The sequence below is a fragment of the Chiloscyllium plagiosum genome, unplaced genomic scaffold, assembly GCF_037043375.1.
Source record: "Chiloscyllium plagiosum isolate Xiang-an unplaced genomic scaffold, Cpla_swu_hap1 HiC_scaffold_17, whole genome shotgun sequence".
In the NCBI taxonomy this organism is placed as follows: Eukaryota; Metazoa; Chordata; class Chondrichthyes; order Orectolobiformes; family Hemiscylliidae; genus Chiloscyllium; species Chiloscyllium plagiosum.
In genome coordinates, this window is record NW_028270155.1 from 77,387,186 (window position 1) to 77,459,274 (window position 72,089).

At 41.3% G+C, this 72,089-nt stretch overlaps 1 protein-coding gene and 1 long non-coding RNA gene across 2 annotated transcripts; one reads left to right on the forward strand and one right to left on the reverse strand.

The window, feature by feature from the left end:
* Positions 1 to 2,059: 2,059 nt before the first annotated feature.
* LOC148147416 (uncharacterized) lies at positions 2,060 to 12,850 on the reverse strand. Its single transcript, XR_015759895.1, has 3 exons — positions 12,728 to 12,850; positions 6,336 to 6,416; positions 2,060 to 2,676 (listed from the first exon to the last, which is right to left on the reverse strand). It is a non-coding gene; the product is annotated as an uncharacterized LOC148147416 (long non-coding RNA).
* A 394-nt stretch (positions 12,851 to 13,244) lies between these two features.
* On the forward strand, positions 13,245 to 29,588 carry LOC122558647 (tyrosine-protein phosphatase non-receptor type substrate 1-like). The gene is made up of 7 exons (XM_087995585.1): positions 13,245 to 13,296; positions 13,480 to 13,803; positions 22,623 to 22,898; positions 25,832 to 25,942; positions 26,403 to 26,455; positions 28,426 to 28,536; positions 28,677 to 29,588. Exons 1-7 carry the CDS (start codon positions 13,245 to 13,247, stop codon positions 28,806 to 28,808), a joined length of 1,059 nt encoding a protein of 352 aa, XP_087851711.1. The 3' UTR covers positions 28,809 to 29,588.
* Positions 29,589 to 72,089: the final 42,501 nt, after the last annotated feature.

Here is a 72,089-nt window from a genome sequence, read left to right on the forward strand (position 1 = left end):
TCATGAAATGCTTAACACTGGTGCCCCACAAGGATGCATTCTCAGCCCTTTACTGTACTCCTTGTACACCCACCACCGCAGAGCCAAATTCCCTATGAACGCCATCAACACATTTGCTGATAACATCACCATGGCAGAATGGATATTAAACAGATGAATCAGAGTATAGGAAGGACATTGAATGTTTTGTGTCTTGGTGCAATAATATCAATCTCCCTCTCTATATCAGCTAAACAAAACAGTGGATCATTGACTTCGGGAAGAAAGGAGGCGGACACGCCCCTATCTCCATCAATGGAGCTGAGGTGGAGAGGGTCGAACGCGTCAAGTTCCTGGTAGTGAGGTGGGCCAACAATCTGTTCTGGATCTCCCACATAAATGAGATGATCAAAAAGGCACAATAACTACTCTTCATCCTCATACAGATTAGTAAATTCAGCATGTCCATAAGGATCCTTGCTGAAAATGTGTTGCTGGAAAAGCGCAGTAGGTCAAGGCAGCATCCAAGGTGCAGGAGAAACGAAGTTTCGGGCATGAGCCCTTCTCCAGGCTCATGCCCGAAACGTCAATTCTCCTGCTCCTTGGATGCTGCCTGACCTGCTGCGCTTTTCCAGCAACACATTTTCAGCTCTGATCTCCAGTATCTGCAGTCCTCACTTTCTCCCATAAGGATCCTTACCAAGATTTTACAGATACACTATGGAAAGTATTCTATATGGGTGCATACAGTAACTGTCCCATCCAGAACCATAAAAATCTGCAGAAAGTTGTGGGCCATAATGGAAACAAACCTCCCATCAATGGATTTAACTTTTCATTGGCACTCAAAGACTGACAACCTCTACAAAGACCCTCCTGCCCTGTTAATGCTGTTTTCCAGCCAGATACAGAAGCCTCAACAGTTGCATCAGCAGATTCAAGCACATCTCCTTCCGTGCCATTATTAGCCTGCTGAATGGACCTCTTTAACTTCAAACGATATTGATCTTACTAATGTTAATCTTATGCCCGAAATATTAATTCTCCTGTTCCTCAGATGCTGCCTGACCTGCTGTGCTTTTTCAGAACCACACTCTCGACTAATGTTAATGTTGCTCTGTGCAGTTGCAACCTTGTATACCTCAGTCTGTCTAAGCACCGCATGATCTGCCTGTAGTACTCGCCATTAGAAGCTTCGGTACATGTGACTACATTAAATCAAATCAAATTGAATAAAGTCAGTTTGAAACTGAAAAGGCTTAGTCCAAGACTGGTCCTGTTTGTGTTAAAAAGGCCAAATGTACGAGCAGAAAAGCTGAGCTAGTTGAAGTGAATTTGGATTTTAGGCGACAGGACTACTTTGTGGAGAATCATTTGCCATTATATGTAGTTCTAGAGTCATACAGCACACTTAAAGTCCCTTCAGTCCAACTAGCCATGCTGAACATAATCCCAAAGTAATCTAGGCCCACCTGCCTGCTGTTGGTCCATATCCCTCCAAATCTTTCCTATTCGTGCACTTATCTAAGTGTCTTTAAAGTGTTGGAACTCTGCCTGCATCCATCACTTCCTCAGGAAGGTCATTCCACAAGTGAATCACCTTCTGTGTAAAACAAATTGCCCTTCATATCTTTTTTTTAGATCTCTCTTCTGTCATTTTAAAAATATGCCCCCTTGTCTTGAACTGCACCATTCTTGGGAAAAGACCCCTACCATGAACTCCATCCATACCTCTCATGATTTTATAAACCACTGGAAGGTCACCTGTGAACCTTCTACACTCCAATTGAAAACATGCCATTGTATCCAGCCTTTCATTATAACTCAAAACTTCCATACCCAGGAACATCCTGGTAAATCTCTTCTGAACCCACTCTATCTTAATATTATCCTTCCCAAAATATTCAGAATAAATTCATTATTACCATGAACAAAAATTTCAAGGAGACAACCCTGTATCAATGCTTTGTTAAATAATTCACAAGAGTTTCAATCTTTCGGTAATAATGATATAATTGCACAAATGTGACTGGCAGGTGAGAAGACAGGTCAGAATAATAACAGCAGTCTTAAACCTCAATAAGGTCAAATAAAGCAGACCATGTGATGAAGCTGGCTATAAATAAATTAACAGCGAGCAAGAGTTTATGTCGGCATACAAAAGGAAAGCAATGGAAGTAAAATGACTATTCATCCTCTCAGAGATGACAGTGGGACGTAATAGAATATAATAAGGAATTGGTGGATACAATAAAGAAATGTTGTGCTTTTCTCCTCACTGTAGATGATAGAAATGATTACAGCAATACCTGTGAAGAGAGGAACTTGGTTATAGTATAATCACTTGAATAAAACAGCTATTTATTGCCACTTTATGAAAACATAGTGATATATGTATAAGTCATCACAATTTGGTGCCATTTTTATTACACAAATTATAAAAAGAAATAATGGAGACAAAGTTAGAATAAAGTTCATCTTTTGTACTCTCCATAGCAATCTGGGTTGTTGGAGTAGCTAAAGGATGCCACCACTGAAGCTGCCCCAGAGGCCTCCAAAGCAAGGATTTCTGGAATGGAGCCATTGGAATTACTAAGGAATAATCCAATGGATTTCATCCCAGGATGTTAAGAGATAGATAGATGACTTCGTATTCATTTCCCATAATTCAATAGATTCTGCAGAGGTTCCATCAGACTGAAAAGTAACAAATATAAAAGCGCAGGATAATTAAAATGAGTTTTCAGTTCAATGAAAATAAATCATGTTTAACCACATTATTGTAATTCTTTGAAGAAAAGAAACGTGATGTAAGTAAAGCAGATATCACGTTTGGATTTCTATACTGGCATTTGACAAGGTTTCACAGAAAAGGAAATCATGTCATAACAGGGAAACATACTCTGATGATAAGAGAACTGGCATGCTTGCAGCAAACAATGTACATAATTGGGCCTTATTCAGATTGGCTGAATGTGAGGAGTGAGATCCCACAGGATCTGTGTTGGCCTTTCTAAGATTTACAATCAGTATTGAAGTATCAGACTGGTGAATCAGAGGCATGGTAGTTATATTTGCAGAAGACATATAGATGTGTAGAATAGTAAATAAGGAATATGGCATAACAAGGATAAGGACCAACGTAAATATTTTAAGCGTCACAGAGTCATAGAGCTGTACAACACGGAAACAGACCCTTCGGTCCAGCCTGCCTGTGCTCGCCAGGCCTCCCAGCCAGAACTGTTCCCATTTACCTGCATTTAGCTCATATCACTTTAAACCGTACTTTATTCATGTTCCTGCCCAGATATCCTTTCAATATTCTCCTCTACCACCTCTCTGGCTGTTCATTCCACTTAAAAACCTCAAAAAGTTGCCCCTCAGATCAATTTTCAATCTTCCTCATTTCAGCTTAAAATTATGGTTTGTAGTTTTGAACTCCCAGGGGAAAAGACCTTTGCTATTCACCTTGTCAATGCCCTTCATGATTTTATAGACTGCTATAAGATCACCGCTTAACTTCCCCAGGGGAAAAAAAAACAGACTATCAAGCCTGCCCTCATAACTCAAACCGTCTAGTCTCACTAACATCCTTGTAAATCTTTTTGACACCCTTTCCAGTTTACTAATATCTTCCCTATATCAGTGAAACTAAAATTATACACAGTACTATAAAAGTGACCTCACCAATGTCCTGAACAGCCACAATATGATGACCCAACTCTTCCATTCTTCCTCTGACTGATAAAACCAAATGTCCCAAAAGCCTCCTTCACCACCCTGTCTGCCTGTGACACCACTTTCAAGAAACTGTGCACTTGAACCCCTCGGTCCCTCCACTTGACAACAGTCCCAGGGCTCTTCCATTAACTGTATAAGTCATGCTTAAGTTCATCTTACCAAAGCACACTACATCAGATCTATCTGAAATAAACTTCATCTGCCACTCCTCAGTTCATCAGCCCATTGATCAAGATCTCACTGGAGTCTTAGATAACCTTTTTCACTTTCCACCATGCCACCAATTGTGGTGTCATCCTCAAGGTTACTAACCATATTTCTTATATTCTCATCCAAATTATATACGTAAGTGACAAAGACAGTAGACTCAACACCTATCTCTGCAGAACATGACTGGTCACAGGCCTTCAGTCCAGAAAGAAAACAGTCCATCATCACCCTCTATCTCCTACCAACAACCAATGTTGTATCCAATTGGCAACATCTTCCTGGTCTGTGCTCGAAGTAGAGTTTGATTGCAAAACCTGCACATTGTCTTTCATCATCTGACTTGCTATTTTTTTTTTCGGAAGGGTCTGTTTATTTTAACACTTCGATCTTTTTGCCATTAGCCAAATTATGTTAACTTCTCTCACATTTAATTTAATCAGGCGTATGGATAATACTTGAGTTGGAAGAACAGCACCACCTCCTATTACTGCTCATATCCTGTCCACTAGAGCGCTTGTTCTGCCTTCATCTTCTATTTCTAAACCTTCAGACAATTTCTGAGCCAGGGATGGTGTAAAATTCAAAATGGTCCATCTCAAACTGACTTAAAAAAAACAGAAAACAACAAATGCTGGAGATCACAGTTTGTCAGACCACCTTGTTGGAGAGACAGCAAGCTAATGTTTCAACTCTAGATGTCTCTTCAATAGAACTTCTGATGATTTGAGCCCAGGTCCCTGGCGCTGTGAGGCAGCAGTACTAACCACTGAACCACCGTGCTGCCTTATTTATTTTCCTTATTTATTAATCCCTGATGACTATTTCCCCACCTTCTAGCTACTCCTGGCTGTCGCTCCAAGGAAGTGCCCTGTGAAGACTGATCTCTTTTAACTCGTCATGCAATGCGAACATACCTTTTATCAATACATCTTTTGTGGCACGTTATACACAGGGAAACTTGGTTGATAGCATGCCAAAGAGTTGCAAAACTATTGAAGTGCCACTCATAACACTTTAGGCTGAATTAGCTTATCTGCCCCAATTGGGAATGGAGGTAATTGGAATGGGCCTGAAAATACAGGCACCGGCCATTGTGTCAAATTCAGGATTCCTCTTCCAATGGCAGTAATGTAAACCTGGGTGAGAAGGGGAGTGGGGTAGTGATACTGTTCTCCTCACTGAATACAAATAAAGTATTTAAAATTAAAAGGTTAAATGAAGGTAGATGTTGAAAATCTGAAAAGAAAAGAAAGGTCTGAAGAGGTTCAGCAGGTCCGGCAGCATCTGTGGAGACAGAAACAGAGTTGATGTTCTGAGTCTGGGATGACTTCTTTAAAATGCAAAACTGAAACACAAGTGCACAATATTGCAGATTCAATTTTAATAATAACGGAAACAGATTTTTACACATAATGCCTCTTATGGAGTACTGTGTCTGGTTGTGCTCACCCTGTTATAGGAAAGGATTCAGAAGAGATCTACTAGGATGTTGCCAGGAACATCCTGGTTTGTATTATAAAGTGAGGTTGGACAGGCTGGCATTTTTTTTTCTCTGGAGAACAGCAGGTTGAGAGGTGACCATTTGGATGTTTTGAAAATAATGAGAGGCATAGATGGGGTGACTTGTAGGTGTCTTTTGTCTAGATTAGAGTGGTGCTCGAAAAGCACAGCAGGTCAAGCAGCATTTGATGATCAGCAAAATCAATGTTTTGGGCAAAACACTTCATCAGGAATGAGGGCTTTTGCCCGAAATGTTGATTTTTCCTGCACCTCGAATGCTGCCCGACCTGCTGTACATTTCTGGCACCATTCTAATCTAGACTCTGATCTCCAGCATCTGCAGTCCTCACTTTCACCAGGTCGGTGTCTTTTCTCTTGTGTGGGGAATTTCAAGATTAGCGGTATATTTTTAAGATGAGAGGAGTAAGATTTAAAACAGACATGAACGGCAATGTTTTTACACAGAGAGTGTGTGAAATGAATTTCCAGAAAAGTGATAGATGTGGGCACATGTAAATGACATTGAGGTAAGTACCTGTACATGAATAAGAAATGTTTGGTGGGATATGAGCCAAGTGCAGGCAGGTGGGACGAGTCTAGATTGAGCATGGATTGGTTAGACCAAAACATCTGTTTCCGTGCTGCTTTACTCAATGACTCTGTGTCTGTATGACGTACTGATGATGACCCTTCACTGTCTGAAGGAAAATCATCAAAGTATTCAAAACACAGTATTCTTCATTGTAGATGCTAGTATTTAACAGGCAGCTGTTTTATCATTTCATAGAATGCATATTTCAACTGTGTTAGCAAGTGGACTAAGACATTCATGTATCTGATCTATTGCAGACATTTATTAACAGTAAAAACAAATGATGAAAATATTCAAGTGTTTGAGGGATTACCCTTTCATGCCTTTCTCTCCTCAGGCCTCCTCTTTCAGTGAGTCTGTATCCAGCGTGTAAAGGATGCTTATTTCTCCCCTGCTGTAAAAGGAATAAATAAATAAAGCTAATTCAACATTTCTAAGATTTTAATTTTCACTTATATCATTGCCCTTCGAAGCTATGAAGGTACATTTTTCCACACCATCCTACATTTCCTAATGTAAGTAAAACATGTTTAAGATTTTTATTCACATTGCCAGCAGTGTTTCTAGTTTAAGGGATTATGAGAAGACATCTTCAGCACATTTCTGATATCTCTGTCAGTCCTCGGATTATTTTTCTGTATTGTTCTGTCGTTGTATTCTACATTATTGGTCAGCTCTTTGATTGTCTAAGATTGTGTTTCCACTTTGTAAATAGACTTCTTGCTACTTCTGGGTCAACAAAGACTCTGTGTTGCATTGCAAACTTTGATCTTTAATGCTTCTGACTGATATGATCTCCTTTTACCAAAAAAAATACATTTGCCACTTTTATTACAAAGTATTTTCTCATGATTTCGCAGTGCAGCCAGTCACACCTACATCTAGAATATCAGTTGCTGTTTAGATGTTTTTGGTTCACTACATTATGTGTAAATTATCTACATGGAAAATAGAACAGTACAGCACAGTACAGGCCCTTTGGTCCTCAATGTTGTGCCAACCTTTTATCCTAATCTAAGATTAAACTAACCTACATATCCTTCATTTTACCATCATCAATGTGCCTATCCAAGAGTTGCTTAAATGACCCTAATATATCTGACTCTACTACCACTGCCGGCAATGCATTCCACGCACCCACCACTCTCTGTGTAAAGAACCTACCTCTGACATCTCCCCTAAAGCTTCGTCCAATCACCTTAAAATTATGCCCCCTCATGATAGCCATTTCCATTCTGGGAAAAAGACTCTGGCCATCCACTCTACCTATGCCTCTCATCATCTTGTGCACCTCTGTCAAGTTACCTCGCATCCTTCTTCCCTCCAATGAGCAAAGCCCTAGCTTCCTCAACCTTTCTTTGTAAGGCATGCCTTCCAGTCCAGACAGCATTCTGTAAATCTCCTCTGCATCCTCTCTAAAGCTTCCTCATATTTCCTATAATGAGACGACCTAAACTGAACATAATATGAAGCCTGACTAGTAAAACCGAAATGAACTTTCTCATGTTACCCAAACACAGTTAACTATTCATGATTAGACGTGACAGACTATAAATTGTAAATTCAACAGCCTATTGTGAAAGAATGGCAATGGGAGTATGACCGAGGGAGCTGTGATTGAGGAATGTATAGGAAGGTCGGCAGCAAGAGACAGAGACCATCAATAGCCCAGAGAGGAGAGTGATTTGAGCGACATGAAGTTCGAAGACACAAAGTGACAGCAATAAACACTGAGGGAACGAAGGGCAGATTATTAATTTGAGGGAAATGAGGTTGTGTGGGGTATCGAAGACTGTGTGATAACAGTGATCTAAATAGAGTTTGCACAGATAACAAACTTTTAAATGTTGGAGGATATCGGGATGGCAGAAGTTGAATGAAAGCTTTACCTTTTTAATTGTGTCACATCTGTACTCCAAGACTTCTGTGTAATTTAGGTTCTGGTTTGTTTAAAAGGGTAGAGAAGACCTTGGCTTGAACAGAGATGATGCCTTATGTCGTGGCAGAATGAGATTTCAGATATTAACGAAGAGAGATGCATGTTATTTGTGACAGCAACTTGCACATAAATAACTTGGAAGTGTGGCATGAGCAGACTCTTGAGCTCAGCAATGGTTCTGCGAAATTAGGTTGTAAGCAACCAGCTCCATATGGGATAAAACAGAAGGTGCTCATAAAACTCAGCAGGATGAGCAGCATCTGCAGAGGGAGAATCAGAATTAGTGTTTTGGGTCTGACAGGAAAGAAGCATTGGTCTTGGAGAGTGTCCAGAGGAAGTTCATGAAAATGATCCCAGGAATGAAATGGTTAACACATGAGGAATGTTTGAGGACTCTGGGACTATACTCAATGGAGTTCAGAAGGATGAGGGGGGATCGGATTGAAATACTGAATGGCCTGGACAAAGTGAACATTGGAAAAATGTTTCGATTGGCAGGATAGACGAGGAACTGAAGGCACAGACATTGAGTGAAGAGAAGACCTTTTAGAATAGAGACGAAGAGAAGCTTCTTTAACCAGAGAGTGGGGAATTTGTGGAATTCATTGCCACAGAAGGTATGTGTAGGCTATGACGTTAAGTACATTCAAAACAGAGATCTTGATTGCCAAGGGGATCAATGGTTATGGGAAGAAAGCGGGAAAACGGTGTTGAAAAACCTATCAGTCATGATTGAATGTAAGAGCAGACTGGACAGGCCAAATGGCCTAATTTCTGCTCCTGTGTCTTATGGTCTTATGGACTCTTCTGCAGGAACGTTTGATATAATCCTGGGCTAGACTCTGTTTGGAATGGAAAAAAGCATTCTCCCAGTACTGTCAACTGTCCTTAGCACGCAGAGAGGTGTATGAAAATTAAATCACCACAGGCATAACACCCATCGGCAGACAGACGCATACAAGTGGAAGTATCTACCTGTTAAACGATCTGAATAAACGGGGGAAAGATCCATGCACTGATATAAAAGACATACAGAAAACAAACATAGTATACATGCACGAGACTTGTACAGGCAGGCACAATTAAATCAAGGACAAAAATACACACACATAAAAGCTTATTGTGGACGACACATTAAACGAACATGAACAGGTTGTATATTCATCAATGTAAAAAGGACGTATTAGTTTGGAAGTTCAGCGAAATAATAGCTTTTGTACATCCGGAACACCATCTCCCAAACACTCACAGGACTATCACTCAGCTCATGGCAGCACCATAACCAATTCAGCTCTCACCCGTTAGCTAGGATCACTATAAACAATTCACGAACATTGTATCAACTAATCATCAGAAACTCTACGACCCAGCCTGGAGAAGGACCTTCACACCTTGATGAACAAGATTATCATATACTCAGTGGCACCTTCAGGTAATTGCTAATGGGATCATTCAGTCACCAGCAGCATTCTGTTGATCAACACACAATTGAACAGTGATGCTGAGAACAGTATATTTTAAGCAGCGAGTGTTTCAGATTGATAATGAGCTCTTTCGTGAATACCTGAAGCACCTGAAGCAGATAACCAGTCTCTGGTGGTCACGCACAAGCATCAGTCATGGTGTCAGGTCATCAGCACTAGTTTCACCCAGGCGTCAGCACTAACATTGACCAGCACTAACATTTAATAAGTAGCATTATTAAACCAGTAGAAGAGAGACAATCAACGCCACGCCAGAGTTCAGTTTACAGCAAAAAAGCTTTGCAGTTCGACAGAACAGATAGTACTGAGCAGACTTACAGATTTTTCATCAGTGCAACCTGAGCTTATCCTCCCATGCACGACACCCCAGCTTCAATGACACCCATCATCACCCAGTCGCCATCGGAAATACCAAGCTCTCAGCCACATTCTGTTACAGCCAGAAGCATTAATCACTTACCAGCAGGAAGTCTGAACTATCACAGAGAGCATCCATTTTCCAGCAAAGTAGAACCTATGGTCACACCCAATCAGAAACAATATCCAGCCACTAGCCAACAGCATCGCCCAGATGCCAGCATGGGTAAGATCATAAACATCAGCCACACTTCGTCATTCATCAGGAATGGGAGGGTGGCCAAGGGGCTGCGAGATAAATAGGAGGGGGTTGGGATGAAGGGAAAGGTAGCTGGAATGTGTTAGGAAGATGAAGGTCTGGCATGATGGTGATAGGTTAGAAAGGAGGGTGGACAAGTAGGACAGTTCAAGAGGGCAGTGCCAAGTTGGAAGGTTGGATCTGTGATAAGGTAGGGGAAATGAACAAACTGGTGAAATCTACATGATTCCCATATGGTTGGACGGTCACAAGGTGGAAGATGAGGCATTCGTCATCCTGCATCGTGCACCTAGAGTTTGGCTAGAGGGATCTCCCACCGACAGTCTCCAACCTCATTGTTTGGGATCCCTGCACTGTTCAGTTCTACCTCCTACCTAAAATTCACAAACCTGATTGCCCCCGTTGACCCATTGTCTCAGCTTGCTCCTGCCCACCGAACTTATCTCTACATACCTTGACACTGTTCTATCCCCCTTTGGTCCAGGATCTCCCCACATATGTTCGGGACATCATCCATGCACTCCACCTCCTCCATAACTTTTATTTCCATGGCCTCGAATGCCTTATCTTCATCATGGTTATTCAGTCCCCATACACACCTACCTGCCATGGCGAAGGCCTCCAAGCTCTTCATATCTTCCTCTCCTGCTGATCCAACCAGTACTCTTCCACTGACACACTCATCCGATTGGTTGAACTGATCCTCACCCTCAGCAATTTCTCCTTCGAATCCCCCCACTTCATCCAGACAAAAAGGGCAGCCATGGTAACTTGCATGTGCCCCAGCTATGCCTGCTCTTCATCGGGTACAGGCACAGTCCATTTTCAGCAGCTACACTAGCTTCATTCTCCATCTTTCCCACCACTACATCAATGACTGTATCAGCACAACCTAATGCAACCACGAGGAGGTCAAACAGTTCATCAACTGCACAAAGACCTTCCACCCTGACTTCAAGTTCATCTCGGACAGCTCACACCCTTCCTGGACCTCTCTATTTCCATTTGTGGTGACAAACTCACATGAACATCTATTTCAAACCCTCTGACTCCCACAGCTGACTGGACAACACCTCCTCCCACCCTGCCTCCTGTAAAAATGCTATTCTTTACTCACAATTCCTGCGCCTCTGCTGCATCAGCTCCCAGGAGGACCAATTCAATCATAGAACATCTAAGATGGTCTCATTCTTCAAGGACTGCAATTTCCCCTCCCACGTGGTCAACAATAACATCCAGCACATTTCCTCCACTTTACACACCTCCATTCTTGAATGCCACCCTTCCAAATCGCAACAAGGACAGAATGCCCCTGGTCCTCACCTTCCACCTTACCAACCTGCGGACACAACGCATCATCCATCGCCATTTCCACCACCTACAAACAAATCCCACCACCAGGGTAAGATTTCCCTCCTCACCCCTATCTGGGGAGACCAGAGACCATTCCCTCCTTGACCCCAAGTCTCTCAGCCTTTCCTCATAAGACATTCCCACCTGACCAGACAGCATCCTAGTAAATCTCTGCTTCACCTTTTCCAATGCTTCCATAGCCTTCCTGTAATGGGGTGACCAGATCTGTACACAATATTCCAAGTGCGGCCTCACTGGCATTTGTATAGTTGCAACATGATATTACAGCTCCAGAACTCAATGCCTCTTCCAATAAAACCTAACACACTGCATGCCTTCTTAAGAGCACGATGAACCTGGATGGCAACTTTCAGGGATGTATGTATATGGTCTCCAAGATCCCTTAGCACATCCACACAACCAAGAATGTTTCCATTGACCCAGTATTCTGCCATCCTGTTATTCTTCTCAAAGTGAATCACCTCACATTTATCTCCATTGAGCTCCATTTGCCACCTCTCAGCCCAATTCTGCAATTTATCCAAGTCAATCTGCAACCTGCAACATTCTTCCACACTGTCCACCACTCCACCGACTTTAGTGTTATTTGCAAACTTACTAACCCATCCAACTGTGCCTGCATCCAAGTCACTTATAAAAATGAGAAACAGCACTGGTCCCAAAACAAATCCTTTGGCACACCACTAGTAACTGGATTCCAGGCTAAATATTTTTCATCAACCACCACTCACTGCATTTTTACAGAAAGCCAGTTTATAATCCAAACTGCTAAATTACTCTTAATCCCATGCCTCAGCATTTTCTCCAACAGCCTACCATGTGGAACCTTATCAAAGGCCTTTCTGAAGTCCATGTACACCACGGCAACTGCCCTACCCTCATCCACATGCTTGATCACCTTCTCAAAATACTCAATGAGGTTTGTGAGCCATGACCTTCCCTTGACAAATCCATGTTGACTATTGCAATCAAATAGTTGCTTGCACGTTGATTTAAAATCCAATCTCTCATAATCCTTTCCAAAACTTTTCCTGGAGCCGACGTAAGGCTTACTCATCTATAAACACCTAGGTCATCTCCACTGCCCTTCTTGAACACGGGGCACAACATTTGCAATCCTCCAGTCCTCTGATACTAAACTTGTCGGCAATGATGACTGAAAGATCAGGGCCAAAGGCTTGGCATTCTCCTTTTCTAGCTTCCCAGAGAATCCTTGGATAAATCCTATCTGACCTAGGGGACTTGTCTATTTTCACTCCTTCGAGAATTGATAACATCTCTTCCATACTTACCGCAATCCTTTCAAGTTTAATAGCCCGTATGTCATGCTTCTCCTCTACAATATTCTCATTTTCTAGAGTCCTGTTTAATGATCTTGATGGAACTTTCCAAAATGATACGATGTTGTCTTCTCACCCATTTGTGTTTCCGCTTGATAGTCTCAGTTCTCTCACGCTAAACCTTGTGGTGAAATTGGACAGCGCGCTCACCACATCTGCACAAAACAAGTGTCTGTGACGGGATGGTCAGGTCTGCATTTTATCCACGCTGCATCGGTTCGGAAACTATCACGTGATGAGAAAATGTTCCATCATCTCTTGAAGAGCAGCAGTATGTGAGGTGTTTTTAACTCCCACGCTGTGTTCTTGCATCTAACATCAAAGTAAAACCATTAATGCATCGAAGGTGTGGTTTCATTCGCTTTGTCAAACACTCCATCACAGCCCGCTCAATGCCACATTACCTCCATGTTTCTTCTCAATAACGTGTGTCCTGCTAATTTACAGTGAATCGATCGAGTTTGCTGAAATGGGAGTTTTGATTGTTCTGTGGTATATCTCTGTCATCGGCATTTACACAGGTACATATATACTTACACAGGTTAAATAAATATTAAGAGGCATTGGAATTGTGCACACATTATTTCTTTCAATGTATATGTCGCTGCTTCAAAAAAAACTTTTATCCTTATATTTATTAATACATTTCTCCCTCAACAATAGGCTGACCAATCATTGTCTGCTCATGTGCTTATTTCTGACAGTGGCTGATGGGAGCTTTCTCCAGATGTTCCAGTTCCCCGCCCGTATAACTTCATTGAAAGGTGAAAATGTCTCCATGAATTGCACTTACACACTTTTCGATCCCAAAGCACGGCTGGATGTTTCCTGGTGGAGACGAAACCAGGACGGGACATATAAACCCTCAGCAGAAGACAACAGGACGGTGGTGATACCTTTAGAGCAAACAGCTGCCGAGCTCCACCTGCTGAATGTGGATTTTCAGGACGCCGGAGTCTATTATTGCAGCGTGATAGACTGGAAACAGAAAGTTTCCTCTGGGAATGGGACTGAGCTTATTGTGTACGGTGAGTGATACTGACTGCGGAAAGCGCAAGGGGAGGATTCTGCAGATGTATAAAAAGCCGAAAGAATTGCAGTTGGTGGAAGTCAGGAACAAAAACAGAAATTGCTGGAATACCTCAGCAGGTTTGGCAGACTCGGTCGAGAGAAATCAGAGCTAACGCTTCGGGACAAGTTCTCTTTATAGTTTTCATTGAAGTATATTTTTAGTGACCTTAGTCAACGTTCTGGCATTGAATCACCATTCTTTGATAATCCGATATCTCTTTGAATCTTTCGCAGAGGGAAATATTCTTGAATCGCTGCTGTGTGTGGTTAATGCGGTAAAATCGTGCTCTAATGGATAAATTCAAAAATATTTCATCAGTGATAATGAATTTTTTAAAAAATTTAAGTGAGGATTCCCAACGCTTTGAGTATCGACAATTCTTCTTCGCTTTGTTCAGATGGTCAACTTCTTAACAAAAGACTCTGCTCCCGTTCCAGATTCTCCAGTATGTGCCATCAATTACTCATCTTTAACCCGTCGGGCCCGTTCAGAACATTATATATTTCAATCAAATCAACTCTGATCGCCCCAAACTCCAACTAATATAGACGCAAAATTCTTATCCCCTCAGTACAGGACAATTCCCAGTCACGGAGAGAAATATCTCTGCTCTTCCTCCAATTCAAATACAAACTTTCTAAAGTATTGAGAGACCAAATTAAGTTGAGTATTTTATAAATGATCTGCCCAAAGCACTGTGGAATTGTACAAATGCTTATTTATTCCTTTGTAGTTGCTGTCCCCTTGCACTCTTCCTTCTTACTTTCCTGCTCCACCTGTATTCGGACTTTCCCTGCTCCTTGTAGGAGAGCACACAAATACCTCTGAACACCTGAACTTCAGATTATTGCACATTTAAAAAATATTCCATTTAACTATTTGTACACCAAAGTGTTTTACATCATATTTTATAATTAATCTCCAAACTTCTTACACATTTACCTAATTTGGCTATGTATCTTATTCACAACTTTATTGTATGATGGTATTTGTTTGTTTACTTGTTGGAGGTGGTCATCTATGGGTATGCCAACATTTGTTGCCCATTTTTCTTTTGACTTAACTGAATTATTTAGTTAATGGACCACCTCATTGTTGACACGACTGGCTTAAATTTTGGCCAGATTATGGCAGTGTAGCAGAATTCATCCTGAAGGAAAGCATTTGAATCAGATTAGCTTTTACAACAGTCAGTGATAGTTGAAATTATTGCCATAACTGACACTGGATTGATTAAACACTCAAATACTAATAATTAAAGAATTCAATTTAAGTTAGTTATAGAAGTTAATGATGGTTCCTCAGATTTCCAATGTTGCTCAGATTTGGATCCATGTTCATGGGGCATTAGTTTGGCATCTTGGATTACTAAGAAAGACAGGTAATAGTGTGAGGTATTCCTGAGGGAGGGGGGTTCATTAGCACACATTGAGATTGATTCATGACAACAAATCAGAATAAATTGATAACTTTTTAGACGGTTGAATTGCAACTAGAGTATCGGATTAGTGCTCATACATCAAATACTTACATTCTCTCCAGTCATGTATTATTGTGGATTATATGAGGGGAAAGGTTTCAGATTCTGAGGACATTCTGAGCAGTTTTGAGGGAGGTTGAACCAATATAGACTGCATTGATTTACCTGGGCAGAATCAGAATTGATGACCTGAGAGGAGTATTAGTTGGTGGGGTTGAGCAGCATTAAAACTAAAATGTCAGGGTCTTAGGAACTGTTCAGAGAGATAGAAAAGACCAAAATAAGGGAGAAAAAAACAGACAAAATGGAAACTAAGAAAAGTGAAAACCAGAGAATTCAAGGACAAGAATCAATCAGGGCCACATTGCAAAATATTGTGAGGAGACCAAATTCTTAAAAAGTCAAACCTTAAGACCTTGTGTTCTAATGCACATGGCATTCACAATACAGTGGATTAATGAGTCATGCAAGTAGAAATTTAAAATACTTATAATATAGTTAAGATTACAGAGACTGACATTGCAGATGAGGAATAGGAATTGAATATCCAGGGTGTTAAGTTTTTAGGAAGGACAAACAGATAGCAAAACGAAGTTGGAGGCTGTGTTGGTGAAACAACGCCAATAACATAACATTGAGGCGGGATGCTAGCTTACATAAAGTGGAATCTGTAGAACTTAGAAACACCAAGGGGCAGAAAATGACTTTGCATATGTTCACAAGCCCCCAACTGATGGCATAATTCTAGGGAAGCTTTAAACAGGAAAATTAGAATCGCAAGAAATAAAAGTGCAGCTGTAATTAAGGGTGACATGCTCTGCGAGTTGTTTGGGCAAATCAAGTCAATGACACTACCCTCAAGGTAAAATTCATGGAGTGTGCATCCGATAGTTTTCTGGGTCAATACATTGAGGAACCAGTGGGAAAGCAGGCCGTCCTCAATTGGGTTATGAAAAAGGAATAGTTGATAATCTAGCTGTGCAAGATTCCTTGGGGAATAGTGGCCATAGGATAATAGAATTCTTCATTAAGTTAGAGAGTGACATTGTTGACTCTGGGAATCAACTCCTGAGCATAAATAAAGGAAAACATGAAGCATGAGATGGCTATGATGAATTAGGGAGTGATAGCTAATTAGGGAGTGACTGTGTAAAAACAATGATAAACCTTTAAAAAGAGGCATTGAGAGGTGTGTTTATCTTGGTTTCTTCTAGAGAGAGATGGGGGACAGGCACTGAGCAGACTTTGAGTAGTAAACATCTTATGAAATTTTAGTATTTCTTTTTAAAGCTGGAACATTTGAAACAGCCTGAATGGGTTTGGTCAAGCTCCCACCCAAAGAATGAGGGATTTGTCGTTTTTAGTTTTTAGCAGCTGTTGTCATTCATTAATGAAGAAATGGATGCCATTTTTCACTGTTTCGATTACAGACAAAAGCCAGGGTCCTGAAAACTAAAGCCTACAAATCCCTGGTTTTGTGGGTGGGAGCTTGACCAAACACATTCAGACTGTTTCTACTGATCCAGCCCTAAAAGATAAAGACATAAGGCTTCACGGGTTGTTTATTATCTTCTCATAGACTGCAGCACCTGTCACCCAGTCTCTCTAACTCTCTCTCTCTCTGCAAGAACAGAGGCCTTGTCACAGTAGTAACAGGCAACTGGCTTGTTAGAGGATGGACAAAGAAATTGCTGGAAAAACTCAGCAGGTCTGGCAGCATTCGTGGAGACAAAGCAGAATTAATGTTGCGTGTCCAGTGAATGTTCTGAAGAAGGGTCAGAAGAAGGGTTATTGGATCTGAAATGTTAACCTGCATTTTCTCCACAGGTGGTTCCAGATCTGCTGACATTTTCCAGAAATTTCTGTTTTTGTTCCTGTTTTCCAGCATCTCCATTCTTTGTTTCTTGATTACAGAGATAGATCTGGGTAGTACTGTTGCCAGATACCAGCTGTTAAAGAACAGTAGCTAATGAATAAAATAAGTTATCAGTGTTGATCTGCCAGTGCATTGTAGCACAGGAGATATAAGGCATTCCAGATAGGAGGAGGAGGGAATTATTTCACGGCTGCAACTGAACTGAAGTGGTATCAATGTCCTGGGCAGGAGGTTTGCTGGAGCTCTTTGGGAGGGTTTAAACTAGTTTGGTAAGGGGTTGCAAACAGTAATTATAGACCAGAGGATGAGGTAGTTGGTGAACAGGCAGGTAGAGCGTGCAGAGAGTGGGAAAGAAAGAACAGACAGTTGATAAGGCAAACTTGCAGTCAGTGTGATGGGTTGAAGTGTGTCCATTTGAACACAATAAGTGTCAGCAATAACGGTGATGAATTTAGAGCATAGATCAGTACTTGGATCTACGATGTTGTGGCCGTTACAAATACTTGGATATCACACGGGCAAGAATGGTTGTTGGATGTTCTGGGGATTGATGTTTCAAAAGGAATAGGGAGTGAGGTAATAAAAGGTGGGGAGTGACATTGCTCGTCAGGGATAGCATAACAGCTGCAGAAAGAGAAGTCATTGAGGGGGTTTGTCGACTGAGTCAGTATGGGTGGGGTTAGAAACAGGAAATGAGCAGTCACTTTATTGGGAGTTTTCTAGGCCCCACAAAAGCAACAGAGACATGGAGGAGCAGGTTGGGAGACAGATTTTGGAAAGGTGCAGAAGTAACAGGAGTGTTGTCATGGGTGACTTCAACTTCCGTAATATTGTTTGGAACTTCCTTAGTGCAAGTAGTTTGAATGGAGCAGACTTTGCCAGGTGTGTCCAAGAAGGATTCTTGATTCAGTATTTAGAATCGGCCAACGAGAGGGAAGGCAATATTGGATTTGGGGCTTGGCAATGAACCAGGTCATGTGTTAGGTCTCTTGGTGGGAGAGCATTTCGGTGATAGTCATCACAACTCCCTGACCTATACAATATTCATGGAGAGGGATAGGAGTAGACTGTATGTGAAAGTATTTAATTGCGGGAAATGGAATTACAATGCCATTAGTCAGGAACTGTTGAGCATAAATTGGGAGCAGATGTTCTCAGGGAAATGTACGACAGAAATGTGGAAATTGTTTAGGAAGTGCCTGCTGTGCATGCTGGATAGATTTGTCCCACTGCAGAAAGGAAGGGATGGTAGGTGAATGAACCGTGGATGAAAAAATGTTGTGGAACAAGCGGAAGAAGCAAGCTTACTTAAGGTTGAGGAAGAAATTATCAGACAGGGCTCTAGTGGGTTACATGGTAGCCAAGAAGGAACTGCAGAATGGACTTAGAAGAGTGAAAAGGGGACATGAGAAAACGTTGGTGGGTAGGACTAAGGAAAATCCCAAGGCATTTTATATTGATGTGAGGAATGAGAGGATGGCCAGAGTGTGGGTAGGGCCAATTGGGGATTTTGCACCTGGAGTCGAAGGAGATAGCAGAGGTCCTTAAAGAGTACATTTCTTGTGTATTCAATGGTGAGAGGGAACTTGTTGTTTGAGAGGACGTGTGAAACTGGCTGATATGTTCAAATAGGTTGATGTTAAGAAGGAGGATGTGCTGGAAATTTTGAAAAACATGAGGATAGACAAGTCCCTTGGGCCAGATGGGATATGTCCAAGAGTTATGCGGGAAGCAAATGATGACATTGCTGCACCTTTGGCAATGCTGTTTGTGTACTCACTATCCACTACAGTAGTACTAGATGATTGGAAGGTGACAAATGTTATTCTCTTGTTCTGGAAAGACAATAGGGCATTACAGAACAGTCAGTCTTACACTGGTGATGGGCAAATTATTGGAAAGGATTCTGAGAGACAAGATTCTTTCAAAAAGCTTGCTTTGTTGGAGATCATCAGTGTGGCTTTGTGAGTGGCAGTTTATGCCTCACAAGCCTTATTGAATTCATTGAGGGGTGTGAAAAAACACATGAATTAAGATGGAGCATGGTGCATGTGGATGCTAGCAAGGTGTTTGATAAGTTTCCTTTGGTAGACTCATTAAGAAATTAATGAGACATGGGATACATGGAATTTGGCTGTCTGGACACAGAATTGGCTAGCCCATAGAAGATAGAAAGTGGTAGTAAATGTAAAATATTCAGCCTGGAGCTTGGTGATCAGTGGTGTTCTGCAGAAATTTGAAATTTTTTTATTTAGAAAGAAAAAAAATGACTGTGGAGTTTGCATGTTCTCCCCGTGTCTGCGTGGGTTTCCTCCGGGTGCCCCGGTTTCCTCCCACAGTCCAAAGATGTGCAGGTCAGGTGAATTGGCCATGCTAAATTGCCCGTAGTGTGAGGTAAGGGGTAAATGTAAGGGTATGGGTGGGTTGCGCTTCGGCGGGCCGGTGTGGACTTGTTGGGCCGAAGGGCCTATTTCCACACTGTAATGCAATCTAATCTAAAAAGATTTGGTCTGGGACTTCTGCTATTTGTGATTTTTAGAAATAACTCTGATTCAAGTTAGTACGTTTGCTGATGTGGGAAGGTTGGTGGAGTTGTGGATAGTGTGGAGTGCTGTTCTAGGTCGTAACAGAACATTGACAGGATGCAGAGCTGAGCTGATAAGTAAAAGATGGAGTGCAACCTGGAAAAGTGTGAACTGATTCATTTTTGAAGGTTGACTTTGAATGCACAATCCAGGGTTAAAGGCAGGATTCTTGGCAGTGTAGAGGAAAAGAGAGATCTTGGGGTCCACGTCCATAGATCTCTCAAAGTTGTCATGCAAGTTGACAGGGTTGTTAAGAAGGCGTATGGTGTATTGGATTTCATTAACAAGGAGATTGAGTTTAAGAGCAGCAAAGTTATGTGCAGCTCTATAAAGCTCTGGTTAGGACAGACTTAGAATAGTGTGTTCAGTTCTGGTCACCTCATTATAGGAAGGATGTGGAAGTTTTAGAGAGGGTGCAAAGGAGATTTACCAGGATACTGCCTCTTATAATAAAACATTGAGAGAGCTAGGGTTTTTCTTATTGGAGCGAATAAGGATGGTGTGGGGGGGGGGTGACCTGATTGAGGTGTACAAGATTATTGGAGGCATAGATGGATAGTCAGACCTTTGTTTCCCCAGGGCAGAAATGGCTATCATGAGGTGGCATAATTTTAAGGCAATTGCAGCAATGTTTGCGGGAGATGTCAGAGGTCGATTCTTTACACAGAGAGTAGTGGGTACATGGAATGCACTGCCAGCGGTTGTAGTAGAATCAGATACATTAGGGGCATTTTAGCGACTCTTGGATAGGCACATGGATGATAGTAAAATGTAAGGTCTGTAGGTTAGTTTGGTGTTAGAGTAGGATAAAAGGTCAGCACAACATCGAGGGTCGAAGGGACTGTACTGTGCTGTACGATTCTCTGTTCGATGGTCTTTTTAGGTTAGGGCTGTGAAGACAAACTTGTACTATTGATTTGTTTGATGCATTCTGCAGACAACTATCTAGAAGGAACAAAATCAGTACAAATTTAAAGCATACGTTTTAACAAACTGTAAGAATTATGTGTTAGTTGTTTTGAAGCACTTCAATATCTGAGCATGGACTCGTATATCAACAAAGCTAACTGCAAGAGTTCATAGACGGTTTCAATATCAGCGTACATTCAATCTAATAAGGAAAGAATCACTGCTGGATGTAGTGCTGAGAAATAATTTGGTTCAGAGGGAAAAAAGGTCCATAGGGAGATAATTAGGACAAATATCTGCAGTATTTTCAGGTTCACACTGGCTTTGGGAGCATAGAAAATAAATAAAGTAAACCGATTCTTTAAAATTCATTTGCGGGATTTGGGTGTCGCTGGCTGGCCAGCATTTATCTGTCACAATTCTAAGAATTTAATTTTAACGATAACCTGTATCATTAGAAAACAAGCATAAAAATATTCATGAGTATGTTTCCTGGTTGTGGACATTCTGCTGGTTGTTTGATTGGCAATGCTCTGCATTTATCCATGATGAGGACAATAGTTAGACATGAGTTAAAAGGAATATCCAACAACATCAGTAGTCTCCACAATTTCATTAGAAAGAAAAGAAGATGGTTGATGGAGCTAACAAATCAGAGGAACATGATGATAAAGATCTGGCAAAGAAGCAACGGTGAGAAAGAACTTTATAATTAGCGACTGTAAGAATATGGAAGTTACAAACAGATTCAATTTAGTTTTACGTGGTACGATTGGACCTTTTCTGCAGTTAGCAACTTCCACAAACTGTGAGGTAAAAGGAAGGAAATTAATTTGTAGAATTGAAGTCGCATTAAGTCACGCTGAAACTACAAACCATGTGTTTTTCTTTGGTTTTGTAACTATTCTATGAGTCAAGGTTAGACAAGAACTTCTGTAACAGTGCAATTCATTTTATGTTTTGTTTACCTGTGTAATTTTATTTTATTCAAGATATCTGAACTGAGAAAAATATGGGAACTTAATTCTATAGAACATGAAAATGCTTCAAACGATGTACATTATTTCAGAAGTAAACCCTTCAGTTGCGTATTCCCTTCCTGAGTTATCTTTCAACAACAGGCTGGAATCAGGAAAATTCATTTTACATTTTTGTGCAGCTACAATTCACTCTGTGAAACCATTTTTCAGAGTGCAATGCCTCCTTATTGCATTATTGAAATGGGTAATGTGTATTAAGCAGGTTTGACTGATCCTTCATAATTGCTGTAGTAGAATGCTGGTAATCCTATGGCAGCATGTTCACCTCAGAGACTACAGTGATTTCTGGAATGCAGTGTAACCATAATTGCTCAAGAGAAACTAGGAATGGAGTATAAATGTTCCCCTTGCCAGTGATACGAACATCCGATCAAGGGAGAAAAGCAACCAAAGGTTTTAATAATGATAAGATGTCTGAAGTGTATTAAAAGCATTTGCATTGCTGGATTTCAATTGAATGGGTCATAAATTAGTCTGAGTGCTAACATTAGGATCCATCCTCAGTCTGTATTGAGGGAAAGCATGTGTGTTATGAATTGTTAAATGAAACCTGACATAACAATAAATAACCACTATACCCCAGATATTACAATGTAAACCTTGGCTGAAAATGTGTTGCTGGAAAAGCGCAGCAGGTCAGGCAGCATCCAGGAACAGGAGAATCGACGTTGTAAACCTTGTTTTTTTTTACTCAACTTGTTACAATACACTCAGTGGACATCTAACCTTAGGTCAGATTTGAACCCAGACATTTCTTCCAAAAGTAGGAATGTTCGGTCTGTGTCTTAAGCACTAATTGTGAAACTTTAAAATTGACATTCTTTGCGTTTTTAAATATGACCTATAAGAAACAATTTTAACAAGTTTCCTTTCATTAAATCCCAGTGCCGCCAGCTCCTGTGAAGATTACTCAGCAGTCCCATTTCACACTACTCTGTACAACAGTTGGATTCTTTCCGAAGGAGTTTAACATCACGTGGTATGAAAATAAAATGGAAATTATGTTTGGGATTAACACAACTATACAACAGAACAAGGAAGGATTATATCAAGTTTCCAGTTATCTCAGCCCTGTGCAGAATGCATTGATGTATACCTGTGAGGTTTCCCATGTTTCTCTCAAAGTCCCAGCCATTGACAGCTATACAGTTCTTGATCAGGGTAAGATTCTTAGGTTGACAATAACCATTTGAACGGTACATTTGTTAGACATAGAGGACTGTCCTGTTTTACAAGCCTGTCATACATCAATCTGAATGAACTGAGTTTGACAGATGTCATTCTGTTCATTGCAATGCCAAAAACACTTCAGGAGATGTGGGACAATGTGGTATTTTTGAGAATCATATGAATGTTGTTATTGGACATATAATCTACTGTGAATGGAGAATATTTCATTCTGATATGAACAGGGTTGTTCCTGAGTCCCATGATGATTTTAGAGTTTTGATAGAAATTTTAATGATTGGAAATTCAGCACAGATCTTGGGGTTACAAAATGTAAGTGAAGGGCTAATACATGTGCATCAAGTAAAGCACTTTGAACCCAGAAAACTGAGTGCTATTTTGCTGGAAATTCTAAACTGTCATACATACTCTGGTGATGTTGTAGGCAAAGGTAGAGCTTTAATAAGTAACATAGAGATAAATTAATCAAGAAGTGTTCGACTTCTCTAAACCTTATTCTTCAATCTTGTGAAACTTTAAAATTGCTATAAGGGGAGAAGAAGCGCTTGTGAAATAATTTTCAGAAGAGAGGCAATATCTTAAAACCTCATGTAAAAAAGCAAAATTGTTGTAATGATGTGTTCCATGCCAAAGCAGAGGCATTGGGAGGTGATGTTAAATATTGAATGAGCTAGACCATGTACATCTGGAGAGGCTGATTGAATTGCATATATTTTGGAGGAGTAGGGCGCTTGAATACATTTCAGGAAACCACAGGCCCACTTCGACTGTTAGACTATTTGTTTTCTGCCATAATTTAATGTGGTCGGGAGTAACCTGAAGTCATCTTTGCTCAGTCCACATTTGCAGCAAGAGTTTAATGGAAAGTTGAAAACTTCCTGAAATCGATAAGATCATATGGCACAGAACACAGTTTAATGTCTTTGTGCCAAATTTGACAGAGCTGTCCAACTATACCAACTAACCCACTTTGCTTCCTTTCCTATGCAAATGTTATACCTCAATTTTATTTTTAAAATCTCATTCAATGTTATAATTTTAATGCTATCTGGTTCACTCATGCTCATTAGCAATGCATCTAGGTCACATGAGACTCTCCTACAGCTTTTGTACTTACCACATCAAAACCATCGAGACATAAAAACTTCTGTTACGTTCTATTCGTAGCTTTGCATACATTGAGAAGAACACTGGTAGATGCCCCATCTAGCTTAAACCCCACCACTCTGGCACACTTCTATAAATCTCTTTTCCATACCCTTAATGCCTTGACATTCAACCTCCTATGGAATGATTAAGTATACATTAATCTCACAGCTGCGATAGGGTTAGCTTCTAGCACCCAGTTAAGAATCTACAAATTCCTTCATTCTACCTCTTCACAAACCTTCTGGCAAGGGGCACAACTTTATATTACTCCACATCTGATCCCATTCAACATGATTCTAGCCTAACTAAAAATTTCTTTGAAATCTGTTACTTGTATATAGGATTGTTACAAGCATTGTATTTTCTAGCTGCAAGTGGGGGATGGTTAACTTCACTTTTGGAAGTTACAACCTCTATAACTAGGTTACCAAACTCATCAAAGCGTATTATATGCTTTTAACATCCACTGCTGGTTAATACCACTATGTACATTGTCACAGAATTAAAATTGAAATCACCAATCATGATGCTGATTCTGAAATCATTTTGGGAGTTGTTGATCCATTTTACCACTCTCCTTTTAATCACAGGGGCTTCTGTTCATGATATTTCTGAACAAGTGATATCACGTCAAAGACTTTTTGAATCTGCATATTTAGATAAATAAGTACCTTCATCAAGCCCCTCACATAAGTTATTAAAGAGTTCAATTAAATTAATAAAATCTGAGCTGCTGTTAATAAACAGTGCTTAGTTTCATTCATCAGCATTTTTTCCTACCTTCTGAAGTACCCCATGTGTTAACTTGTTTAACGATTTTTGTTCTGAAATAGACTGACTGGCCTGTAGTCACTGGACTGAAACCTATCATCTCGCATATTATTTGGCTGTGATCCAAAAAAATAATGCTGTGATGAGGAACAGGATTGAAATCCAGGTCATCCACACAGTGGTATCAGGTCCTGTGAGATATATTTGATGCCACTCACTGGAATACTTTTCTCACAGCCTGCGATTAAACGCTATGCAATTTAATTTCCACAATGAGCAAACATTCTTTCCAATCAGTTTACTTTTCTGCACAGATGTACAAGTGATGGGGAACAAATAGAGTAAGCTGACAATGATACATGTCTTGAACAAAAAGAAAAAGACAGGGGAGTTAATGCCTTTGTCGCTATCTGAAAGGATTCCGGTCTCACCATGATAGTTTTCAGAATTTAATTTTCAGAATTTCTGAATCCTCTTCAGAATTTAATGACCATGTACTTAAGACATATAAAATTGAATGTCTGTATTCATTAATGGTCACCATGAAACTACTACTGATTGTCATAAAATGAATATGCTTCTCTGGTCTGGCTTACATGCACTCAAGGCCATCAGCGTGTAGTTGACTCCTACCTGCTTCCAAGAGATACTAAGAATATGCAGCAAATGCTGTGTCTCAATTGACAGCATCAACACATGAGCAACTGAAATAAGAATAAACCGCATGTTTAAAATATGGCAAGTAATAGGATTAAAGATTTACTAACACAAATAGATCATATGAGTTTTCCTAATTCCTTATTGAACTTGAAATTTTTAAAGCCATCGCAATAATGTTACAAATTGGGAGGAAAGATGGAATTTCCTGAGTAAGTCACTGAGAGATGGTTGCTTTAGTATGTGTGCTACGTCTTAACTGAAATTAATTAATCACTGCAATTTCTGCTCTGTAAGATGCTAACATTTGACTTGTTCTCCCATTTTAGCTGACACTGGTACATTTCCAAAAGAACTGGTGGCTGGATGTGCTGTTGCAGGATTATTACTTTTAATGCTAGTAACTGTTGTGATACCTTGCAAATTAGATACAATTAAAGGTAAGACTTGACACAATGTATCTTCAGAATTGCATTTCGATATTCAGTCACAGCTCAATGCTGCGGTGTCAGGAAGATTAACCAGTCGCGTCTGCGGTGTAGGTTTTCATTCGCTACTGTGTTGGGAGCGTCGTCCCTCTGAAACCCAGTAATCTAATGATAGAAGGAGCTGAAATCTGATCTATTCCTCAGGCTAATTTCTCTGAACCTGAAAATAAAGATGAACCCAATTTCATTCTTATGATAATGCAAGGCAGTGATCTGAACCCAGTAAATTACAATCAGATAATTGTGACATAGAACATAAACTTATTCTCATTCAACAATAGAAGTGAATGCAACTTTGCACTTATGATGAGAATGATCATGTTGCTTGATTAGAGCATAACTTTTGATTGACATGAAGCCAAATTATGTTTGTGATGAAATTGATCATGATGAAAATGATGTTTTCTAACAGGCACTGGGATAACTCCAGTTAACTCCAGAGATAACAGCCAGTTTGAAGAACAGGTTTGTTTCATGATCACTTTTTTTTTGCCAAGTAGAAAGCTTTTACAGTGTACAACACACATACATCATTATCACCTGAACTGCTGCAAGATCACAGCACATCCCACTAAGTCTGTGGGTTCCCAATGTTGCCTTTGCCCTAAACACATGGCTAGTGATCACTCATTTCAACAATGATCCCCATACATACCTAACCCAGCAGCTTCTGCAAACAGTTGATGTTTACACTGTGTCACTGGATAGTTATTCAACTGTGTGAAGTGGCATTACCTCCACAATGTATAACAGCTATTCAGCAGGACAGGCGGAATCTATGCAGGGAAACAATTACAGCACCAGGTCTAAGATGTTTAATCATTTTGCAACAATTCTATTGTAGAGTACCTGTGCACTATGAGTGGTTGCTACCATTATTCAAATTCAGCCCCAATCATCTCTGTTATGATGAATTTTGCAAACTGAGCCCTTGGTTTATTGTTTAACGCCACAAGGCTAGTCTTAGACACATTAATTGTGAATGAATATACACAGATATGATTATTCTCCTTTGTCCCGTTTTGGCAAATGATTTGAAAATTACATTCATGACCATTTGTTCAGAAGCAGACGTTTCAGTTTTAGGTAATGAGTTTTGAAGTGTGGATAAATTGTGGCATCTGGGTAAGAATTTACTGAAGTGAAAGTGAGTCTGATGCAGCTTTGCTTTACTGCACTGAGACAGTAGCTTGCTCTTTTCTTTCAATATCAGATGAGGTAGCAAACAGAATGAGCATTGATAATTGAACCTTAAACTTGAAATGGAGCCAGCAAGTCAAGAGAAAGGATCACAGAACTTCACTATTAAATATAACCTCAATTCAGCGGAGGAGGTCATTTAGAAAAGAAAGTTATGAGAAGCAAATAAACAGGCTTTAAATGAATGTAAGAAAAGCTGACATGCTCAAGAAAATCAATGGTTTAGCAGTATCTATGGAGAGAGAATTAGAGTTAACTTTGAAGTTAAATATGAAACTTGCTGAGAAATGAAAAGGGTTGTAAAATGGTCACTTTTGCTGTTAAAAATCATGCAACATCAGGTAATAGTCCAACAAGTTTATTTGGAAGTCCCAGTTGGACTATAACCTGGTGTTGCGTGATTTTTGACTTTGTCCACCCCAGTCCGACACCGACACCTCCTCATCACTTTTGCTGTTGACAGATGGCAAAGACTCCAATGGAACAGGTAGCAATGGTGCTAAAAGCAAAAGGCCAAAGCTGTGTGAATGGTGGTAAAGGTGCAGAAGAGTTGTAACACCTCTAACCGAGATATGTGAAATGGAATGTAAAGTGAGCCTGCAGTATGAACAGCAGAGACAATAGAATACGAAAAGGTGATGGTGTAGTTATCACGGTTATAATCATAGTGGAGGAAGAGGTCACACCCTCATGGTATCTCTCAGGACACAAGAGAGTTGAAATGACCATAAATTTCCATTTGAAAAAGTGTGATGTGATAGTCTAAAGAAAGTCTGCTGATTCTTTATACATATGTGTGTGCTTATCTAATTTTTCCAAGGTTTGATGTTTGTCAACTTAAAGTAAACATTAATTATGTTAAAGTATACCAGAAACCACATGTTACAATGAGACAGCTTTGCCAGTTTATCAACTCCAAGTGTGGGAGATTGTGCAAAGGTGGTGAAGAAAGGCATTTCATTAAAGACTCTATTCTACTGCTGGTAAAGATGACTATGTTCCTTTAATGATAGGAATTTTATCTGAGTTGTAGCTTAACCTGGCAGTATGCTTGACTAAATTGCTAGGGGCTAAATGTGGTAGTGCCATTAACAATAACATTATAACCCCATGAGCAATGCTGTGTTATCCTTTGATCCTTTGATATCCTACCATACATTGTTAGCAATGTTTGATGCTACGTTATACTTTACAACTTAAGACTCAGATGGTGTTTCTATAATATTTGTCCTCAGAGAATACAAGAAGGAGAGGTGGGGCTTCTATCTTATGCTGCACTAAACTTCAGACAATACAAGAGAAGTAGAAAGAACAGACAAAAGGAAGACCAAACTTTGTATGCACAGGTACAACTGTAAAACATAACCGTGCCTTTTAACTAGGACCACTCCAACACAAGTGTCAATTCTCATTGATGTACATTGAATAGTTACAAGAAGTAATTTGAATAGGAGCTGCTCTTGATGTTTCCTTCTTGCTTTTACAGATTAAACAAGGGACTGATGCTAATCTGATTTACGTGTCTCTGGATATGACCGATTTACCAAAAACAGCAACAAGGAAAGAGACAGCAAAAATGAAGATAAACAAACCAAACATAGAATCCAGGATTGTATAACAAACTGTCCCATTTTCTCTGGGTCAAGCCATCTTCTTGAACAGATATTACATAGAACATAGAAAAGTACAGCACAGAACAGGCCCTTTGGCCCACGATATTGTGCCAAGGATTAATCCTAATGTAAAATAAAATAATTTAACCTACGCATCCCTCAATTCGCTGCTATCCATGTGCATGTCCAGCAATCACTTAAATGCCCCTATTATGTGTACCTGTTTGAATTCGGTTTATTATAAACCACATTGTCATTTATCAGAAAGGAGATAAAGAATCAACTATACAAAGGCAGCAATACATTCACTTCTGCGTTTCTGTACTCTTTAGAAAAGCAATGTCTGTAAAATAAAGGAATCTTTTTATTAATTACCATCAGTTAAGAGAGGTATCAAAGACAATGGATGTCCCTTTTGTAGCTAGTTAGTTGTTGATAATACTAGAGTACTAGATTATTTATCTAAATCTACGCCAGGAAATAGCAGCCTTGTATTGAGTCTTCCACACAGAAGAATCAGACAACTTGGCTCAACTGCTGTCTCCAAGCCTTTTCAGCTTCACCGAATTCACCGAATTTCCACCCAACCCTGATCAATCTGAATCCACCAATTTATCCTTTTTACATAGTTCTGGACTGTTGTTCGCATCTCACTCAGAAGTCAAAGTATCACTTCCACATCTTCCTTTAAATCATTTTCATCACAGTGGAACAATACTGTCCAGTCAACATTAGCTTGAAAACAAAATGTATATAGGAACACAACTATCCCATTAAAATGCTAATACCAAGAATACTCTACGCAATTGATTTTTCCAGAATGCATATAACTCAACTCTTTTAATTACAAAAATATATCCATCATTTTCTTGCCTGTTCTCAATGGTAACATTTTCAAAGAGCTGAGGAGAAAAATCCAAATATATACCAGATTTTGAGTGAAGTATATTTCTTTTGATCTCGGTCTGAATTTACTGACTATTTAGTCTGTGTGGTAAACTTAGATCCCACAGCGAATGACAATCTTTAATTATCATCGACTAGTTAAACAATTTAAACATATTATGATTCAATTAGACCAGTGGGCATTGTTTCTAACTTGAAGAAAAATGGGCCTCTTTGCTCACATTCACCATGTTGGATTGTCATTTAATGAAGCTCAATGCACTTCCTCCAGAACAACTACATTGTTCCTTCAGATGTCTGTGCATGAAAATCGAAGGATATAGTTGATGCAAGAAAATAAAGGAGACAGACATAAATCCTTAGAATGCATCAACAGTCAAGGACTTTCAAAGGCGAGTGAACAGAGAAGTGGAGAGAATATACAATGTAGGAACATATGAGATTATACAGACAGGTGGGAATAATAGAGACATTGACTATTTTCTAAATGGGGAAAGGCTTCAGAAATCCATAGCACAAAGGGACATAGGAGCCCGAGTTCAGGATTCTCATGAATATGCAAGTTCAGTTGGCAAATAAGAAGTCAGTTTGCAAGGATCCTTCCACATCCGACAGAGATTGACCTGTACTTCCACACACGTCATCTACTGTGCCTGCTGCTCGCGGTCTCGTCTCCTTTATATTGGGGAGACAGAATGCTAACTTGCAGAATGTTTCAGAGAGCATCTCTTAGACGCATGCACTAAACAACCCCACCATCCTGTGGCTGAACACTTTAACTCACCTTCCCCCTCCACCAAGGGCATGCAAATCCTGGGCCTCGTTGACTGCCAAACTCTAGCCACCCGACGTCTGGAGGAAGAACACCTCATCTTCTGCCTTGGAACTCTCCAAACACATAGGTTCAATGTAAATTTCATCAGTTTCTTCATTTCTCCTCTCCCCGCCTTATCCCAGATCCAATCTTCCAACTCAGCACTGCCCTATTGAATTGTCCTACCTGGCCATTTTCTTTCACACCTATCTGCTCCGCTCTCCTTTCCAACCCATCACCATCATTCCCCACCTCCAGCTACCTATGGCATTCCCAAATACCTTCCCCTCAGACCCAACCCCATCTCCCATTTATTTCTTAGCCCCCTTGGGCCGCCCTCTCATTCCTGATGAAGAGCTTATGCTCGAAACGTTGACTCTCCTACTCCTCGGATGCTGCCTGACCAGCTGTGCTTTTCCAGCACCACACATTTCGACTCTGAACTCGAGTACCTGCAGTCCTCACTTTCTCATTACAAAAGACCTAGAATACACGAATAGCGATGTATTGCTGAGGCTATATAAGGCTGTGGTCAAACTGCACTTGGAATATAGTGAGCAGTCTTTGGCCCCATATCTCAATAAAGATGTACTAGAATTGGACTGGGATCCAGAGAGGGCTCATTAAGACTGATCCTAGGAATGAAGGGCATGTCATTTGAGGAGCGGCTAAGGATTCTCTACTTGTTGGAGATTAGAATAATGAGGAGAATCTCAATGAAGCTTAGAGAACACTGAGATGACTGGCCTTTTGTGTTTGTTGAGAGGCTCAGGGGGAAGTGAAACAGACCGGGCTGACAGGAGGCTGGAGGCTGGGAGCAGGATAAGGGGCCACTCACTGCAGTGAGAGGTTTCCAGCTCTTGTAGGATGAGGTGTTGCACCTCCCCTGAGAGGGAGCTGGTAACTGGTAGTCCCTCTGTCCACTCCAGCCTGATGACATGTCGCATCCGGGGTCATGGCCAGTCAGGTCAGCTGGCTGGTGGGATGGGGTGGGTCTTAAATAACCACCAAAGGCCCTACTCCTGGGACAAACGGGATCCCAGCCAGGGACGCTGTGTTGGTGCTGTGACCCTCACCAGGTCATTGGGTGATGGTGTGGAAGGACTGTGACTTCCTCACTTCCTTCCAGACATTTTTCACTGGGAGCCTCAGTCTTGGGAGAAGACCTTTCCCTGAGGGGCTGGGGGATCCGGTGTCAAGAGGGCAGGGTGGTCCCCAGTTTCCGCCACCCAGTGACACCCCTCTATACCTGCCCCAATGGAAGGGTCCCTACTAATGACTCTGGGGCTGGTGACACTCGGAGAATGAACCATCCCCACTCTCTCAGTGTAGAAAGGGTTGGGGGCTGAGGACAGCAGCCCAGGGACAGCACTCAGTTTTAGGTGCTTGGGATGCCATGTTCCTGGTCTCCATCGAGGTTCTGGATTCACTAGTGCACCTCATTGAGCTCCCCTTCATTCCCTTAAAGAATTCCAGGAATACATGAAGATAAACCGGAATTCAGCTGGCTTGGACCCTGGAACAATATTGAACAGGTCTTCTACTCCACCCAGGCAGCTCTGATAGCCCAGAATGACCATCACGGTTCAGGATGTTCCTTGGTGGAAGGTGAGGGCCCTATATGCTTTTCCTTCCTCCCGCAGACTGAGAGTGATAGTGACAGTTGCACAGGGCTGCTGCCATGAAGACAGCCATAGGCAGCCTCACCATCACCAGCAGCAGGAAACCACAACACAGGCTCCAGGATTTATCGGTCCACTGGAATGGAAGGATTGGGGGTGGGGGGGTATTAACCTTTTTGTTTTAAAAGGTGGTGAGTTGTTTTTCAGAGTGGAGACCTGTGACCAGGGAGTGTTGTAAAGCAGACAGATTCAGGTACATAGGGATTCAGGTACATAGAACTTTGAAAGTGACGTTGCAGGTAGATAGGATGGTGAAAGAGGCTTTTGAGATGCTTTCTGTCATTGGTCAGGGCATTGTGTGTAGGAATTAGGAAGTAATTTTGCAGCTGTACAGAAATTTGATGAGGCACTTTTGGAGTCCTGTCTGTATTACTGGTCACCCTGCTACAGAAAATATCTTATTAATTTAGAAAAGCTGCAGAAAAGATTTATAAAGGTGTTAGTGGGACTGGCTGGTTTGAGTTATAAGGAGAAGCTGGAGAAACTGGGACTGTTTTTCTTAGTGATTAGTAGCTTGAAGAGTGACCTGAAAGAGATTTATAATTTCATGATGGACATAAATAAGATGAATAGTTAAGGGTTTTGTTTCGAGGGTAAGGGAATTCAAACCTAGAGGACATAATTTTAGGAAGAGGGAGAAAGATTTAAATTCACTGATGGGCACCATTTTTCACACACAGAACGGTTCGTGTGTGGAATTAACTGACAAAAGAAGTGGTAGATGTTGGTCTATTTTCCATATTTAATAAGCACTTGGACATTTTCATGAATTGGAAAGGCTTAGAGGAATACAGATCAAATGTAGGCAATTGGGACTAGATTAGTTTGGGAGACCTGGTCAGTATGGACAAATTGGGCTGAAGGGGCTGTTTCCATGCTGTATGATTCTATGAGTCTATAACAGAGAGAATTCTCAAGAAGAAGCATTTGGAAAGATAAAGTTTGATTAGGAGTAGTCAGCATGGCTTACACACGGGAGATCATGCCTCACACATTTGTTGGAATTCTTTGATGAAGTGAGCAGGAAGGTTGGTGAGGGCAGGATGGTAGAAGTAGTCTATATGGATTTCAGTTAAGCCTTTGATAAGGTTCCACATGATCTGCTGGAGACCACATTGAATCTGGGGGGAGCTGACAAATTGGATACACAACAAGCTTGACAGTAGAAAGCAGAAGGTAATAGTGGAAGGATTCTTGTCAGACTGGAGGCCTGAGACTGGTGGTGTGTCTCAGGGGTCAGTGCTGGGCCCATTGCTGTTTGTTATCTATATCAATGATTTGGATGAAAATAAGCATGAATTAAAAAGTTTGCAGATGACACTGAAATAGGCGGTAATGTGGAAACTGAGGAAGATTATCAGAAAATGCAACAGGATCTTGATTAGCTGGAAAAATAGGCCAAGAAATGGCAAATGGAGCTTCATGAATTTGGTCTTGAATTTTGGAAAGATAGGAGTTTGCATGTGTTGTGAAGGTTTGAAGCTCAGGTTGAGGTTCTGGATGTAGGCTTGCACGCTGAGCTGTAACCGTTTTCAGATGTTTCATCACCACTCTACGTAACATCTTAAGCAAGCCTTTGGATGAAGCACTGGTGGTGTCGCCTGCTTTCTATTTATGTGATCGGGTTCGTTGGGTTGATGAGGTCATTTCCTATGGTGATGTCATTTCCTGTTCTTTTCCTCAGGTGTGGTAAAGGGTATCCATGTCAATGTGTTTGTTGATAGAGTTCCGGTTGGAATGCCATGCTTCTAGGAATTCTCATGCATGTCTCTTTTTGGCTTGTCCTAGGATGGATGTGTTGTCCCAGTCAAAGTAATGTCCGTCCTCATTCATATGTAAGGAAACTAGTGAGAGTGGTTCATGTCTTTTTAGGGCTAATTGATGTTCATGTATCCTGGTGACTAGTTTCCGCCTGTTTGTCCAATGTAATGTTTGTTACAGTTCTAGCAAGGTATTTTGTAAATAACATTCGTTTTGTTTGTTGTCTGTACAGGGGAACCTTGACTACCGGAATACCAATTATCCAAAAATCGGATTATCCAAAGAAGATCTCGAGGTCCCAATAGAAGCATTACATCAAAGACGTGTTTCCATCAGTGATCGCATCTTTTCTTTGTAGTGATTAAACAGGCAGCATCTCCAAGTAACTGCCTGCCCGCCCCCCCTCTCTCTCTCTCCCCACACTTTCCCTGGAGTTCTACAGAGGGGTTGGGGGGAGCGGGGGATGGGGTTGGACCGGATTGGGGGGCAGGGGGCGGGGTTGGACCGGATTGGGGGGCAGGGGGCAGGTTTGGACTGGCTTACAACAGGATCTTGACCAAATGGGCCAATGAGCAGAGAGCTGGCAGATGGAGTTTAATTCAGATAAATGAGAGGTGCTGCATTTTGGGAAAGCAAATCTTAGCAGGACTTATGCACTTAATGGTAAAGTCCTAGGGAGTGTTGCTGAACAAAGAGACCTTGGAGCGCAGATTCAAAGCTAAGTGACAGTGGAGTCGAAGTTAAATAGGATAGTGAAGAAGGCGTTTGGTATGATTTCCTTTATTGGTCAGAGTATTGAGTACAGGAGTTGGGAGGTCAAGTTGCGACTGTACAGGGTATTAGTTAAGCCACTGTTGGAATATTGCGTGCAATTCTGGTCTCCTTCCTCTCAGTAAGATGTTGTGAAACCTGAAAGGGTTCAGAAAAGATTTACAAGGATGTTTCCAGGGTTGGAGGATTTGAGCGATGGGGAGAGGCTGAACAGGCTGGGGTTGCTTTCCTTGGAGCATCAGAGGTGGAGGAGTGACCTTATTGAGGTTTACAGAATCATGAGAGGTGTGTATAGGATAAACAGACAAAGTCTTTTCGTTGAGGTCGGGGAGTGCAGAACTAGAGGGCATAGGTTTAGGGTGAGAGGGAAAAGATATAAAAGAGACCTAAGGGGCAACTTTGTCACACAGAGGTTGGTACGTATATGGATTGAGCAGCCAGAGGAAGTGGTGGAGGCTCGTACAATTGCAACATTTAAAAGGCATTTGGATGGGTATATGAATAGGCAGGGTTTGGAGGGATATGGGTTGGTTGATGTCAGGTGGAACTAGATTGGGTTGGGATATCTGGGCGGCATGGACAGGTTGGACCGAAGGGTTTGTTTCCATACTGTACATCTCTATGACTCGATGACTATGACTAAATGGCCTGTTTCCACACTTTTGGGATTCTATGATTGTCTACCAAGCAATGATAAGGCCTGGTGTATGGGAGAGGAGGGAAAGCATGGGGAAAGGCACTCGTGCACTAAAATTGTTCAAACTACCTTTTCTTCCAAAGGGTGTAACTTGACTCTGTAGCCAAGTATGAGGTCAATTGAACACAAATTATTTTTGCCATTCCAAAACCTATGCCTGCCTGGTAGAAACATTGAAGGACTATTTCCAAGTTCTGTGTAACCACTTATTCATCTCCCTTATTATCAGCACATCATGTAGATAATGATGTTCTAATGTTCTAATCATGTAGAATATCATTAGAACATTACAGTGCAGTATAGGCCCTTTGAAACCTGTGAAACCAATCTGAAGCCTGTCCATCCTATACTATTCCATGTTCATCCATATGTTTATCCAATGACCATTTAAATGGCCGTAAGGTTGGTGAGTCTACTGCTGGTATAGGCAGTATATCCCACACCCCTACTACTCTCTCAGCAAAGAGCTTACCTCTGACATCTGTTCTATATCCATCACACCTCAATTTAAAACTCTGTCCTCTCATGCTAGCCATCACCATCCAAGGAAAAAGTCCACCCTATCTAATCCTCTGACCATCTTGGAAGTCTCTATTAAGTCACCTCTCAAACTTCTTCACTCAAATTAAACAGCTTCAGATGCCTCAGCCTTTCCCACAAGACCTTCCCTCCATACCACGCAACATCCTGGTAAATCTCCTCTGCATCCTTTCCAATGCTTCCATCTCCTTCGTATGATGCAGCAACCAGAACTGTACACAATACTCCAAGTGTGGCAGCACCAGAGTTTTGTACAGCTGCAACATGACCTCATGGCTCTAATCCCTCTACCAATCAAATCAACACATTTCATGCCTTCTTAACAACCCCATCAACCTGGGTGACAACTTTCAGGTATCTGTGCACATGGAAAGCGAGATCTCTCTACTCATTTACTCTACCAAGAACCTTACAATTAGTCCAGTACTTTGTACCCTTGTTACTCCTTCCAAAGTAAATCACCTCACAATTTTCCACATTAAACTCCATTTGCCACCTCTCAGTCCAGCTCTGCAGCTTATCTATGAACCTCTGTAACCTGCGACATTCTTCTGCACTATCCACAATTCCACTGACCTTAGTGTTATCCACAAAATCTATTAACCCATCCTTCTATGCACTCATCCAGGTCATTTATAAAAATAAGAAGCAGCAGTGACTCCGAAATAGATCCTTGCGTTACACCACTAGTAATTGAACTCCAGGATGAAAACTTCCCATCAACCACCACCCTCTGTCTTCTTACAGCAAGCCAATTTCTGATCCAAACAGTTAAATCACCCTCAATCCAACACCTCTGTACTTTGTGTAATAGCCAACTGTGGGGAAACTTTACTAAAATCCAAATACACCACATCAACCACTTTACCCTCATCCACCTGTTTGGTCACCTTCTCAAAGAACTCAGAAAGCTTTGTGAGGCATGACCTACCCTTTACAAAACCAAGTTAAAAATCACACAACACCAGGTTATAGTCTAACAGGTTTAATTGGAAGCACACTAGCTTTCGGAGCGACGCTCCTTCATCAGGAAGCTCGTGTGCTTCTAATTAAACCTGTTGGACTATAACCTGGTGTTGTGTGATTTTTAACATTGTACACCCCAGTCCAACACCTGCATCTCCAAATCATATTTACAAAACCATGTTGACTATTCCTAACCAAATTAGTCCTTTCTAGATGATTATGAATCCTATCTGTTATAATCCTTTCCAACAATTTACCCATAACCAAAGTAAGGCTCACTGGTCTATAATTTGCTATCCTCAAGTCTTCTGGCACTATTCCCGTGGACAATGACAACATAAAGATCAAAGCCAAAGGACTTGCAATCTCCTCCGTAGCTTCCCAGAGAATCGTATGAAAAATCCCAGTCAGCCCAGGGGACTTACCTAATTTCACACTGTCCAGACCTGCTAACCCTTCCTCCTTAAGAACCTCAATCCCATCTTGTCTAATAGTCCGTATCTCAGTATTCTCCTACAAAATGTTGTCTTTTTCCAATGTGAATACTGACGAAAATATTCATTTAGTGCCTCTCCTATACCTATAGAAAGCTTTAAGGTTTTACTTGATCCAATGTGCCAAAAACTACTCATGGCCACTGGCTCTTCTTAGCTCTCTCTTTACTAACGTGTAACTCTCAAGCTGAACCTTCACATCTCATCTTTACATAATCATTCTTCTTCCTCTTGACAAGAGATTCAACTTCTTTAGTAAACTATGGTTCCCTATCTCAATCACGTCCTCCCTGTCTGACAGGTACATACTTATCAAGAACACTCAGTGGCTTTTCCTTGAACAAGCTCCACATTTCAATTGTGCCCATTTCCTGTAGTTTCCTTCCCCATCCTATGTGTTCTAAACCTTGCATAATCGCAACATAATTGCCTTTCCCCCAGTTATAACTCCGGTTCTGCGTTATATACCTTTCCCTTTCCATCACGAAATATTGGCATTATTTTTTCCTGGCAAAGCTGTAATGAGGTCTGGAGCTGACAGGTCCTCGTGATATACATACAGAGATGCAAATAAGATGTTGGGAGTCAGACTATCTTCGGGCCTCAAGCTTACTGGTGCAAGAGCTGGAGGAGAAATCATTATAGGTGATTCTCTATGTACAAGTCTTCAGTTATAAATTGAACTGAGCATGCACAGTTATGCAGTTCAGTATGATGGTGTGGACAGGGTTTTATTTTACTGTGTTACAAACACATAGAACAATCACCTCGTTATTTTCACAAATTCACAAATGAAACCATTTTTGACTTTATGCAGCAGTTTGAACATTATGGTGGCAGCATGCTTGGTGTCATGGAAACAAACATTGAATTGATCTTCAGGTTGGGTTCAGTCCGGACGGCACAAGAGGTTAAATGACTTTACCAAATAAGAGAACTTTGAGCAAGGGGTGTAGCACAAAGGCAGATGTGTAAATTGTTTTTACCTCGCTTAAATTAAGGAAAAATATTGTTTTATTTCAAGTTTGAGCTGCACATTTATTATCCTGCATGTCCTATAGTTTATATCTATCTTGTTTCAGCAGTTTATTCTCCTTCTTTTTTTCCTGTACCTAATAATTCTCGGCTGCTGTTCACTGGCAACAATTGAGCTGCAACTTTGTGCCACCCATCAATGATGTGCACGCACTCAGCTCTTTCCTGACTTTCAATCATTTAGCAACTGGACAGCCTCTTACAATATGTAGAGATTGCTAGTTTCCTATTTATGTTTTGCTTTGCAATCTTTTTATGAGGCCTTTTCAGTGACCATCTGGAGTACTTGCTTCTTGGGAATTATTTACTGTCTTTTGAGATGTACTTTGCAGATCCATGGGACTGTGCAGTTTACATTTCAAGGACATGTTCCATCCACATGGTGTGCATTTCAGCAATTTTGTGGTTTAATTAGTGATAGCAGCAGACATGTTTACAATGAAGACAGGGATTTAATGGACCAAATGTATAAACTGGTTTGCCTGCTAGGAAATTCTCCTGAAAGGACGTAAATCAGTGTGAAGTGATAAATTACTTTGTGGCTCAGACACTGTTATTAGGTTAAAGTAGTGTCAATTTATTTTAATTCAATTTAGGAATTCATGGGCCTGGACCAAAGGTCACCAATTAAGTTATTGCACCAATCAGCCTTAGGTTTTTGTGCGATGTAACAATACATGTCAGGTCAAAGTGCTGAATTGCTGCTTTCTTCATATTTTCTCAAGAACGTTTGAACTTTATTGGGCAGATTTACACTCAAACCATCAGAATAAAAGGAATGTAAATTTTGATAGGGCAATCTCCATCAGATTTTTCAGATTCTGAACAGAGTTTAATCAGACATGGGTTATTTACTTCAATTACTGTTCAATTGATATCTTCATTAAAGACACTTGAAATGAGGTTTGCTATTGTACTTTTCTCATCAGACCATAAGAGATAAGGACAGGACTGTGCTGTTCAACCCCTCAAGCTTGCGCTACCATTCGAAAGGAGAAAGGCTAATCTGACATTCCTCACGTCCATTTTTATTCCCTCTCCTCGAAACCCTTGTTTGCTCAACTGATGAAGAATCGAGGTATCTCAACCTTAAATAACTCCAAGGATTCTACCTTCACAGGTTTCTGCAGCAAAGGGTTCCAAAGGCTCACAACCCTCTGATAGAACAATTCCTCCTCACTTCAGTCCTAAATTGAAACCTTTTCAATCTGTGACAGTGCCCTCTAGTCCTAGACTCTCCATGAATGGAAGCATCCTTTCAGCATTTACCCTTTCAAATCCCTTAAGAATCTTCCATGTTTCAATGAGATCTATTCTCTGACGTCTAAACTCCAGTGAATACAGTCTCAATCTATATAGCTTTTGCTCTTACTCCCTCCAGATTGTGGATAATGCTGGCGAACCTTCTCTCTGTAGCCTCTTGTGAAATGATATATTACCTTAAATAAAGAGACCAAAATTGCTCACAGTATACCAAATGTGGTCTCACCAGCACCTTCCACAGTTGCAGTAAGATTTCCATACTCCTATACTCCAAAGCACTTGAAAGAAAGGCCAACATTCCATTGGCCTTCATAATTGCATGTTAGTTTTCTGTGTTTCATGCACAGGTACCCTCAAATCCCTTTGTGTTGTGGTTTTCTGAAAATTTTCTCCATTTAAATAATATTCTGTTTTTTGTTCTCCTTTACAAAATGAACAACTTCATATTTTCCTACATTATACTTTCTTTGCCAGCTTTTTGCCTCCTCACATAACCTATCAATATCTGTCAGTTTGTATCCCTCTTGCAACCTGTCTTTCCATTAAATTTTGTATCATTTGCATATTCAGCTACTGTATTTTCACTTTTTATTTCCAAGCCAATAATAAATATTGTGAACAGTTGCAGTTCCAGCACTGATCCCTGTGGAACCCCACTGGTCACAGGTCCCCAACTTCAAAAATAATTTCTTATATCAAGTCACTGTTTCCTGCTCTATGCCATGATACGATATCCAACATCATGAGCGCTTATCTTACGACTTAACTTTTTATGAAGTAACTTGTCGAACGTCTTCTGGAAGTCCAAATACAATGCATCGGCTGATTTTGCTCTATCTCTATCCACTCCAGTTGAAACTGCCGCAAAAACTCTTAATAAATTAATCAGACATGATTTCCCTTCCATGAAACCACATTGACTCTGCTTGATGAGATTATGATTTTCAAATTGGTCTGCTGTTACTTGCTTAATTTATTATATTATTTTTCCACCATTAAATGCTAGGTAAATCAGCCTATAGTTACCCGCTTTTTGTGTCCCTCACGTTTGAATAATGCTGAATTACATTCTGCTCTTAGTTTCCTTCATTTACTTCTGCCTCTCCTCATTGCCTTGTCACCAGAGGTTTGTTTTATTCTTTTCTGATATGTGGACAACTCTGCTTGAGCAAGAATTTGTTGCCCATCCCTAGATTCTGTTGAACTGAATCACTGGCGAGGTCTTTTTAGATGATCTTTTTGTGGGCGGCATGGTGGCACAGTGGTTAGCACTGCTGCCTCACAGCGCCAAAGACCCGGGTTCAATTCCATGAGTGTTAGGTAAGGGGTGGGTCTAGGGGTATGGGTGGGTTACGCTTCGGCGGGTCGGTGTGGACTTGTTGGGCCGAAGGGCCTGTTTCCACACTGTAAGTAATCTAATCTAATGATAGTTGATAGCCAACCATTTTGCTTTGGGTCTGGGATGTCATCTGTAGACCGGGACTGGTATACAAGGCTTCCTGAAAGGACACTGATGAATCACATGGGTGTTCATGACATTGAAGACTTGTTGCATGGTCACAATTAGGCCAATATTTTAATTCTGATTTTTTTTAAAATTCAAATTTCACCAACTGATACAAACTGATGTCTTCAGATTATTAGCTGGAATTTTGGATTACTAATCAATGTAGACTTTAGAGTTTTAATACTTACTTAAAATGGGACATTATTGGATTACTAATTGGTCATAAAAGATTCCTGAAATGAAGGAGCTATTTAATCAGGGGGGCTTGTGCAGGTTCGGCAAATGTCTTTGGAGATATCAAAAATTAAAGTAGATCAACCTGAAACAGCTAAACAGATTTAACAGGCTAAAGACCAGAAAGATATTTCCGCATGTGCTTAAGTCTAAATCCAAGGGTTGTTTATTTTTAAAAAAGGCTTTCCTATGTAACTCTGAAATGAAAAATGTTACTTTTCCAGCAGGTGATTGGACTTTAACATTCTCTTCCCTTTCAGCTAGTTGTAGCTGGGCCATAGAATATATTCAGAATGTAGATATTGCATATACTCGGCAGATATTTGATGGACAAGGGAGTCGAGGGGTGCAAAGTGTGAGATGGTGTGACACAGGCAAGAGATTTCAGTGAAGCACACAATAATCTGAATATATGGTAGAGGAAGTTCAAGGGTTCAAGTGTCTACCACTTCTCCTTGTCATGATTTTCTAATGCTTACCCAAGAAATATTCAGTAATTTCAGTTTGCTCACACATGAAGTTTTTGAGATGATGATCATTTGTGTACTTCAAGAAGAGCTAGGTAAGTGCATGATGTAGAAAGGAATATAAGGATTTGTTGACATGATTATTTGATGAATGATGAGAGCAGTTTCTCATAGCACATAAATGTTGTCAGAAGAGTCAAGATGATTGAACTGTCATGCTGTGCTCTTACTGTGAAAAAAGTTATGTTTTATCATGTTGTAGAACTGACCCAACTAATCAGCTTCATCTACTCCTAACCAAATAGACAAATGGATTTCACATTTCATTGGTCCCACTTTAAAACTTTGGTGAATACTGTACTGCTTTGTTTCTTTTAAATGAGGCGTAGAATTCAAGATCAGCTGTTCTGCCAATTCTCAATGTCATTCTCTCAGTAAATCTTCTGCAGATTCCTTCCATTCCTTCATGTGTTAATGTGCTCATAAATAACCAAGAAGTACTGTGCAGATCATTTCCATAATTAGACACTGTGTGATGGATCCTGTGTGACTGGCCCTTTGTTGGACATTGTTGTTGTTTGAACGAACTGGGCTTCACCAGTTGACTTTTTTATCTTGATCTTTGCATATTCCATTCCTCTTTTCTTATTGTTATTTTTCTCATTTTTCTGGGAAGTGGTAGGTTCCACAGATTCATATGTCAGTTTACCGTCAGTACATTGTTTAGTCTGAGGGAGCAACAATGAAAGATCAGTTGCATCTTTTGTTCAAATGAAATGTTCCATTTTGTCATTGTACATTGTTGAGATTAGACACATGTACCTGAGCACTCATAACTGCGATAATAATACCTGGGCATAGTTGATGGACTCTTCTACATGTCTGAATTTTACAGATTTGCTGTGTTTACTGAAACTAAGAGCAGCAAATGAAGAGTTTTTTACATGTATCCCATTCCTGATATGATGATAGATGTTTGGGGAAATACTATTTGCATATCACATGTCAAAAACACCATGAAGTAATACAAAAACCGACATGGTTAATCCTTACCAGGAGAGAGGTATGATGGTGCTGTGGGTTTCAAGAGGTCATGTTTTACTTTTTATGGGGCAGTGAGAGGTTGTAAGGCAGCGGTGCCCAGCCAGCTATGAAGACCACTTGAATAAACAGCTTGTATGGACTTGGGGAATTTTTGAAGTGGGAACAATGGAAGAAGTCTAGGTGTGGCCAGCTGTCACACACCATGCATTCTAGATTTTTGTCTTTGGGTTTAGCTTGAAGCAGAAACTATTAGAGTCTTCGTAAATATCTCTCAACTGCTTCTTTTTCTCAATTTAGCATTAGAATCCCTATAATTGCACATTCTCCCCATGTCAGCGTGGGTTTACTCCGAGTGCTCCGGTTTCCCCCCACAGTCAAAAAACGTGCAGGTTAGGTGAATTGGCCAAGCTAAATTACCCGTAGTGTTAGGGGCAGGGGTAAATGTAGGGGAGTAGGTCTGGGTGGGTTGTGCTTCAGCGGGTCAGTGTGGACATGTTGGGCTGAAGGGCCTGTTTCCACACTGTAAGTAACCTAATCTAATCTAATCTAATAGAAGTGTGGACACAAGTCCTTCAGCTTAACAAGTCCCCACCAACCCTCCAAAGAGTAAGCCACCCAGACCCATTCCCCTACATTTACCCCAGACTAATATACCTAACCTACACACCATACAAATTTAGCATGGCCAATTCACCTGACCTGCACATCTTTGGATTGTGGGAGGAAATTGGTGCACCCGGAGGAAACCCACGCAGACACGGGGAGAATGTGCAAACTCCACACAGACAGTCACCCGAGGCTGAAATCGAACTCTGGTACTGTGAGGAAGCAGTGGAAACCACTGAGCCACTGTGCTGCCCCAAATACTCTTGATATTTTTCCACCTGGATTGGAGACCTGCATGTGAGAATTTGTGTCTGAAGGAGGTGTGTTTATGGGATGTTACTATATTAGAGCAGTCAATTAGTAATAGTAACTATATATTGTTCTGTTAAACTTTCTAAGAGTTAAATTATTCTAAATTCCTCTTTCTTTGATTGTATTTTAACTACAGTGTTTAAATAAATAGTGTTTGTTTAATAGTAGTTTGACCGTCATCAGGAACAGACACTTTACATTTGCCTTTGAAATTTGAAAAAGTTAGCGTCTTGCCTACCTTCTCAAAATATTTTGAGGGGGTAGGATCTGGTCTATAACAGAGGAATAGAGCATTGTAGGTAGGAGATGCAAAGTAGTGGTATACATGTGAGAATCGCCACATAAGCGGATCAATTGATCCAATATCCGTTCATTGCAATTTGTTTGCGTATAATTTGCTACTCCTTTTTCAGATTAAATCATTGCCAAATTAACTAATAGATCTCAAGGCACTTACTGAAAGTTTAGAATCATCCAAGTCACAAGTCCTGAAACTACAGGAAAAACGCAGTTGGCCTCAGTGTCTCCTGGCACAGATGGTTATCCTGCCTGAGGTTCTGGGTGAGAATGTCAGTTGAAACAGAACTGATCTAGAATAGGGTACTTCAAATAGTTGAATAGTTGTCTAGCTTGCTCTGAGATAAAGCACTAGAACAAACATCAATGTCTGTGAGAATTGATAGATTACTCGCAAGTGGGTTCTGATGCTGCACTCATGAGGGATTGATTACAATAACATGGGATGCAAAAGAACGAAGTAAAAGAAATACTAACTCGGTGATAGCACAGCAGGTTAGGCAACATCCGAGGACTCTTGATGAAGAGCTTATGCCCAAAACTTCAGTTCTTCTCTCCTCAGATACTGCCTGACCTGCTGTGCTTTTCCAGCACCACATTCTCGACTCTGATCTCCAGCATCTACAGTCCTCAGTTTCTTCTAACTCGGTAATCTTCACAGTTTGTTCTGGCATAAGGAGGAGTTGTACTGCTATTGTCATAGTTTTATTATAATTATAATTCCATTTTAAAGCATATTCCAATTTCTGATTGCACGAGATTCAAACCTGCCCCTCCAACTGGTCTAGTATGTTTTCGGTAATTTCTGCTCCTATTGGAGAATGAAACTGGTATCAACAATAAGAAGTATCATGAACCTAATGCATGATGACCAGATTCGATATCAATACAAAATAACATCAGGTTCTACTTATGTATCAGATACGATCTTTCAAAATGCATTTTTCACACTTCCTCGGTCAAGGTTGATCCTCTTCCTTGTTGCAGCATTAATAATATTTAATCTACAGCATTCACATTATCATCGGTCAGTTACTGTAAAGAGCAAAGCCACGGCTGACCTTAATATTTAGATGCCGACATATTGTTGAGGGTTCCTTTTCAGGCTTTGTCCGCTTTTGAGTTCTGAGCCCCTGGAAGCCGATTGCTTATGCAGATATCTGCATTGCTGTGATTATCTAGACCTGAGTCTGCACGTCACACGGTCTCTGCTACAACATGCAACAATGATTAGATTAAACAAAACAAGTAAACTGGGTTGTATCAGGACTTACCTCCAGTTTTGCCTGATGCCCATTGCTTGACAAGAATTAGAAACAATAGAATTATTAACCCGCCCACTGCACATCTAGACACCGTAGGGAAAATTCCTGTTACCTAGAAGGTATAGAAACAGTTATACATTTGTATTTTATAGAGGATATGGTTTTAAATGATTAAACAAAGTCACACAAAAAAGACAGGGCAACAAGTTTGCTGCAGAAAATCCCTACAGTGTGGAAACCAGCCCTTTGGCCCAACAAGTCCACACTGACGCTCCCACCCAAACCTATTCCCCAACCTTATTACTCTACATTTGCCCCTGAGTAATACACCTAACCTACACACTCCTGGACACTATGTGCAATTTAGCATAGCCAATTCACCTAACTTGCACATTTTTGGATTGTGGGCGGAAACTGGAATACCTAGAGGAAACCCACACAGACACGGGAAGAATGTGCAAACTCCACACAGAGAAATACCCCAAGCTGGAATTGAATCCAGTTCCCTGGCACTGTGGAACAATGCTAATCTCTGAGCCACCGTGCCGCCAATTGGTCATGCTCTTTCATGAAGGGTGAAATGCACACTCCATACTATATTCCATTGGGTTGCATAAAAGGATAAATTTTAGACTGACAAAGTGTGACAGATGAAAATTCACAATAATTTTCAAATGTTACTCAGGTTCATGATCCATATCTCAATATGTTGTGATCAAGTTTGATGCGCAATTGTGTGCCATATCTCTAAATATAATTATATTGGAGATGTCTTTTAAATTTAATTGAATAGCTTTGTCCAGTTATAGACAATTAATTATTCAAAATTACCCTAAAGGCTGGAGAAATTAAATCATTTTGAAGACAGTGACGATCAGTCACAACAAGCAGGACTCCATTTCCTTTTAAGGTCAAGGTAGTCTCTTGTACAAAGGCCATGACCCTAAAGGGATACAAAAATATAAAATAAAATGATAAGGGAAAATCTATTGACCTTAATGAAAGGACTGGGATAGTAACTAAAAGCTACATGTACACAGTCATTGAGGAATGAATGCCTCCTGATGGTTATCCATTTCAAATGTAGAAATCACGTTAACTGCGGATTTTTCAAATAACCTGCAGTAAACTATGAACGTTAAGATTTTTCTCATCAAGTGCCCAGGACTGGGTTGCAGTGCTGAGATAGGCATTTACCAATTACACGATAATTAGAACTGATTTTTAAAAATTGATTTGACCGTGTTCGTCAACCGGTAATTTAATATTTGTCACAGTCTTATATCAGTGATTGCAGGTGTTTAGTTTTCTGTATGCAATCACACCATTTCTCTTACACTCAGTTAGCTCACATTGTTAACATCCTAACACGCTCATTAGCTCTGTTTGGATCATATCTAAATCTAACTAAATTCTTTTTAAAAATGATCCTCAACGATTCAACAGTCAAAAGATGTACAGGTCAGGTGAATTGTTAGGGGCATTAGTCAGAGGGAAATGGGTCTAGGCGGGTTACTCTTCAGAGGGTCGGTGTGGACTGGTTGGGCCGAAGAGTCTGGTTCCACACAGTAGGGAATCTAATCTAATTCTCAGGCCTGCACAGAGGCATGTATCATGAGGGGTCATGCAGAAAGCTCGACGCAGAAAGTCACTGGAAGCTGTGAAATGCGATGAGCCTGATAGTGATGTTTAGTGGATCCAAAACGTAGCTGTTCAAACATTAATAACATTGAAATCCATTAGCCATGAAATTTATAGTCTGCATTCTAAGTTATACCACTAAATTTACGTCGCAACATGTTGTCAAATATCATTCCAAATAAAAACAAAAGAGAAAACAGAGTGGCGCTTTTCACTGTCATGTTTTAAACTGGTTCACATAGGTCACAAGGCGTCACACAAAACTAGGAACATGGAAACAGTATTAAAAGTTCACATTTCTCACTCTGAATCGTGCAGCTGACACTGGCTGGGAGCTGGAGGGCTGTGTGGGAAATCCGGCACATATAAACCGATCCGCTCTCCAGATGATTGAGAACGCTGAAAACTTTAAATAAACTCCCTTCTTTCCATACTTTCGTGGCGTTGATCTCAGATGTAATTAGGATATCATTTTTATACCAAATGACGTGAATTTCCTCTGGGAAAAAATGAGCTATCATGCAGAGGTTCGCCCCAGCCGAACAGAACATGTTCATTTTCATTCTGCTTTCATAATCATAAGTTTGTGAGAATTAATTATACCTTGCAATGCCGTTACCTGGACAAAGTTGATGTTTATGGGAATGTAGAAATAGAGAGGAATGACACCTGCATCCAAAGACTGCTCGTGACACCTGCATCCAAAGACTGAACAAACACAACCGAATATTTCCATCACAAGGAAAGACTTGTGGAGATTGAAAACATCGACCAGGCGCATTCTGATTAACTGAGCCTTAAATTGGGTTCCACTCCGTAAACGGTGGCTTCCATCAATTAATATTTGTATGAAGACAAGTGATAAAGAAGATCATTTCGACACTGAACTAATTTGTTTTGAAAATATTACACCTTCTTAGGAAGTGTTTGTCGACTGCTGAACTGAAAATGAGGTGGGGTCCAGCCTGCTGTGTCTGTTCAAACGATCTAATTTCTCAACTCTTTATAATATTTTTCTACAATTATTGTTCTGTCATTGGCGCAAGGAATTTATTACTCCTTCTGCCGTTGCCCTTGAGAAGGTGGTGGTGGAGGTGACTTCTTGAACTGCTGTAATCCATTTGTCTAATGCCATTAAGGAGGGAAATGCTGGATTTTGACCCAGTGACACTGAGGGAATCGTGATAGATTGTAATCTGTATTTTCGAAGATCCTTGGCAACATTCTTGGTGTATATAATGAATTTCTGAGACTTTGTCCCAACGTGAGGCTTTGTTGGAAAAAATGTGTGAAATTAGTTTTGAACCTTTTCTCATCCTCTAGCATCGCTGAAATGTGATCTCTGGGCGCTTGATGTTTCTTCATTTCCTTTCCAGTTACGTTTGAGACTGTTAAGACTGAAACGCACATTATCAGTTGCATTTCAAGGTGTGTTACTCCTATCTCACATCATTTTCTGCGTTACTTATTCGTTTGTATCAAGGTTTCTTCTAAATTAGTCTGGACCATAGTGACTATTCTATGTATTCCAACATAAAGCCTATTTTTCTAGCAGGTCTTTGAAAGAGCGTGCACGGCTTCTAACAACCTCAACTTCGTGTTCTTTAATCGAAACTACATTAGATTGACAAATTGGCAGCTGGAATTTTAAAAAATTCATTCACGGATGTGGGTGTCGCTGACTATGTTCGAATTTATTCCCCCAGCTACATCGGAATAGCAACCAACATAATCAAAGACCCCTTCCCGATTCCCCCGCCGCCGCCACACACACACACACACACAAACATACCTGGTACACTCTCTTCCACTCTCTTCCGTCGGGCTGAAGTTATAAACGTTTGTATACACATATGAACAGATTATTCTCCGGTGTTATCAGACATTTGAATGGACCTCTTTAATGTTAATGCTGATCTCTCCCTGTCCCTTCTAGACAGCTGTAACATAGTATCCTGCACTGTGTTCTGTTACCCTGATGCACTTGTATGGTACCATCTGCCTGTAGAGCACGTAACACACCTTTCACTGTACCTCGATAAACGTGAGAGTAATAAATAAACCTCTCCAAATGCCCTGAGAGCAGTTAAAGGTAACCACTTTGCAGTGACTCGGGAATCACACGTAGGCCAGACTAGGCAAGAGGGACAATTTCCTTCCCCAAAGCAGTTTTGTGTAGCAGATGGACTTTTCCAGCAATGGACAACAGTTACCATGGCGGGATGTCAGCATGTGACTCCATATAATACCACTACGCCCTTGCCATCGGGCACTAATTGTGAATGTGTTCTCATAAGCAATACATCAAACTACATTCCACTTCCAAAAGCCCCCTTTAAAATTGGGTATTTTATTTCGAGGAGTTAAACCTAATCCCTGATGTATTCGCTTTACCACCCTATCACCCCATACCCCATGCTGACTGAAAACTATTTTGTCAAAGCATTTCTTTGTTCATCTCGGTTTTCCCAAAATGCTTTATGCATTAAGTTTGCGAAGCATCAGGCTATGATGCCATTCCAGTTCTCTAATTACCTAAATAGCATGCAGTGGGCAAAAAGTTATCCTCTGAAGGAACAGTATTTCTTTTGTGGGTCGTTCCTATGGATAACCTTGTCTCATGAAATTGTCTTCAATTCATCCCTGTTTCAGTTCATGTCTTGCAGAATAGCATTGGATTACAGTAAAGACTTAATTTCACTGAGGCGATCCCATGATTCTATGATACGCCAGGAGGTAGAAAAGGTGTGCAAAAAAGACAACGTTACAGTGATTATGGGGGAGTTCAATACGCAGGTGAAATGGGAAAATCAAGTTTGGTGTTGGATTGCTAGAAAAAGATTTTTTGGAATGTCTACTAGATGACCTTTTGGAGCAGCTTGTGGTAGAGCCTACGAGGGAACTGGCAATACTGGATTTAGTGCTGTGCAATGAGGCAGACTTGATAAGGGAGCATATGATGAAGGAATCCTTCGGAGGCAGTGATCATAAGTCTCTGGGAAGCTAGAGAGGAGATTGCAGGTCCTTGGGCTTTGACCTTTGTGTTGTCATTGTCTGCCAGAAGACTTGAGGATAGCAAATGTCCCCTTGTTCAAGGTGGGGAGCAGAGACAACACTGGTAATTATAGACCAGTGAGCCTTACTTCAGTTCTGGGTAAAGAGTTGGAAAGGATTAGAGCAGATAGGATTTATAATAATCTAGAAAGAAATAATTTGGTTATGAATTGTGAACACGGTTTTGGAAGGGTAAGTCAGGCCTCACAAAGCTTTTTGAGTTCTTTGAGAAGGTGACCAGACAGGTGAATGAAGATAAAGTGGTTGATGTGGTGTATATGGATTTCAGTAAAGGTTCCCTACGGTTACCTATTACACAAAATACAGAGGCATAGGATTGAGGGTGATTTAGCAGTTTGGATCAAAAATTGGCTTGCTGTAAGAAGGCAGCGAGTGATGGTTGTTGGGAAATGTTCATCCTGGAGTTCAGTTACTAGTGGTGTATTGCAAAGATCTAGTTTGGGGTCACTGCTGTTTCTTATTTTTTATAAATGACCTGGATGAGAGTGTCGAAGGATGGGTTAGTAAATCTTGTGGATGACACTGTGATGAGTGCAAAAGGATATTGTAGGTTACAAAGGGATACAGATAAGCTGCAGAGCTTGGCTGAGAGTTGGTAAATGGAGTTTAATGTGGAAAAGTCTGAGGTGATTCACTTTGGAAGGAGTAACAGGAATACAGAGTCCTGGGTTAATGGTCAGGTTCTTGGTAGTGTGAATGAGCAGAGAGATCCCAGTGTCCATGCGCATCGATACCTGAAAGTTCTTTACTCTGGTTGATAGGCAGGCATACAATGTGTTAAGTTCTATTGGTAGAGGGATTGAGTTTTGGAGCCAGGAGGTCATGTTGCAGCTGTACAAAACTCTGGTGCAGCCTCACTTGGAGTATTGCGTACACTTCTGGTTGCCACATTATAGGATGGGTGTGAAGCATTGGAAAGAATGCAGAGGAGATTTACCAAAATGTTGCCTCGCATGGAGGGAATGTATTATGAGGAAAGGGTGAGGTACTTCAGGCTTAAAGAGAAGAAGTTTGAGAGACGACTTAATAGGGACTTACAAGATGGTCAGAGGATTAGATAGGGTGGACTGTGAGAGCCTTTTTCCTTAAATGGTGATGGCTAGCACGAGGGGACATAGCTTTATTTTGATAGATGTGGGACAGATGCCAGAGGTAGATTCTTTACTCAGGGAGTAGTAATGGCGTGGAACGCACTTCCTGCAACTGTGGTAGACTCGCCAACTTTAAGGGCATTTAAATGGTCATTGGATAAATTATGGATGAAAATGGAATAGTGTCGATTAGATGCACTTCAAATTGGTTCCACAGGTCAGTGCAACATCAAGGGCCGAAGGGTCTGCATTGCGTTGTAATGTTCTATGTTCTAAACTCTATTAACATCGACCTAATTTATTGTCAGCAATTCGAACCATTACTGTCCAAAGGACAATTTATAATGTTGCTGTCTTGGCGTAGGTTTGTTTTACTTTCATTCAGTACAAATTATCCATCCCCTATTTCCAATTTTGTAATTTACTTACTGATACACTGCAGCAAAAACAGAAATTGCTGGAGAAACTCAACAAGGCTGGCACCATTCCATTCCTGAAGCGTACTGTATCCTGCTTGATTCCATTGCTGCATCCTGGTTAATTCCGTGGCCAATCAGAGAAAGACTCTGCTAATAATAAATAGAGTGGAGCTCCATAGCTCAATGACATTAATGAATGAAATGAATCCAAATAAGGATTTTACTGTGGCATGAATCCATTTTTATTTTTGCGATGATGCGATGGATCATTTACAGTAAATGAGCATCACTTCAACTAACATTTTTCCATGTTTGAAAAGAAACAAAAGAACTGCGGATACTGGAGTTCAGAAAGAGGGAACAGAACTTAGACTTCTGAGGAACCGAAGCGTTACTTCTGATTTATCCCTTTAGAAGTTGCCAGACCTGCTGAGCTTTTTTTCCAGCAATTTCTGTTTTTCCATGTTTGAAAAAGACAGTTAGCCAGAATTGTGCGGCCAGAAACTGCATGGATTCTGTGACATATGACTCAGGGGTCTACCCTTTGCCAGCTACAAAAGAAGATTATGATGCAATACCCGCTAAATTCTGTATGCACATAACTGCAACAATATTCTACAGTAGTCTGAATAAAATCTATCGATGACAGTACCCACAGGGCAGTATATAATCACTCTATTAGGGTCACTCTGCTTGCAGCAAGCATCATCTACAAAATGCACTGTGTTCCTTGACAAGCCTTTTAAAACACAAACTCTCAAATCCCTGGGCTTAATGCCAACAAAGGCAGGAGGGAAGGCCGCAAGGGAGAACAAGCACAGCTGATTTCTCTGCACAGTTAAAAGAAGACTTGACCGAACACACATCACCCTTCCTTCACCATGGTGGGATCAGAATGCTACAAATTGATGAGTGAGAACACAGCACAAATATTTTTATAATCTCAAAAGTAGCAATTAAAGATAACTTCACTAAATTGCATAGTCAAGGCAATTGTGATATATATGCAATAGGAATTAGTATTTGATGTACCCACAGGATGTCCATATTATTTTAAATTCTTTAAACTAGTGAGAGATATTTAAATAGCTATGCTAGACTCGAGAGCTTTGACGAACAGTAGCCAGCTTTCTGAATTATACTAAATTGGAGGAAGGCTAATTTTGACCGCATTGGGCAAGAACTTTAAAAAGTTGATTGGGGGCAAATATTTGCAGGTAAAGGGACAGCTGGAAAATGGGAAGCCCTCAAAAATGAGATAACGAGAGTCCATAGACAGTGTATTCCTGTTTGGGTGAGACAAAGCTGGTAGGTGTAGGGAATGCTGGCTGAGAGAGAAATTGAGGTTTTGCTCAAGAAAAAAAGGAAGCATATGTCAGATATAGACAACAGGGATCGAGTGAATCCTTAGAAGAAGATAAAGGCAGTAAGAGTATACATAAGAGGGAAATCAGGAAGGCAAAAATGGGACATGAGATAGCTTTGGCAAACACGAGAATCCAAAGGGATTTTATAAGTATATTTAAGGATAAAAGGTTAACTAGGGAGAGAATAGGGTCCCTCAAAGTACAGCAAGGCAGCCGACGTGTGGAACTGCAGGAGATGGGGAGATACTAAATGAGTATTTTGCATCAGTGTTCACTGTGGAGAAGGACAGAGAAGATATAAAATGTCGGGAAATTGATAGTGACATCTTGAAAAATATCCATGTTACAGAGGAAGAGGTGCTGGATGTTTTAAAATGCGTAAAAGTGGATAAATCCCCAAGAACTAATCAGTTGTACCCCAAAACTCTGGGAAGCAAGGGAAGTGATTGCTGGGCCTCTTGCTGAGATATTAGTAGTCACAGGTGAAGTGCCAGAATACTAGAGATCGGCTAATATGGTGCCACTATTTAAGTAAGGTGGCAAAGAAAAACCAGGGAACTATAGACTGGTGAGCCTCATATCAGTGGTGAACACGTTGCTGGAGGGAATCCCGAGGGACAGGATTTACATACATTTGGAAAGGAAAGGACTGAATAGGGATAGTCTGCATGTCATTGTGTGTGGGAAATTGCATCTCATGAACTTGGTTTATTTTTTTGAAGAAATAGCGAAGAGGATTGATGAGGACAGATTAGTGGACATGATCTAAAGAGATTTTGGTAAGGCGTTCGACAAGGTTCCTCGTGGTAGACGGGTCAGCAAGATTAGATCTCGTAGAGTACAGGGAGAACTAGCCATTGGTTACAGAACTGGCTCGAAGGTAGAATGCAGAGGGTGGTCATGGAGGGTTGCCTTTCAGACTGGAAGCCTGCGACCAATGGTGTGCCACACGGTTCAGTGCTGGGTCCACTCCTTTTTGTCATTTATCTAAATGACTTGGGTGTGAACATAGGAGATATAGTTAGTAAGTTTGCAGATGACACCAAAATTGTAGATATAGTTGACAGAGAAGAATGTTACCTCAGAGTGTATTGGGATCTTGATCAGATGGGTCAATGGGTCAAGGAGAGGCCATTGAAGTTTAATTTAGGTAAATGTGAGGTGTTGCACATTGGAAAGGCAAATCAAAACAGGACCTATACACTTAATGGTAATGTCCTAGGGAGTGTTGCTGAACAAAGAGACCTTGGAGTGCGGGTTCATAGCTCCTTGAAAGTGGAGTCTCAGGTAGATAGGATGATGAAGAAAGCATTTGGTATGCTTTCCTTTATTGGTCAGAGCACTGAGTATAGGAGTTGGGAGGTCATGTTGCGGCTATGCATGACATTGTTTAGGCCACTTTTGGAATATTGCAATTCTGGTCTCCTTCCTATCGGAAAGATGTTGTGACACTTGAAAGGGTTCAGAAAAGATTCATGAGGATGTTGCCAGGGTTGGAGGATTTGAGCTATAGGGAAAGGCTGCATTTGTGTGCCTATTTTCCCTGGTGCATCAGAGACGTTATAGACGTCTATAAAGTCATGAGGGGCATGGATATGGCAAATGTACAATGTCTTTTCCTTGGGGTGGTGGAGTTCAGAACCAGAGGGGTGAGAGGGGTAAAATTTAAAACGGACGTCAGGACAACTTTTTCATGCAGAGGGTGGTGTGAGAATGGAATTAACTGCACGAGGATGTGGTGGAGGGTGGTGCAATTACAGCATTTAAAAGCATCTGGAGGAGTATATAAATAAGAACAGTATAGAGTTATATGGGCCAAGTGCTGACAAATGGCATTAGATTAGGTAAGGATACCTGGTCGACATGGACATGTTGGACCAAAGGGTCAGTTTCCGTGCTGTACATCTCCATGACTCGATGATTCACTGCATATAGTGCTGGCCAGAAACGCGCAAAAGATCTCACAACCAGCACAGTTGTCTGTTATTTTATTCCATGAAATATCTCTTCAGTGCTGTGTATGTTTACACTGGCCCAATCAGAGTTCAGTGACACTCACGATGTACGATCAGCCCTGTCCCATTTCCATTGAAAATCTTCCTGCCCGAGACCCTAATGCTGCAATAATAGATTCCAGAGTCCTGGAAATGTGGATTCAGCAGCTGGAGCTCAGTAGATCCTTGCTTGAATGGTAACATTATTTTCCTTGGCTCTGCTGTCAGATCCAAAGTTTGGCCCTGGTCGCCTTTCTGCCAGGAAACTTCTACTGCTGAGTTATGACTGAATAGCGGAATGGAACAATACATGGACACATTTGTACCTTCCACTTCAGTCAGGCATGCAGAGATCTGAGTTACAGAGAAAGGGGTTTCTTTGGCAGCTGTCAGCAAAAGAAGAAACACACACACATATATAAGCATGAAACCTTTCAATGCAGAAATGTCTGCAGTTTCCTTTACTCACTTTGCTATTTATAAAGCATAAACCAAAACATCCGCCGACATTTCCGCCACATCCAAACGAAACCCACCACCAGGGATGTATTTCCCTCCCCACCCTTTACATCTTCCGCAAAGTCCACTCCCTCAGTGACTACCTGGTCAGGTCCACACCCTCTTACAACCCACCCATCCTGGCACCTTCCCCTGCCACTGCAGGAATTGTAAAACCTGCGCACACACCTCCTCCCTCACCTCTATCCAAGGCCCTAAAGGTGCCTTCCACATCCATCAAAGTTTTACCTGTACATTCCCAATATCATTTATTGTATCTGTTGTCCCGATGCGCTCTCCACTACATTGGGGAGACTGGATGCCTCCTAGCAGAACGCTTTAGGGAACATCTCTGGGACACCCGCACCAATCAGCCACACCGCCCTGTGGCCCAACATTTCAACTCTCCCTCCCACTCTGCAGAGGACATGGAGGTCCTGGGCCTCCTTCACCGCCGCTCCCTCACCACCGATGCCGAGAGGAAGAACGCCTCATCTTCTGCCTTGGATCACTTCAACCCCAGGGCATCAATGTGGACTTCAACGGTTTCCTCATTTCCCCTTCCCCCACCTCACCCCAGTTCTAAACTTCCAGCTCAGCACTGTCCCCATGAACTTGTCCTACTTGCCTATCTTCTTTTCCACCTATCCACTCCACCCTCCCCTTAACCTATCACCTTCATCCCCTCCCCCACTCACCTATTGTACTTTATGCTATTTTCTCCCCAATCCCACCCTCCTCTCACTTACCTCTCCACCCTTCAAGCTCTCTGCCTGTATTCCTGATGAAGGGCTTTTGCCCAAAACGTCGATTTTACTGCTCCTCGGATGTTGCCTGAACTGCTGTGCTTTTCCAGCACCACTCTAATCTGGACTCTGGTTTCCAGCATCTGCAGTCATTGTTTTTACCTATTTATAAAGCAAGTCATATTTCGTATACCTGTGTAAATAATACCCAGGATTAAAAGGGACCACGATATTGCAAGCACAGGCATTTTGACCAAAATCGATGAACATAAACTCTCTCTGCAACTCACTTAAAAAAGATGGATAGAAGCACCTGAAAACGTTATGGCATTGAGGGCGTTGCAGTAAATCTTAGCAAATATAACTGAACCGCAACATCAGGACTCTGTTCTGGTCGATGTTAGAATTGAAAGTATATTGTGGAACTTTAATCCACTCCCCTCTCGTTGACGCTGAACACAATATGCATTTTTGTATGCACTGAAAGTTTCTGAATTGTTCCAGTTCTTAGCGAATTGTCCAATTCGTGCTCGCATATTCATGGCAGTATAATGACAGAGTCAGTTTTAATTCACCGTTATCACTGCATCTCCGGGCTTTAGGATGAATATGTACTGTGGAAACTCAACCACAAGTTCTGGTAGTATTGTAATTTTTTTTTGAAAAACAAAACTGTGGTGATTTGGTGTTGAGTCCAATACACTTTGACCTAACAATGGCACTCTGAAATTGATAGGCACGTTTGATTCTCGCCCCATTCATAGAAATAATGGAATGGAACATGATTCCACATTAAACAAAACGTTAACAAATTTTCTTTCAAAACCCTATACCCAATGGGGGAAGCGATTTTGCTAACTGCCCTGCATATGGTCACAGTATAATGCAGCTGGTGATTGTGCAATGTTAGCTGTTTTTGTTGCTTTTTTAAAATCTCTGCTGCCGATCTATTTCCTGTTCTTTACTGATTCAGTACACTATTGTTAACAGGTGCAGGTATTGACATGTACCTGATGCTTGTGTCTGGTTGACAGAACTGCTCATGATGGAAAATTTGCATTTGATCTTGCTTTCATTGACTATGATAATTACTGCAAGGAGATTTCTTCTTTTTTCTCTGGTGACTCAGCACTTCTGTTGGTATCACTTCATAATGTCCGACTTTGTGATGGTGATCCCAGTGAGTGTTTAGTGCTGATGGCTACGATGTGAGTGCTTCTTTTAGTGGAAACTCAATGTTGCTTGCAATGACTCAGAGTTTCTGCTGAGATTACGCCAGTGCTGCAGGTGATGGTGCTATACATTATTGCTGAGACCTACTCAGGGTGAGTGATCATCATGCTATTGATGAATTCTACTGTTCGTTATTGTGTAATTAATTTATTTGTGATTGGGTGATTGGCTGCTGTTGACTGAGCCGCAGTGCTGCTTTCCTATGTATGGAACTGGTTGTGTAAAATCCACATGGTTAAAAGCTTTCCCTGGTGATCTCTAACAATTTTGCTGAGGAGAGGCTCCCGTGAATTACTCACTTTTGGCATGTCTATAAGGGTATTATATAGATGGATAAGTTTTCTCATCATAGCATATACGTTTTGAAAGTGTGCCACTTGTGTTTTGATTGTGTGTGTTTATCTTGTATGAGTACCTTGTGTTATCTGTGTGTCTGAGTGTGACGGCTCGTGTGTATTGGGATTACTTGTGGATTACTTGTGGATTACACGTTTATGTGTTGTATTTTACTGAGTTTACCTTGCTCTGATGAATGATTGCCACGTAAATTCTTCACGTTGCATGTTTGTGTGCCCATCAGTGCGTTAGCTCTGTGTTCTGTCAGCTTTTGCACCAGTTCATGATCTTTCTCCAAATACTTGATTCCAAACACAAGTAATCCCTTACGCACCTGCTCACCATTTGTTTGCTCGTTTCAATCTATCTGCACCATCTATTAACTGATACTTCATGCACTGTTTTGATCTCAGACCTTCAGCTAGCTCTCTGGCATCTGAATTACTGAAGACAGTGTCACGTTTCTGTGTGAACTGCGCCCCCATTCTTCCTCGAACCTTCCAAGTTTTTCATCACGTTGCTCCCGGGGTGATTGGATTTCCGCAGCAATATATCGCACAGCCAAACAAGGGGCCTGCGATATCACGTTCAGTATTTAACAACATACAATGAACAATACAGCGCAAGAACAGGCCATTCGGCTCTCCAAGTCTGCGCCTTCCCATACTAAAACTAGTATGGAAATATGAAATATAAATATGAAACCTGAACTGTGCACATTTATGCCATAGCAACTTGAATAGTTCAGAGTCCGGCTTAATGGCTTAAAGCGAAAATCCGTCAGTAAGATTTTGGACTAATGTCAAGATTACCTCACTGTAATATGATAGAAGTATTTCCACGGAGCTCAGTCAAATATTAATGAAGGTACAGACGTAGGGTCAGTGGGGAATGTTCAAATCTAATTTCATGTGATACAACATCACATTTTCTATTTACCCCCAAAAGGCTGGATCTCTGCTTGTCATAATAAGAGTTTGGCACTAATAAATATGAAAAGTGACATCAGAGAAAACTCCTCAGTTCAGTGGCTGATAATAGCTGTTAATTTGACGATCTATTATCGTTCATTTTCAGATTGAAGGTAAATAGGAGAAATATTTACAGATTAGAAACTAGAAGACTAGTCGGAAATTTAAAAAACAAACAAACTAAGAAATAACTAAATAAAATAGTGATATAGTGCCAGGCGCTGTGTTGTGCCTGCACGATGAGTGAACAGGTGGATAGCTTTGTGGTTCGAAGAGATCATGTTTATAGCAAGTTTTGGTTGCTTGAGAAACGCAGCTCAGAATTGATCATGTAGATATGACTTCCAACACTACAATGCATCTGGAAGGGTTACCTGGATGCTGTGTTTCATGAGGCAGTCACGCTTTTTAGATTAACTATCTCCAATTCTGCCAGTGATCAGGGTCGGGAAGGTGTGACAAAGAGCAAAAAAAACCAAAGAATTGCAGATGCAGGAAATCAGAAACAAACACAGAAATTGCTGGGAAAACTCAGTAAGTTAAAACTGAAGTCCTGAAGAAGGATTATTGGACCCAAAGCATTAACTCTGCTTTCTCTGACTCGAGCTACCCAGACCTGCTAAGGTTTTGCTGGAAAATCTAAGCAGGTCTGGGTAGTGTCAGTGGAGAGAAAATCGACGTTTCGGGCAAAAGCCCTTCATCAGGAATAAAGGCAGAGAGCCTGAAGCATGGAGAGATAAGCTAGAGGAGGGTGGGGGTGGGGAGAGAGTAGCCTAGAGTACAATAGGTCAGTGGGGAAGGAGATTGTTCCCAATTCCTCCGCCTCCGCTGTATCTGCTCCCAGGAGGAGCGGTTCCACCATAGAACACACCAGATGGCCTCCTTCTTTAGAGACCGCAATTTCCCTTCCCATGTGGTTAAAGATGCCCTCCAACGCATCTCATCCACATCCCGTACCTCCGCCCTCAGACTCAACCCCTCCAACCGCAACAAGGACAGAACGCCCCTGGTGCTCACCTTCCACCCTACCAACCTTCGCATAAACCAAATCATCCGCCGACATTTCCGCCACCTCCAAACAGACCCCACCACCAGGGATATATTTCCCTCCCCACCCCTCTCCGCCTTCCGCAAAGACCGTTCCCTCCGTGACTACCTGGTCAGGTCCACGCCCCCCTACGACCCACCCTCCCATCCTGGCACTTTCCCCTGCCACCGCAGGAACTGTAAAACCTGTGCCCACACCTCCTCCCTCACCTCCATTCAAGGCCCTAAAGGAGCCTTCCACATCCATCAAAGTTTTACCTGCACATCCACTAATATCATCTATTGTATCCGTTGCTCCCGATGCGGTCTCCTCTACATTGGGGAGACTGGGCGCCTCCTAGCAGAGCGCTTTAGAGAACATCTCAGAGACACCCGCATCAATCAACCAAATCGCCCAGTGGCTCAACATTTCAACTCCCCCTCCCACTCTGCCGAGGATATGGAGGTGCTGGGCCTCCTCCACCGCCGCTCCCTCACCACCAGATGCCTGGAGGAAGAACGCCTCATCTTCCGCCTCGGAACACTTCAACCCCAGGGCATCAATGTGGATTTCAACAGTTTCCTCATTTCCCCTTCCCCCACCTCATCCTAGTTTCTAACCTCCAGCAACTCGACTTGTCCGGACTTGTCCGACCTGCCCAGCTCCTTTTCCACCTATCCACTCCACCCTCTCTTCCCTGACCTATCACCTTCATCTCCTTCCCCACTGACCTATTGTACTCTATGCTACTCTCTCCCCACCCCCACCCTCCTCTAGCTTATCTCTCCATGCTTCAGGCTCTCTGCCTTTATTCCTGATGAAGGGCTTTTGCCCGAAACGTCGATTTTGTCTGTCCTCGGATGCTGCCTGAATTGCTGTGCTCTTCCAGCACCACAAATCCAGAATCTGGTTTCCAGCATTTGCAGTCATTGTTTTTACCTCAGTGGAGAGAAAGCAGAGTGAATGTTTTGAGTCCAATAATCTTTCTTCAGAAATTCAGTTTTGACCTGCTGAGTTTTTCCAGCAACTTCTGTTTTTGTGACCACCAGTGAGGCAGGTGGAGGAAACTAGGAGATGGTGCTGAAGGAACCTTAGCTCTTGAGCTGGTCTAATAGGTTTGAGATTCTTGTTCCCTGTGTAGATAAGAGAGAGAGTAGCTTTTATTTGCCATTTCTCCATATACGACTGATACAGTAAAAAAAAAGACAGCGTTCCTCCAGGACCAAGGTGCTACATGAACAGCACAAACTACAAATTACAGTATAATAATAGAATGATAATTAATAGATATTGTTCTTGCAGCAATTCAAAGTCATGCAAAGAATTTCAGAGGGAAGAGTCCGATCATATCGTGTTAATGAGCCTGATGACTTGGAGGAAGAAACTGTTGCATAGTTTGGCTGTGAGAGTCCGAACGCTCTGACATCTTCTGCCAAATGGCAGGACGTAGAAAAGTTTGAGTGAAAGGGGTGGGGGCTGGCGGGGGGGGGGGGAGGGGGGAAGGGATTGCATGGAGAATGAGCAAACTACACATAACACATGATTGGGAGAGGAGAGAAAAGATGATCAGAGCAATAGGCCCTGCTCTTCGTGGCCAGGATTCAGAGACCTGAAGGCAATACCAACTGCCTAGAGCCCAGCTTCAGAATATCATGCTTGGATGGAAAAGGAACTTGGATTGGGAGGTAAAAGATCTACCGTTGGTCCATAGAGATGTCAATGATATAGGTAGAAAGAGGAAAGCGGTTCTGCTCACGGAATATGAACAAGTAGAGGCTAAATTAATAAACAGCCCCAAAAATGCAATAATTTCCAGATTACTACCTGAGCCACAAGCAAAACAGCAGAGGGCCAACAAGATTAAAGAGATAAATATATATTTCAAAGATTTATATGGGGAAATGGGTTCAAATCCATGGGGCGGTGACATGAGTACTGCCATTTGTAAAACAATGTTGCCTATGATGATCCAATAAACTTCCAACTAGATTGTTAAATGCACCATGGTAGGACATTGTATTACATTACAGTCCAGATAAATGATGTTCACTGCTTCCCTCATTGTCCTCTGCAATGCCTATATCGATTTTTGTATTTACTGAAATCGAACAGGCTTGACCATTTTCAGAATGACGGAATATCTTGAAAATCATGGACTTCTTCTGCAGAAAGATCTGTCTTGTGTCCAGAGAGTTTGCTTTTACGAACCAAATTATTCAGTAGAAGAACAACAAGATAATGCCGGGGCAACATAAAATGATGTTTAATTCACAACTGAAGTACTTCATGCTGTTCGAGTCACCACATTGTGGAAGGGATACTATTGGACTAAACTACTGGTTTAAATTAAGGTGCAGGAGGTAAGAGGAGTTTTTGTTGTTTTATTTAATCGGAGGGTGCTGCAACTCTGGAACACATTCCTTGAAAGGATGGTTGAATCAGAATTCTTGCACCATGTAAGTAGCATTTCACGTCCAGACTGATTGGCCAAAAGTTGGAAAATGGGATGATAGCATTCAGAACTTTCTTTCCCATCGTGTATACGATATGTCCAATGTCCTCATCATGTGCTGAAAACGGCTATGACCAATGTGTCTATGACAGACTGTATTTATCCGTGTCTGAAGTGTCGCAAATGGTGTTAGTTATTGTGCAATCAAATGGGCACTTGGAGAAAGGGCGAAATATGGTTGCACCTAAGGCATGCTCCTGTACAACTCCTGAATTTATATCGAGGTGCTGAGATGATTGACCCCCAAACAACACAATGAGTTTATTTTGTGCTAGGTGTGACTTCAACCAATAAAGAGTTCCCCTATGATTTTCATTGAGAGGAATTTTACTGGGAGGCGTTGATAATGCACTCAGTCAATACTTGCCTTGTTGTGAGCGAAGCCATTTTCACCTCACCCTGAGCATAACTTATTAGTCCATGTTTGACCCAAACATTTAAGGAGGTTAGCAGGCAAGTCACGTGGGTGAAAATGCAAACTGAGTGCTTGTAACCGAGTCAGCTTCAGATTCATATTTATTCCAATTCACGTTCACGTTCAGAATAACGCACATATGGATTCAGCTTGGCTTTTGTGTCACATTTAGATTAAATCAGTTTTCACTTTCTATGCATTCAGATGAACATCCAGAGTCGGTTAACATCCGATTTACATTCACCCATATTCACATTCAGAAAAAAACTCAGATTCCGATGCAGAATGATTTAGTTTCATATGAGAATGACTGAAATTCTCAAATAATCAGATTCGCATTGTAAAGAAGTGTTACTGGACTCAAAACATTAACTTTGCTTTCTCTCCAGAGATGCCGATTGACCAGTAGAGTTTCTCCAGCAATTTCTGTTTTTGTTTCAGATTTCTAGCATCAGTAGGTCTTTGCCTTTTTTGCATTGTGAAGAATGTCATATGATTTGCTGGGTTTTTTTCTTGAGCCTTATTAAGGATTGGAACATGTTGATTTAGTTCATACTTACAAATATTCTGACTTGGTTATGGTTTGAATCAGATTCAAAATCAAATTTATTCAGATTCATGTTGATAATGCTTTTAATTTAGATTCACATTGGTTCCACTTCAAATTATGAATTACTGGGATTATTACACACCTTGAGAATGGGAACCCCGCAGATTCAGGTTCATATTTTCCCTGATTCCCCTTTAGGTTTGGTTTCTTATTGATTCTATTTCACGGTAGAACTAATTCAGAGTTCAGTTACATTGATTCAGATACACGTTCAGGGACAAATTCAGTATGTCAGGTAAGGCTGAGAATTATTCATTGTCAGTTTTAGATTACTTAGATTCTGATTTGTAGCTCAGGTTGAGATTCTGGATGTAAGTTTGATCGCTGAGTTGGAAGATTCGTTTTCTCTGATTCATAATGATTTAATCTCCAATTTAGATGAATTTAGTTTCACTTCCAAACACATTGTTACAAATCTAAACTTGGATTATTGCAGATTTACATTCAGAATGATTCAATTTCAGAGTTAAATTAATTTAGGTAAACATTCTCAATTATGCAAATTCAGATGCTGAAATTTCTCATTGTTTCACTGGCAATCAATTGAACAAGAAAGACCTACGACTGGGTTCATCTTCCACTATGGCAAATGTTGGGCTTTGAATTCAACGAATGTCTGGAGTGAACCTTTACCGATGACCATGAAAGAATTGTCAATTGCTACGCTGACGTCCTTTCGAGATGAAAACGGCCAGCCTCCGAATCCAGATTCCGAGAAATGTCATTGATTCTTAACTTCTGTCTGAAATGACAACGCATTTGTTTGATTAGATTAGATTACTTTACAGTGTGGAAACAGGCCCTTCGGCCCAACAAGTCCACACCGACCCGCCGAAGAGTAATCCACCCAGACCTATTCCCCTACATTTACCCCTGCACCTAACACTACGGGCAATTTAGCTTGGCCAATTCACCTGACTTGCACATTTTTGGACTGTGGGAGGAAACCGGAGCACCCGGAGGAAACCCACGCAGACACGGGGAGAATGTGCAAACTCCAGACAGTCAGTCGCCTGAGGCGGGAATGGAACCCGGGTCTCTGGCGCTGTGAGGCAGCAGTGCTAACCACTGTGCCACCGTGCCGCCCACAACAGTTTGCTTCAACAGTTAGAAAGCTACAGAAAAGAATGGAAGGACGACGTGGTATCAACAAATGCACTAGAAATTGCAGCAGAAAACTCAGTCCTGTCAGTTTGCAAAGTCCTTCTTCTGATTATCTGCCATTAGTCAAGCAAATGTCTGACATAATCTTGCTCATGGAATCATACCTTCACACACTCGCCATCTCCATGCGTGTTCTGTCCTACTGGCAGGACAGACACAAAAGAGGTGGTAGCAATGGTAGACAGTTGGAAGAGTGTTGAATGGGACTCAACATTGACTCTTGACCACATGTTATCAGATCAAATATGGGCAAGAAATCTCTTGCTGCGTACAATGTAACACACACCGTCCTCAACCCACCACCCTGTTGCTGATGAATTAGTAATCCTTGATGCTAGCAATCATTTGAAAGAGGCCGTAAATACAGTAAGGGTACAAAATGTCTTCTCGGGTTGGGACTTCAATATCTTCAATGTCCACCATCAAGTGAAACTGGGCAGCACCACCGCTGACTGAAGTGGTCATGTTGTAAAGTACATCGCCAGCATTTCCTTAAAGAGGCTTCACGGGTAGACAGAGTGGTGGAGAAGGTGTTTGGCACGCTTGACTTCACTGAGTAAAGGAGTTCGAAGGTCATGTTTTGTGGCCGTACAAGACATTTTTAAAGCCATTTTTTAGAATACCAGGTACAATTCCGGTCGCTATAGAGCAGATGTAGAAAGGACTCATAAAAAAAGAACTTAAAGCGATGTTGCAGTGATTGAAGGGTTTGAGTTGTCAGCTTTTTTTCGCTGGAGCATCGGAGGCTGAGGGGTGACATTATAAAGGTTCATGAAATCATGGGGGGCTTAGATAAGGTGAAGCTGAAAATGGGTTGCTGGAAAAGCGCAGCAGGTCAGGCAGCATCTAAGGAGCAGGAGAATCGACGTTTCGGGCATGAGCCCTTCTTCAGATAAGGTGAAACCAAATTCTTTTCCTCGGTAAAGGAGTCCAAAAGTGAAGGGTATAGTTTTAAGGCAAAAGCGAAAACAATTAAAAGGGATCTGATAGCACCTTCTCACACAGTGGGTGGTGGGTGGATGGAATGAGATACCAAAGGAAGAGGTGGAGATGGGTACAAGTATAACATTTAAAAGACATTTGGACAGGGACATGGAAAAAAAAAACGTTTAAGGGAGGCATGGACCAAATGGGATTAATTCAGTTTGGGATATCTGGTCGGCATGGACTGTTGGACGGAACAGTCTGTTTCGGTGCTCTATGACTCTATGACTCTATCGCTACAAGGCTATTGATAATAATTGATTTAGAGATGCCGGTGTTGGACTCGGGTGTACAAAGTTAAAAATCACACAACACCAGGTTATAGCCCAACAGGTTTAAATGGACATCAGAAGGTGTTTCAGTCATTGCACATCTTGAATCGAATTTGTCTATAATGACTGAACTGTGGCAATTGATTGTCATCATTATATGATCTCGACCTTCCAAAACAGCAAAGACGTTGAATCAAGATATCAGAATCCTTTCCGAGTAGCTGCAGCAGAAGTAAAAATAGTAAATAAAGGCTTTTGCCCGCAACATCGATTTTACTGCTCCTCGGATGCTGCCTGAACTGCTGTGCTTTTCCAGCACTACTAATCCAGAATCTGGTTTCCAGCATCTGCAGTCATTGTTTTTACCTAGTAAATTCACATACTTTGGTATTAGTAATGTCAGTGACAATCGTGAGCGCAGTCCGTAGATGATTCGAGAGTTACTTTCTTCTCATTAGGCTGGTAGGAACCTTAAACGTCAGCACAACTCATGTACCGACAGACATATTTGAAACCGGACATCCTCACTACAGTTGTGGCGAATTTGTATATATTACACATAGCAATGCAAATTATCACTTCAGTTTCGCTGCGCAAAATGCTCAGAGTCTTACTTCACTGCACGGCCATGTTATACAGTTGTACAGGTCCCGTGCTCCTCTTTCCAAAGAATGACCGTTATTTCACTTTGTTTCTGAATATGTATATATATATATATGAAAGCTTTTTCTATTGCTGTTTTGTTTTGTCAATACGTGCTTATTTTTCAAACATCTTATAGGTTTATTAAGGATTATTTAATTCGATAGTTAGCTATTAATTTTGTTTTGTTTTCAACAGCCTCTCACAATTCTCAGCTGACGGTGAGACAAGATCGAGAGTGCGCTGTCACGAGAGGCTCCTTCATTAAACTTTATTGCGCTTTCCCCATCTTTCGAGACAAGAAGCCAGTGAAAGTGCAGTGGTGGAGAAATGGGAGAGACGGGTTCTTGGAGGAAAGTTTGGACCGCAGAATCCAGCTTTATTTCCTCGAACGGGGAGGAGCTGTCTTACAACTGGCGGACGTAAGATTGGAGGACGCTGGGGTTTATTACTGCAGAGTGACACACAATGTGGCTGCAAACGGAACCGGCACCAACCTGGTCGTGTTCGGTAAGAATCAGGGAGGGGGAAAATACCGCATTCGTTGTGCGATTGTTTTTTAAGGAATTAATCTGAATAATTGTCAAAATGTGGATCTAATCTACAAAGAAAGAATTTGTCATCTTCTGTTCCAATCTTAACATTGTAAGATGTCGGAGTGGAGGTAGACGTTTAGGGTCTGCTCCGCCAGTCAGTAGTATCATGGCTGATTAAATAAGCCTTAATTCCACTTTCCTACCTTTTCCCGATGAACCTTGAACTAGTTAGCAAAAAAACATCTATCTGTCCCAGTGTGGAATGCACTTACAAACCAAGTCTCAAGAACCCTCTGTGGAAAAGTATTCTGCAGATTCTCGACCTCTAACAGAACAGTTTCTACTTTACCTTTGTCTTTATTAAGCAACCTCTTATTGTGAGATTATGCCCTCTGTTCATAGCTTCTCTCACAAGGGAAAGTAGCCTTTCTGCATCTGTAATGTCAAATCCACCAAGGTTCTTCTAAAATTCAATAAAGTCGCCTCTCAGTCCTCTGTAATCCAGCGCATACAAACCCAATATGGTCCTTGTTATTAGACTTGGGCTACTGCAGATACCTTGCTGAAGAAATGTTAGGGTTCTAAATGAAAACGAGAACGTGTTTACTCAAACGTTACATGTTCTTCTGCTGAGTTTCCATTAACTTCGGTTTATTTAATGAGTGCGAGTTTTACTCAGTGTGTAACATGTGTTTTGGGTGGGGATTTTTTGTTGTGCTCTCAAAAGCGATCGCCTCAGAGGTGGGAGCATCTCAGAAAGAAAAGCACGGAGAAGGACTACACATCTCATAATTGTTATGAGCATTCAGAATGTGATGTTTTGTATATTTAAATACTTGGGGGAATGGAAAATACTAAGTCACCGAAATAATCAACTAATTGATTTCAGAGGCAGAATCAAAGGCCAGTGGAAAATTTAAATCAACATTTCCTTTAATTCCAGCTCCATGACGTTAAAACTGCGACATTAATTATAACGTTTCTCCTTTTAACTTTCAAAACATGTGTGCTTTCTCTTGGATATGAATCTTTTACCAGCAGAATTTTTGAACTGCACGGTGTCACCTATAAACACCCGAAATGTCGAGTAACGAACGCCTTTTGCGGTTTTCTGTTTCTGTTTGACCTTGTGACAGAATTTGCTTCACATTTTTCAAATTAAATGCAGGCTTCAAAACAAATGTTTCCTTTCCTTTTTGTTCAGTCCCTCCGACTCCACTCAAACTGGTCAAACTGCCGGAGGACGGCTCAGCTTTCCCTCCAACCTTTCTTTGCACAACTGCTGCGTTTTACCCAGACAACCTGAACATCACTTGGTACAAAAATGATTCAGAAATTGCAACCGGGATGGAACATGTCAAACTGCAGAATTCCATCGGGCTCTATGAGGTTTCCAGCAACCTGATTGAGACAGAACCCGTTCAGAGCGGTACCGTTTACACTTGTCAAGTGTCTCACATCTCACTTCGGACGCCAGCAAATGTCAGCTACACTTTCATTAAATTGGGTAGGTTAATTCAATGATATTAAATTTGTTGCAATGAGATTGGAATAAATGTAATTTTCGCACCGCCACATTCTCAGCGGTGCAACAAGGAACGGTGATGGTTGAGGGGTGTTTTTTCCGACTGGACATCGGTGTTCATAGGAGCCCCACAGAGGTCAGAGTTGGCCCTTCCTCTTTGTGGTTTATGGAAAAGATTTAGACTTGATGGCAGAAGGGCTTACCAGTATCTTCGCAGATGACGCAAAAATTGGTGGGTTGGGAAATAGTGAAGAGGATAACCACAGATTGCAAGAACGAATGTGTGAATGTTATTTGACAGTGAAATATAAAAAAATGAAAAACTTTCATGTGTCGCCACAATTCCGAGCCGACTTGATAGTTTAAGAATAAGAGAAAACGAAAAGAGGGTATAGAAGGACTGGTCAGGGACCTAATCAATGGGAAATAGAGATCTGTATGGATGAAGTGAGGTGATACACTGGAGCAGGTCACACAATGCAAGGGAATATGTGATGAGCAGCAAAAATCTGGGATCAGAGAGATGTTGTGTGGGTTCAATGCTTCTTTAAGTTTTCGGTATAGGTAGAAAACATGGTTAAGAAAGCATTTCTGACACTTGCCGTTACTGGCCGAGGCATGAAGTTAAAGAGAAGGGAGGGTAGATTAGAACTGTGTAAATCGTTGGTTCAGCCACAGCAAGAGTTTTGTGGACAGGTCTGAAATCTACATTATAGAAACGATGTGATCCCGCTGGAAAGGCTACAGTAAGGTTTACCAAGACGTTGCATGGCTGGAGAGTTGCCCTTATGAAGAGAGATTGGACAGACTTGGTATATGTTTCTTAGAGCAGAGGAGATTGAGAGGTATAAAATTATGAGAGACACAGGCAGGTTAGCCGGCAAGGCACTTTTCTCCTCGATCATTGACTAGGGAAACGTAGATTTAAAGTAAGGGACAGAAGCTCAGAGGAGATGTGACGAAAAATATCTTCTTTCACCGAGAGCCTGATGGGAATCTGGAATTCCCTGTCTGTAACAGTGGTAGAGCTAGAAACTTTCATAAAATTTAAGAAGTATTTAGATGTGCACTTAAGCAGCTTAGGCAGATAAGTGCTGGAAAATGATATTAGAGTGAGGTGGTTTATTTTTACCAGCGCTGACGTGATGAGGACCCAAAGTCCTTTTTTTTTCTGTGCTGCAGACTTGTCCCACTCTATAACTTAAGCTATAAATGGCGCTCAGGAAGTCCACATGTGAAGCATTGTTCCGTCCACTGATAAAGATTTGCTCACAGATTAGTCTGTTACTAGGCCGACATTTTGAGCTTTAAACTGGTACGTCTCATTGCGCCATATTCTAAAGGGCCATCTCTGAAAATAAAACTTACAGTTAATGTCAAACTTCAACGACTCAACGTCTGTATTGACGACCTATGAACACTTGCAGTTTCAGGACAAATTGAGAAATCTTCGTCTTCTAAATCTTATATCAGGAAAGTTTCTCGTCCTCACCGATGCGGTTGATGAACTTGTATATTCTTTTGAAAGTCCCATAACTTCCTTTCTACAATGAAACATGTCTGCTCTTTGGTAGTTATTCAATCGGCGGGTGGCCAGCAGAATGCCCAGAGCTCGGTTATAGTAAACAAGTTCTAATGATTTTATTTATTCATTTTCGTGGGATGTGGATGCTTCTGGCTGGTCCATTTATTGCCCACCCCTAGTTGCCCTTGAACAAGGTGATGGTGATCTGCCTTCTTGAACCGCTGCAGTCCACCTACTTTGGGTTGACCCACAATGCCATGCGGGGCTGAATTCCAGCGTTTTGACTCAGAGACAGTGAAGGAAGGGCGATATACTTCCAAGTCAGAGTGATGAGTGGCTTGGAAGGGAATTTGAAGGTGTTGTGTTCCCCTATAATCTACTGCTAGGTCCTTCTAGGTGGGAGTGGTCATGGGTTTGGAAGGTGCTCTCTGAGGATCTTTGATGAATTTCTGCAGTGTATTTAGTAGGTAGCACTCACTGCTGCTACTGAGCATCAGTGTTGGAGAGAGTGAATGCACGTGGATGTAGTGCCAAACAAACGGGCTGCTTTATCCTGGATACTGTCAAGCTTCTTGAATTTTGTTGGAGCTATATTCATCCAGGCAAGTGTGCCTTTAAACTTTCAGGAGTCAGGAGATGTGTTACTCGTCTCAGTATTCCTAGCCTCTGACCTGCTCTTGTAGCCAGTGTTTATAAGTGAGTCCATTTGAGTTTCTGATCAATGATAACTCTCAGGATATTGATAGTAGTGGATTCAGTGGGGGTAACACCATTGAATGTCTTGGGTTTGTGGTTAGATTGTCTCTTGTTGGTGATGGTCATAGCCTTTATGTGGCACATATGTTATTTGTCGGCCCTAGCCTGGATATCGTCCAGATCTTGTTGCATTTGGACATGAACAGCTTCAATGTCTGAGGTTTCACAAATCGTGCTGAATGTTGTGCAATCATCAGTGAACATTCTCACTTCTAACCTTACGATGGAGCAAGGTTAATTGATGAAGCAGCTGAAGATGGTTGGGTGGAGGACGCTACCCTGTACAACTCCTGCAGAGATGTCCTGCAGCTGAGATTACTGACCTCCAACAACTATAACCATCTTCCTATATGCCAGGTATGGCTCTAACCCCTGGAGAGTTGCCCCAGATAATCATTGATTCCAGTTTTGTTCGAGCTCTTTGATGTCTCACTTGGTCAAATGCAGAACTTGCTGTTAAGGGCTATCACCCTCACCTCATTCCTGGAATTCTGTTCTTTTGTTCATGTCTGGACCAAGGTTGTAATAAGATCAGAGGCTGAGTGGCCCTGGGAAACCCCAAACTGGGTATCACTGATCAGGTTATTGCTGAGCAGAGGCTGCTTGATAGCACTGTTGATGACACCGTCCATCATTTTACTGATGATCAAGTGTATACTGATGCAATGGTAATTGTCCGGGTTGGATTTGTCCTGCTTATGTACAGGATATATTTGGGGAATTATCCACATTGTCAGGTAGATGCCAATGTTGGAACTGTACTGGGTCAGCTTGGCTGGGGTAGTTCTGGAGTACACGTCTTCAGTGTCATTGCCAGAATGTTATCAGGGCCCTGTAGCCTTTACAGTGCCCAGTGCCTCCATCCATTCCTTAATGTCACGTGGAGCGAATCGATTTGAGTGAAGACTGGTGTCTGTAATGCTGGGGACCACTGGAGGAGGCTGACATGGATCATCCACTCGCAGTTTTGGCTAAAGATTGCTGCGAAAGCTTGAGCCTAATGTTTTGCAGTGATGATGCTTGGCCCATTCCAGCATTGAGGATGGGGATATTTGTAGAGCCTCTCCTCCAGTCAGTTGTTTAATCAGCCATCACCATTCATAACTGGGTGTGGCATGACTGCAGAGCTTAGACCTGATCCGTTGGTTGTGGGATTGTTTAGTGCTGTCTATCACTTGCTGCTTATGCTGTTTGGCATGCAAATAATCCTGTTTGGTGGCTTCACCAGGTTGACACCTCATCTATTAGCACCTGATGAAGGAGCACCGCTCCGAAAGCTAGTGTGC

What these genes read in the sequence shown, in the direction of transcription:
- LOC122558647 (XM_087995585.1), top strand. Translation starts at nt 13,245, where the DNA reads ATGGGAGTTTTGATTGTTCTGTGGTATATCTCTGTCATCGGCATTTAC. An exon ending in TGTCATCGGCATTTACACAG is followed by an intron (nt 13,297 to 13,479) that starts GTACATATATAC and finishes TATTTCTGACAG; the next exon opens with TGGCTGATGGGAGCTTTCTC. An exon ending in ACCAAACTTTGTATGCACAG is followed by an intron (nt 28,537 to 28,676) that starts GTACAACTGTAA and finishes TTGCTTTTACAG; the next exon opens with ATTAAACAAGGGACTGATGC.